At 43.2% G+C, this 72,089-nt stretch overlaps 1 protein-coding gene across 9 annotated transcripts; it reads left to right on the plus strand.

Moving 5' to 3' along the window:
* Positions 1–22,097: 22,097 nt before the first annotated feature.
* On the plus strand, positions 22,098–54,502 carry NPY2R (neuropeptide Y receptor Y2). Of its 9 annotated transcripts, none has more exons than XM_081926155.1 (5): positions 23,779–23,818; positions 27,826–27,922; positions 30,119–30,220; positions 33,449–33,893; positions 34,947–38,407. In XM_081926155.1, exon 5 carries the CDS (start codon positions 34,995–34,997, stop codon positions 36,156–36,158), a length of 1,164 nt encoding a protein of 387 aa, XP_081782281.1. In that variant the 5' UTR covers positions 23,779–23,818; positions 27,826–27,922; positions 30,119–30,220; positions 33,449–33,893; positions 34,947–34,994; the 3' UTR covers positions 36,159–38,407. The 9 variants fall into 9 exon arrangements, with proteins under 9 accessions (XP_081782288.1, XP_081782281.1, XP_081782282.1 ...); XM_081926156.1 differs by having other exon boundaries at positions 33,701–33,893; XM_081926158.1 differs by having other exon boundaries at positions 33,749–33,893.
* The last annotated feature ends 17,587 nt before the right edge of the window (positions 54,503–72,089 follow it).

Here is a 72,089-nt window from a genome sequence, read left to right on the forward strand (position 1 = left end):
ATTTCACAACACAATCCTGTCCATATTTTCTCAGACATAAGTCCCACTGTGTTCCGTGAGGCACATTCTCAAGTTCTCCACCATTTTGCAGCCCACCTTCCCACATTGTTAGCACAGAGCTATTCTGAGGGCCAAACTATGCATGATGTAATCTACCACCTTTGCTATTATTATTACTATTATTATTTACAAAAAGCATAAATTGCCCACTTTAATTTGGAAGGGAGAGCAGCTTGTATAGTCTCAATCTGGAAAGTGTTCCCAAACTAGATGGAGAACCTGTGTCAGTTTTCTGCTAGAAAAAAACCCATTTCCCTCCTTGTTTCCTATTTGCTGCTGAAGGTGCAAATTGGGAAACCATTGGGACCATTTTCACTGGAAATCTGGTGCCTCATCCATTCCAGGAGGAGCCAGTGGGTTCTCCTTTCTTCAGAACCAAAGTATCCAGTGTATGCCAGGAACCACAGTACAGGATGCAAGTCAAAAGCCAGGAATCCCTGCCGGCAAGTTTACCATTTTTGGTGAATCCCCCCCAACTCCCCCCCCAAATGCTCTACTACTTTGGGTTCCAGATTTTAACCTTTTGAATTATGGCAAACCTAGGTAAAAGGTAAAGGGACCCCTGACCATTAGGTTCAGTCGTGACTGACTCTAGGGTTGCGGTGCTCATCTCGCTTTATTGGCCGAGGGAGCTGGCGTACAGCTTCCGGGTCATGTGGCCAGCATGACTAAGCCGCTTCTGGCGAACCAGAGCAGTGCACGGAAATGCCGTTTACCTTCCCTACCTATTCATCTACTTGCAGTTTGACGTGCTTTCAAACTGCTAGGTTGGCAGGAGCAGGGACCGAACAACGGGAGCTCACCCCTTTGTGGGGATTTGAACTGCCAACCTTCTGATCGGCAAGTCCTAGACTCTGTGGTTTAACCCACAGCACCACCCGCGTCCCTATGGCAAACCTAATTGGTATGCTATTTCATTAATATATGCATTTTAATGGCCACTTCTCCCTATTATTTGTGTTTTTCTACACATTATTTGGTTGGATCTAGCAGCATGAAAACACAAGCTTCAAGCAGTTGGTAATAGGACCAGTCTTTAATATCTAGTTGCAGAATGGAGCTCTTTTGCGGCTGTCGTGGGCTCATCAAGCAAGCCTCTACAGAAACCTCAGAGGGACAAACAGAGACTGACAATTACAGAAACCCCCCAGTGGTTCTTTTTGTACCCTGCATCATGGCACATTATTATAGCACTGGAAAACTGCATTGCAAATTTGTAACACAGCACCTCTCGTTTTGGAAATTAAGGACTGATGCTGATCTTTTAGTAAGATTTCACTGCATATTTTTTTCTCACATAATCACAAAGTATCCTGGGTATGTCCCATGAAAAATAACAGAGATGACCATCAACCAATTGTTTTTAAGTACATGAGGGCTAGAAGTGACACATCCAGATGCAGAAAAGAGTTTAAGAACATAGCTGATTGGAACAGCCAATTATTTCAGGCTCAGCAATAAGCACTTGATCTTCAAGGCTTTCTGGCACCTCTCATGTTATTGTAACTTGGATGCCTGGTAGCAGTGTTGGCAGAAAAGTCAGTTCTTAATGAGGCCTCAATTTCTTGCACTTCAACAAAGAGCTGACACACTAGTGTTTTGTGTGTGCATATATGTGTGTGTAGTACATTTAATGAACAAACAAACAAACAAACCACTCTTTTTCTCAGAGAGCTTAAAACACACACACAGTAGTATATGTTTCACAAAGTCTTCATTTTTTCCCTGTTCTTTTGCACCTTTAGCACCAGTTTCTGCTAAACATGCATAGGTTTATTTTCGGCGTTTGCACAGTTCTGTCTTTTCGTTGTTGATGAGAATCCTGAATTAGGAATGCTGAGTGAAGCTTTTTTACATCAAAAGAATTGCAAAGAGATACATAGAGACAGAGAGTAGTGAGGAAACATTTCCATACTTGGTTGAGAAGGGAAAAAAAAAAGTCATTTGAAAAGTTGGAGAGAAGAAAGCAATTAGTACTAGAGCAAAACAGTCAAATGAAAAATTGAGTTCGCTTTCTAGAAATGGACTCGTGTTAATCAGAATGGTAGGCTGAATGAAAGAATGATTGCACAGAACGGTTTACATGCTTTTGAAGAAGTTAGCTTACTGATTTGCAATTTTTGTTGATGATGTCTGATATTCTGAGAGGAATTCAAAATAGTGCTAAGCAGATCTCTCTATCAGTGCAAGCATTTCTGCTTCCTTGTTGAAACCATCTGCCCTCTCCAACATCTGTTTTGGGGGTTCTCCTGATATCCCCAGAGCCATTGGGGGGTGTATGCTGGGACACACAAGGGGGGGGGGCCCATTGTGGTAGTGGACATTTTTGTGCAGCCTTCTGTTTGCAAGACCAGTTAGTTTGAATCTAACCCAGTGCTTTCCACCATGAGAAAATCAAAGAATCACTCACTAGGTGTCCATGGGCCAAGTTTCCATCTTTTAGAGTCACAGGATTTTGTGAGGAATAAATGCGGGGAGAACCATACATGCCACCCTGAGGTCCTTGGAAGGAAAGAAGGGATAATGGATTTTGCATTTGTTTCAAGTTATCAAACTAAGGGACTTGAATACAAATGCATCTGAGGAGGAGGGAGTGTGAGAGAGGACATGGAAGCTGAAAATGCTGCAGGGCTTAATTGATTCAATGGGTAGATGAATTAACTGAGGCTTTAGCTGATTAATGAGCCTTGATCGATTCAATGGATGGATGAATTAAGTGAGGCTTTAGTTAATTAATAGACGAAGTCAACATTTCATTTGGTGGGGCTGTAAATAAAAAGGCAGAGCTGGTGATTTTTGTGACTAAATACATTTGGTGTGCAGCTACAATGAGGGGTGTGAAAAATTCAGTTATCTGTTGGTTTTTGTGCTTTTCACAGTTCAGGTTTTGGCTCAGAAACTATAAAAATTCATATAAAATAAACATATTAGGTTAAAGTATGTACAGAAAAGTATATTTGGGGATAAAATGTACACAATATTCATATTTTGGGATAAAATGCATATAAAATGTGTATTTGGGGAAAAACAGGTTCAGACATAATTCATTTCTGTGCCATATATACATATATATATATATATATACACACATACAGAATGAATTATATAGATGATAGATAGCTATAGCTATAGAATTGATAGACAATGTGCCAGAACACAATGGACCTCTGAATATTCACTTGTGAAACTGACAAGGACTGTCAATAGACTATATGATTGACTGACTTTTGAGGACTTGAGTGCAAGCTCAGTCAGTAGAACATGGTGGCAGGCGTAGGCTGGGCACCCACAGTGAATTTTTTCTGGGTGCCCAGGCACCCAGGGGCTCCTGGAGATGGTGCCAGTGACTGGGGGTCATGCTATTCCAAACTAGAAGTTTGTACAGGAAATGAAATGGAATCATACAATTGGAGGGGACCTTATAGATACTCTTCTTGTTTCCTGTATTACCTTCACCGGGCGGACATTGCCAGACTCTCAAGATTTCAGTCTTCTCTAAGGCGTCTGCAAAAGAGTGGCAGTGTGCTTGCTTTTCCCATCAAGGCAAATGCAAAAGTGTCATTCATTAGCATTTGATCCCTCCCTTCCGCCAAGATGGCATGCATCTTTATCATCACAGCAGCCCTGTGAGGGAGGTAAGGGTACCAGGGAATGACTGGTTGTGAACACAACACAAACTCATCCTTTTGATAGCCAAGCAAATGCCTGTCCAAATGTTTCATTGTGTATTACAGAATGGGGAAAGGACAGAGAGGGCTGGTCTTGAAGTATTTATTCATACAAATCTATTTTTGAAGCAGTAGTGAAATCTAATTACAGGAAGCGGGTAAACATAGGAACTGAGAGGAGAATTTTACATATTGTAAGAGTTTGGTAGGAAGAAATACGACTTGCTGCATGTAATAAAGATTCATTTGCGATAGAGTACTGTTGCGCTCCATTAATTTAAACCCAGCGGGATAAAACATGTCACTATAAAACACTTTCATTAGTGTTCAGAGTGTTGTTACCATGTTGGTAATGAAAATGAGACAAACATTGGGAAGCTGATCACCTGAATGCTACTAAGTTTAATTACTTTGATATATAAGTGTATATTGCACAAGTTCTTTGTAGTTCTCAACATATTACAGTCCCTCACACGGTTTATACCGAGTCACAATGTGACTTTAGAGCTCAGAGTCAACAATCGACAAGATTTTCTCCGGCAGCTGCAGGAGAAATGCCAAAAGTAGAGATGTCCCTTTACATCACCTTCATAGACCTGACAAGGGTCTTTGACCTCTTCAGTTGAAACGGACTCTTCACACTGCGCATCAAGACAAGATCCCCACCTAAACTCCACAAGATAATTGTGTCCTTCCATGGGAAAATGTGCTGCACTGTCCAGTATTACGGTTCTTCCTTGGATGCCTTCCTATAAAGAGCGGTGTGAAACAGGGCTGTGTTCTCGCCACAACTCTCTTTGGCATATTCTTTTCCCTGTTGCTGTCATATGCCTTCAGTTTGACTGAATACAGTGTGTACTTCTATTCAAGGAGTGGTGGGGGTCTGTTCAACCTGAACATCTCCTTGCTAAGACAAAGGTGTGGCAGGTTCTTATCTGTGAGAAGTTTTTTGCAGATGGTACAACCTTGACAGTGTACTCCAAGGAAGCTCTACAGAAACTCATCAGCCATTTTGCCCAAGCCTATATGGAGTTTGACCTCACCATCACCCTGATGAAGACCAATATCTCACCAGCACTTCTCGCATCCGCATTGGTGACCATAAACTTGAGGTGGTAGATGATTTTGTCTATTTGGGCTCCACCAGAACCAGCATCCTCTCCATTGCCACTGAACTGGACTAGCATATTGGTAAGGCAGCTATGGCAATGGCTTGTTTCTCCAAAAGGGAACAAGAGAATGTGATGCTAATGACCAATACCAAGATAAAGGTCTACCAGGCTTGTATGTTGAGCACACTGCTTTATTGAAGTGAGTTGTGGACAACTTATGCCTGCCAGGAGTGATGCCTCAATGCCTTCCATATGCACTGTGTCTGGAAGATTTTGGGCATCACATGACAGGACAGAGTCTCAAACAAAGATGGGCTTTTTGAAGCCCCACATTTCCAACACGTTTGCACTTCTGGCTCAGTGAAATCTCTGCTGTCTTGGTCATGTACACAGAGTGGAAGATAGCAGGATTCCCAATGATGTGTTTTACGGGGAGCAGGCTTCAGACACCAGGCCTGTTGGCAGACCAACTCTGTGTTATATAGATGTCTGCAAACATGACATGAAGGCTGGCAACATTAACCCTGCCATGTGGGAATTCCTTGCAGACCAGCACAGTGCTTGGAGACAGACAGATATGTTGTGTATCTACAGCAGTGAGCGGAGGAGGAATGACCACTGGGAGGAGCAGAGAGAGAAGAAACGCCATGATGCATCTGTAACAATGAAACTAGATGCCTTTATCTGCCCCAGCTGCAATAAAACATTTCTGTCCCATATTTCTCTACAGTCACAGCAGGTGCTGTAACCATCCAGTGGTTTGACTTTACCACGGGAGACACACTCTTGCGTTGTCTCTCAAGACAGATGAAGGGCAACAATAAGCTCCTTCAGTTTACCACAATCATTAGCCAGGTACAAGAAATCACAACTCAGAAGAACTTGTGTACACACACACTCACACGCAGAGAAAGAGAGACAGAGGGAGATGGAGAGCGAGAGACCCAGGAGGGAGAGGAAAACTGCCACTCTGCTCTGCTGCTGTGTACACAGCAGGGTACTAAATAGATGGTTTATTCTCCTTTGATTATCCTTCTTTTACCTGCTTGGATCACTCTGCGAAGATCATTAGAACTATCAAACTTCAAAACCTTTGAATTTGATATTCTGCAAGTGTGCTGAATTTCACATTTGTGCAGAATTTAAGGGTCAGTCGGAAGCCTTACCTGGAGTGATTTATTTATTTCTCCTTTGCAGAAGCAAGTGAGGAAGTGAGGAACAAAATAGCACCTATAGCCTACAAGTCAATGATCTATGCCAGTGTTTCCCAACCGGTGTTCCGCGGCACACTAGTGTGCCGCGAGACGTTGCCTGGTGTGCCGTGGGAGGGAGGCGGGCGAGGCGGGCGGCGGGAGCAAAGCTTGCGGGCGGCAGCCGGCAGCGCGGAGCACGGCGCGCCCTTCGGAGGACGCCCCGTGCTCCGCGCTGGTGTCGGCAAGCCTTGCGCACCCGGGGGATCTCCCCCCGAGAGCGCAAGGCTTGCGGGCGGCAGCTGGCAGCGCAGAGCACGGGGCGCCCTTCGGAGGACGCCCCGTGCTCCGTGCTGGTGTCGGCAAGCCTTGCGCACCCGGGGGATCTCCCCCCGAGAGCGCAAGGCTTGCGGGCGGCAGCTGGCAGCGCGGAGCACGGGGCGCCCTTCGGAGGACGCCCCGTGCTCCGCACTGGTGTTGGCCAGCCTTGCGCACCCGGGGGATCTCCCCCCGAGAGCGCAAGGCTTGCGGGCGGCAGCTGGCAGCGCGGAGCACGGGGCGCCCTTCGGAGGACGCCCCGTGCTCCGCGCTGGTGTTGGCCAGCCTTCGCACCCGGGGGATCTCCCCCCAGGAGCGCAAGGCTTGCGGGCGGCAGCTGGCAGCGCGGAGCACGGCGCGCCCTTCGGAGGACGCCCCGTGCTCCGCGCTGGTGTCGGCAAGCCTTGCGCACCCAGGGGATCTCCCCCCGAGAGCGCAAGGCTTGCGGGAGGCAGCTGGCAGCGCGGAGCACGGGGCGCCCTTCGGAGGACGCCCCGTGCTCCGTGCTGGTGTCGGCAAGCCTTGCGCACCCAGGGGATCTCCCCCCGAGAGCGCAAGGCTTGCGGGCGGAAGCCGGGAGCACGGGGCGCCCTTTGGAGGACGCCCCGTGCTCCACGCTGGTGTTGGCCAGCCTTGCGCACCCGGGGGATCTCCCCCCGCGAGCGCAAGGCTTGCGGGTGGCAGCTGGCAGCGCGGAGCACGGGGCGCCCTTCGGAGGACGCCCCATGCTCCGCGCTCGTGTTGGCAAGCCTTGCGTACCCGGGGGCGCGTGGGGTGCCCTGAAACAGAGGGTTCCCCATGCTGCGGACTGTAGCCTGCCGCCCGACGCTCGGGGCGCCCTGAAGCAGAGCGCCCCTCGCGCCAGGCAGACATGGGCCAGCCCCACAAGCTCGGGGGACAGCGGGGAGGCGCAGCACCGCCATCCCACTGTTCCCCAACCTGGTTTTGGGGGGGGGGAATAAAGGAAAATTTTTTTTCCTTTATTTCCCCCCCCAAAAAAGTAGGTGCGTCCTATTTCATAATAAAGTAATTATAAAATACTTTCTTTGTGTTTATTTGATGCCTATTAAAGAGAGTTACTTTATATATAGTCAATATAGGCACACAGTTAGTTTTTTAAACATTTTCTAATGGTGGTGTGCCTCGAGATTTTTTTCATGAAACAAGTGTGCCTTTGCCCAAAAAAGGTTGGGAAACACTGATCTATGCATAAGCTGGCTAAACTTTGATGCACATACTGAATGTTGTTCCTAGGCAATTTAAGGACAGATCACCAACTACTTCAAAAAAGTAAAACACTATTTAGAAGTGGTCTCTGGTGTATGTTTACTTGCTTTTTCTATCCTGCCTGTAACAAGAATAGGTAAGGGCATACAGCCTGCAGGATCCCTAAATATAGGATTTTAGGGAAAAATATAGGATTTTAGGGGAAAGAGACTGGGAAGGGAGGATGAAGGCTGCTGTACAATTACACATACCCAACTGAAAAATTGGCACCCCTTTTGCAATTATTAGGGTTAGTTGTTTGAAATTAATTCATTAAAGCCTCAATAAAAAATGGTTAAATCATAAAATGGCATTGGAAGTGTTTAAATTTAAGCCTCTTTTCATTTTAAGAAAATTACAACAGTGCCTTGGTTGCCAAATAAATTCTTAATTCTATGGATAGGTAAACCAATTACCTGTAAAAGTAACACAGTGGAGGAAAATCAATACAAACCTATTTTTAAAAGAGTAATTACTATATTAATTCCTATGTGATAGCATCACTACTTGCTGTCAAAAATTGACATTTCCACCCACTATTTCAACTATTTTTCATCTGACTAATTCCATTAGATCATCTTGTATGTTGCCATTTTTACATATAAGGCCTGGGTATCGAACATGGTACCTACCAGATGTTGTGGACTAAAATTCCCATCAGCCCCAGTCAGCTTGGCCATTGATCAGGCATGATGGGAGTTGCAGTCCAAACCTTCTGAAGGGTGCCATGTTGACTACCCCTGTGTTAAGGTATGATAAACACAGTGCCACAAGTTTGTGAGAGCCCCTTTCTTCATGTCCTCTCACTCTGTAGCTGGATAGGAAGCTATGAACTGACCATCCACATTGATGGCCTATTCTCTAGGGTTTTCCTATGGCTCCTGACAAAGTCACTTGGAGGCTACTGATATAATTATTCTACATAACAGGACAGTGTGGTGCCTTTCTTACTTCTTAATCAGTGTGGGCTTTTTATTTTGCATTTCCCCCTCACTTTAGGACTGATCGTTTTGGTTCAGTCAAATGGTTGTCCTGCAGAGGCGTAAATTGGTTTAATTTCAGCAGCCCTTTATGTGGGCTACAACAATGCTGCTGGCAGTGGTGACTGTGTGAGAACAAGCTTTGGCATATGGAACTCCCCCCCCCGCATATGGTGTTTTTGTGTGTGTTGGGGGGGGAGGGTAATTAGGTGTGGCTGAATGGAGAATATCATGTCCCTGAAGGGGGTACATCAGGAATTGTGGAAGGCAATTGCAGTATGTACACGGATAGCAACAAAGACAATCAAGAAGGAAACTGTAATGTACTTGCTGGCTGTGAAACAAATGAATGAGAGCCCAACTGTTGGGATGAATTGTGTGCACCTAGGGATGGGTGAGATATTCAGTTCTGTTCTCATTTAAAGACGAACCGACCTAATTCACACTTGCAGAGCAATATGCGAACCGAAACACTGCTCTCCTTCAAAATTCACGCTCCTCTGAATTTTGCAATGTGGTTCACCAGAGAAGTAGTGTGTACAAAAAAAATGTATGCACCCAGAGAAAGTGTTATAAAAATGTGTGAAACATTGGTGAAAAGAACAATCAAAATTGCATTATATTTGGGGAATTGCTTTGCAATATGCTCTTGGCACCGAAATGCTGGCGAATTTTCATGAGCCCCTCCCCCAAATGCAAACCAATATGAAATAATGAACTTACGGTTTGGGGGGGGGGAAATCAGAAATTGAAAGAAACAGAAACGGAGAGATTCACATATCCCTATTTGCATTCCACTTTGCAAAGTATGAAATAAAAGATCTCTTCCTTCCATTCTACTGGCTCCTTCTGGTTGCTCTGTCCCATCTCATTCTCCCAATTTCGTAAGTATCTCATGGCATGGTTGCTGCTTCGACTGTGGCAACAGCTACAACCAATGAACACCTGGATCAGGTAAACCATGTGGTACATTTTCACGCCAGCAGAGTTGTCCTTTCACATTAAATGAGAGGCTTAGGGCTTTTGTATTTTGATAACCATACATGGGTACCAAATTCAATGTGAGAATGACCTGTAAAGCATAAAACGGTCTATGCCTTTGCTTCCCATCAGTTGCACCTCCTAGCACTTCAAATGTACACAGGTATTTTTCTTCTTTTTTCTGGATTGACCTAATCAAAAGAAAATTGATCTACATTTACACTGATGTGTCCAAAACACGTCTTGATAGAACCCCTTAATTTTGCACAAGCAAAACAAGCAAACATGAAAGCCATCATTGGTAATTGCAGCTAAAATCTCTTAGCGAAGGTATACCCTTTTGTCATTTACTGCTTGCAGAGAGGCAATCAAAATTAAATGAGGTGAAATTACTTTGAAGTGTCTGGTTTAAGCTCCGTCAAAAGGACTGTTTGCCAGGTTCAAATAGGTTTTGGAAAACAATATGTCGTACATCATGGTCCAGCTGGTCCCCTGCAAAGACCAAGGCTCCTGAACTGGATCAATCATTGTTGTCTACCAGAAGAGCTTCTGAGGGCAACTCCAGACTCTCAGTCTTTTGCTGACACAAAAGATTCAAGCACATAGCAGCAAATGTAGGCTAGTGAAATAAAATTGAAGTGTTTTAATGGCATTTGTGCAACAAATCCACTTTTAAAAAAGAAAGGGGATTCTTGTGGTTAGGGAGGTGACCAGGAAATGCTTCGGAAAGTTCCTATAAAGCTGCTGTTCCCTGCTCCACTTAGTGCATTTTCCCTGCTTCTGTGTCAAACAACTCACCTATCACTTATAGCTCAGACTTCATTCATTAGCTGAGAACACTGGAAAGTGGGTGTAGCCAAGCTGTCTCATCTGACAAAAAACACACAGAAGATACTGGTACATTTTGCATCAAACCTTTCTTTCTAGGACGGCTAGAAACTTGCTCTTTTTTCATGGAAGCTTGGAGTGCGAAATCCCTGCTGGCTGTGGGCATGGTACATCACTAACCCACTCTACCCATTTTTCAGTGGCCCTGTGCCAGTCTGTATCCATCTCCCAAATTTAATCCAGATTTACCATTTGTAGGAGAAAAGTAATAAGCTGGGAACTGCCACCAATGACCAGTTTGCAATTTTAAGCCCCTGTCCAAAGCTCTTCCAGATGACCTATTTATTTGATTTGCTGTCATAAAGCTTATGCAGAGGAAAAATATCTATTTTGTCTTGACTGAGGAAGACATTCTGCCTTTTTTTGCTGGGAGATTATACAACAACCAGCCTTCATCCTGATTTGCTGTTGGGGTGTTTTGATACCAATAACATTGGGTGGATGCTGGACAAATTTTTGTTTTCAGCAGTCAAGAAAAGTCACCAGCCTACTAAAGTTTTCTTTCAAAAAGGCTTGTTTGCATTGTATTCTATATCTTTTGTCTAGGAAATACAGCTGGTAAAATAAATTTGTTCCAAAATCCACAACTAGGGGGTGGGAATCTTCACTAGGCAAACCAAAATGTCACAAAATACTCTGCAAGCTTTCAAGTTCTCCATAATTCTTCACCAGGTTACATGGTAAACAAAGCAGCCAGCAGGGAAGAGGGCAGAGGGAAAAAAATGCTTGATGCAGCAAACCACGGAATCTGCATATTTGGGGATCAGAAAGCACTGTGATCCTCCAAGCGCAGGAGCTACATCATAAAATCAATTCCAGGAAAAAGGATTTCCTGGGGTCCTTGATACTGCTGAGTTACTACACTATGAGGATTGTACTGTAAATTCAAATGACAGACCAGAAGATTACTTGCAGAGTCAGCACCAATGGCAAAGACCAATGGCTGTCTAGGGAAAGTTGCGCAAAAATCCTGCACAGCTTCTTTGTTCTTTTCCTTCCAAGGCATTACGTTCTCTATGTCTGGCTCAGTTCCCAAAAGCATAGTTAGCGGTGTAGGAAGCTGCTGTTTAGAGATAGAGCTCCTCCAGACGACCTGTTTATAGAGCACTCGGCCTGATTTGCTTGCACAACATTTATGCAAAAGTTAGACTATACTTTATTGAGCATTTGTTGTGATTCGTTTCTGAGAAGGTTACACAAAGGGATGGACAAATCTGTCAGCTTTGGTTTCTCTCCATTCTTCCAATCTTAATTTCAGCTTCCAACATTTCTCCTTCAGTTTGCATTTTTTAAAAGAATTTTTTTTCATGAAAATTCAGCAGCATTGTAGTGCAAATTTCTCCTAATGAACATGTACTGCACACATTTTCTCTTGTTACACATTCATTTTTCCATAGATCCTCCCTTCTTCAAATAATTTCCCTCCAAGCATGAATTTCCTCTGCAAGATAGGAAATTTTAAAAGTCAAATCTTCGTTTTTCATTCAGTCATGCCAACTAGCTCTACTTCATTCTCTGTGGTATCTGCTGAGGTGTGAGAAGCTCCACGGGCACTTCCACAGACATAGCTACAGATGCTGGGCAAGACACCAGCCCACCTCTTCACCAAAGTCAAGACTTGGCTGAAGCGGTATGTGACATGAATTTCATGGGCAGCTGGTGCTAAATGTTTTGATTCTCAACCTTTCCTGGAAAATCCACATCACTGACAACCGTTCAGCTGTTGAGCTAATGAGCCAGCTTGTCTCTTTTGCTCTCTCCCCTCCACGATCAACAGTGGGTGGCTATGAGATATTCCAGCATTGTCTGTGTGGGCAGGCAAAGACGAAACCTGCACATTCTATTTGGGTACCTGTATCAATGCAGAGCTCCAGAGCATCTATTAGGTTTTATTTATTTATTTTACCGTGTACTTTGCTCTGAAGGAGGCAATTTAGTGCATTGTGTGCACTGAAGAAAAAGCCACAGCTGATCTCTTCTGGTACAGTAATTGCATCATGATCTCTAGAGACTGCCTTTTCTCTTCACCCTGCTGGACTCAGAATGGTATTTCTGTTTGAATGCAATGCAGAAAGCATGCTTGCCCTATCTTTCAGCCATTGATGGCACAACGGTCAGGACTGTGTGCTTACCCCTGTGGAGTCCTTTGTCGTGGCTTCTTAAATGGTCGGTGTCTTGGACAGTTGCCCAGCTGTACTCCATGAATTGTTCTGGGAGTTTACAGCATCCTCATTATCTTAAAGCGATCAGGCAGTGCCTCCTGGCATGAGCTTTAAGCAGGAAAACGTGAAACGTTTGCAATGCTGCAAAAGAGATTCCCCACTGGTTGACAACAGAAGAAACACAAAGGCCAAAGCAACATGGTACAGTTACATACCACCTCAATCTCTGAGCAGTGAGAGATTCGAGAGGTTCCAGGCATTTACCCAGGATTCAGTTTTCTTGGAATGAAGGTCAGTGGAGACTGTGGTGTCGTTAGGATATATGGTTTTATTTACACATCTATACAACCTGAGCATAAGATGAAGCAGCTCACAGCATTAACCCCCCCCAACAGATCTTGCTTCTCCCTTAGTCATAGCCTTGGATTCTAGCACAAGTCAAGCATGGCTCTGTATCTCCAGCTTCCCAGCCTGCTTTGTGCTCAGTTCACCCAAAATTGCTTGCCTATTGTTCTATCTACCAGCCCAATGGGAAGGGGAAAGGCCCAGCCATTTCCCCCATGACACAGAACAACTCCTTTGGTTATGCTAATCATGGTGCGTAACTAGCCAGCCTCAACCATTTCCCAGACAAAGAAACTGGTCTGCCAAGCTTGCTCTCATACCTTCTTCCCCAAAAGATACAGGGACCCAAGAATTGGGAGGGGCTCAGAGCATCATGCAGACTGACCCCATAAACCTGCAACAATACATTCCCTCTGGGGCTGCTTCCCCATAATATTGTAGCTTCACTTGACCTCATACACCAGTGTGAGCATGCTGTGTGTTTCTGACTCTTGCCAGCAACAGCCAGTTAGGTCAACATACAATGAGATAATGTCACAATGTGACTATGTTTTGTGGCAATGTTGTGTGGAGTGTAACATATAATTCTGCTGGTAGAGCCAATATTTTCAAATTGCAGGTAGACCAGGCCACTTACTTTATGTGACAGCTCCCTTATCTACTGCTATAGTGGAGGCCCATCATTTGGCTAAAATGAGGGGGGTTGGGCCTCCCCACCGATTCCATTAAGGGCCTCCTCCCTTTTCTTTCATGAACTGGAGAGTGGTTGAGTCTTAACACACTCAAATGATACCCACCATCCTTATACACCCAACTCTTCTTTTTAGAAAGTTCAGAGCTGCTTCTATGTGTATCCCACTGATCTTCCATCTAGGCACTGCTGGTCCATGTTCATTGATCTTCCAGAATGCTGCAGCATTGCATATTGCCCAAATCATTTAAGGAACCGATTGAGTTTCTCTGATGGAATATGCTTTTTCCTCCTTTTTCTTTTTTTAGTACTAGCTGTTCCAAATACATCATAACTTATTATGCAGGTAAGAAAACTGATGAAAAGGGATGTCTGAAGAAATGTATGTAGGCCTTTTACTGAATGTCATTTTGTTTTGTTTTGCTGAATAGTCCAAAATAATGCTTACCTTATCACCCATTATGCTAAAGTTTCACATACCTATCAAAGAATGCATTTGGTTATCAAAGAGACTAATTGACAAAGATGCTTAACTTTTATTAAACTGGTGCCCAATCTCCTCTGAATTCTTAGCAAAGATTCTTATTAAGATCCCACTGTATGAGATTATGGACAAGACATAGAAGATAAATGCTCTTTTTATAATGCATGCAACCATGAGCAGGATTTGTAGGCATAAGTATTAAAGCAGCACACCAGGGCACTTTCCTTTTTATTTCTTTTGGCAAGTATATTCAATTAAGCAATTGATTTTCACATAAAGAACAATTTCATTTTGCAAGGCTGATTTGCTAGCAAATGAGCAAGAATTATAAAGAAGCCTGTTCCCATACATATATTCCTTCCACAGCAAAAACAGTGTTTGAAAACCAAATTGGCGCAACGGGGATGGAACAATATTGATCTATAAACAAAGATGGAAGGCATAATCATTTATGTGCAATTTCTACTTACAACAGTCATTTTGCTGCTCTCTAATTATTATTGAATGAATTTATGTGCAGAGACAATTAAAGGGACACCACCCTACCAGAATCTTGGGTCTATCCATACCATAGATTTAGGTTGGCCATTCCTGTTCCTCCAGAGGACTCTGGGAAATGAAATTCTGTAAGGGTTAAAAATTGCTAGCTGTATTGTCAGTAGCTTTGCCAAACTACAGAATTCTTTAGGAGAAGCCATGAAGTTTTAAATCAGTATAAAACAAATCTGGTACTACATGTGTGACTTGAACTTTCTGCACACAAACCAGATCACCAAACTTTGGGGGCCAGTGGACACATATGAAATTTTGAGATAGTGTTCTAGCTGCCAGTCGCAAAATGGCTGCAGTGAAGGGTGCACTGTAACACAAAATGGCTGCCATGTCAGCATGGCATAATGGTTGCCATGCAAAGAGCAAAATAAGAGGCAGGACAACAAAATGGTGTGTGTGTGCCCTCCCACCAACAGACCCATCAATGGGACCAAAGGCACCTACAACAGCCACTCCCCACCTCTTCAATGTGAGGTGGGGGCATCCAATCTTGGCATCCAATGAAAAATGAGCATCTTTAAGGGAGCCATGCCCAATGTATGAGACACTGAGTGCAAACTGTAACTGAGCGGGGAAAACAGTTTCTTGTGCATTATGGATTTTTAAGGGAATATTTACGGAGACTTTTTGCAGGCACCATAAAGGTACTGACAGGCATGCAGGCAAGATTATATTTTCAATCACCTGATACTCAGTGGAGTTCAGATGTGGAGAAAAAAAATCAGACCCATTTTTAGACAGTGTGTTGTCATGTGTCACTAACCAGTACCAGAGTGAAAATGGATGTAGGCAGGGAGAAACAAATTCCCAGAGCAAAAACAAGAATAGGAATATTAAAGCAGCACAGTTCTCATGGTTTACAAAAGGGACACTGACTCCAAAAGAACTGAGAAGTGTCTTATTCAGTGGCAACTGTGCTTTGAAGATGGAGATTAACCTAAATTTAGAGAAAATGTGTTGCAATTGTTTATCCAGTGGAGAATATGATGAAGGATGCTTCCACACTGAGTATTTACTATGGAAAAGCCACACTTTGTTTACTCACTTTTAAGGAGGCATCTGCACAATAACGTGAATAAAATATTCTCGTGCCATCTTCTACCTCAAGTATATCTCTTCCCATAGGAACTGAGCTGTACTCTGTGATCATCATCTGAGGCCCTTCTTTCATGTGCCTCCACCATGAGAGGTCTGGAGGGTGGCAAAATGAGAACTGACTTTTTCTGCCGTGGCTTCTGAAATACTCTTCCTAGGGAGGCTCACCTGGTGCCTTCATTACATATCTTTAGGTGCCAGGCAAAAACATTCCTCTTCTCCCAGGCCTTTGGCTAATTAAACAATCTGTGACATTTTAAACTGTGTATGGGGGTATTGTTTTTGTTCGTTATTATGGTATGTATTTTGGTGTTTTTATACAGTGGTACCTCAGGTTACATACGCTTCAGATTACATACGCTTCAGGTTACAGACTCCGCTAACCCAGAAATAGTGCTTCAGGTTCAGGTTAAGAACTTTGCTTCAGGATAAGAACAGAAATCGTGCTCCGGCGGTGCGGTGGCAGCAGAAGGCCCCATTAGCTAAAGTGGTGCTTCAGGTTAAGAACAATTTCAGGTTAAGTACGGACCTCCGGAATGAATTAAGTACTTAACCTGAGGTACCACTGTATTGTAAACCATTCTTTGGATGAAGGGCAGCATAGAAATCTAATTAATTAATTAAATCAATTAATTAATCCAGAATAATATCTGTTGAAGTTCCTCCTCTGCACCATGAAGTCAGAAAATCTGACCATTTCTAAAATCAATGCAACAGCTGTGCAATTTCCCCAGGTGTAGCTACCCCATTGTCATTGCACAACTGTTTAGTAGGTTGTTAGCACAGGGACGCGGGTGGCGCTGTGGGTAAAACCTCAGTGCCTAGGACTTGCTGATTGTAAGGTCGGTGGTTCGAATCCCCGCAGTGGGATGAGCTCCCGTCGTTCGGTCCCAGCTCCTGCCCACCTAGCAGTTCGAAAGCCCCCCTAAGTGCAAGAGATAAATAGGTACCGTTTCTAGCGGGAAGGTAAACGGCGTTTCCGTGTGCTGCTCTGGTGCAGGCTCGCCAGAGCAGCTTCGTCACGCTGGCCACGTGACCTGGAAGTGTCTTCGGACGGCTCCGGCTCCCGGTCTCTTGAGCGAGATGAGCACGCAACCCTAGAGTCGGTCACGACTGGCCCGTACGGGCAGGGGTACATTTACCTTTACCTAGCACAGCTAATATAGATTACTGTACCCATTTCTTTCTCTATGGTTCATCTCGCCGATTTGGGTATCACTTAACCTTCCACTTTTCAAAAACATTGTCTTTATATCATTTATTTTCTCCCCTTCCCGGGGGAAGAATCATAATTGGGAGTGCAACAAGAGGGAAAGTTTTTAATCCTTTCACCACACACAGTAGTCCCAATAAAAATGTCCCCACCTCTATCATTTGTGGTGAGGGGAAGGGGGCTGCCCACCTGACTACAGAAGGTTATTTGGATTCCTGCAGTCTATAGAAGCAGAGTTGCTATTCTACTTGCGTCTTGAAAGAGAACAGGAATGATTGGGTGCTGCTAAATCATCGGCGTCTAAAAGCACCTGAAATAAAATGGAGTGATTAAGATTTGAGTGAGCATACAGAGAAGAATTCAGTGGTGTCAATGTAGGAAATGATGCTATATAGCCTGAGAGGAACCTCAGCTCAGAGCTGAAAGATATGTTTGATTAAAACAGTTTTTACAGAAACAAAGAGCTACAATCTGAGGGCAATGTGATGAAAAACAAAGTCCACTACCCTGCAGCTGTAGTGTGTGAGAAATCCATGCAAAATTTAATCTCAGTCTCCAAACACAGGCAATAAAATCAATTTGTTCAGAATCAAAAGTTCTTCAAAAAGGGATGTTTGGTGATTATAATTGCTTCCTTGGAGGACGCACATGAGCGTGTGTGCTGCATGTCAATCTTAGCATAAATTTTCTCACTATCTAAGGCTAACTTTACACATTATTTGAGCTAAGTAATGAGTACAGAGTGACAAGTATTTAATAATGCACCAGGAAACTGGCCTGGCCTAAGACATTTTGGCACCTGAGGGAAACCACAAAATGGCTTCCTATGCACGCTCCCTGCCAGGAACAAGTGAAGAGAGTGAAGATCTGCATGTAATGCATTCCTTGGAGGCGGATTTGCTGCCCCTGTGGATGCTGCTGCCCAAAGCAGTCACCTCACCTTGCCACATGGGAGGGCCGGCTCTGCCAGGAAACGTTGATAACTTTGCTCTGAAATCAGAAATGGTATTCTGATCACAGAGTAACGTTATAATATATAGGATACTTTGGGGCAAGGCTGGATCTGTACCAACAGCTACTCTCATCATCAGTTGCTGATAGCCATACAAGAAAGTCCTACAATTTCCACACTACATCCTATAACTGTCACTACTGGCATTGCCCATCCTGGTCCAATTTCTTTGCAGAAGAGCTCAGATGCACTTTAACTAGACAACCTGAATTTCCCAGTGCTGTTGAATCCTACCCAGAAGACAATTACAGTCCTGAACTACCCCTCCTGGATGACGCTCAAAGCTTAAATGTGACAGTAATAATTTTAGGGATGCGGGTGGCACTGTGGGTTAAACCACAGAGCCTAGGGCTTGCCGATCAGAAGGTCGGCAGTTCGAATCCCCGCGATGGGGTGAGCTCCCGTTGCTCGGTCCCTGCTCCTGCCAACCTAGCAGTTCGAAAGCACGTCAAAGTGCAAGTAGACAAATAGGTACCACTCCGGCGGGAAGGTAAACAGTGTTTCCATGTGCTGCTCTGGTTCGCCAGAAGCAGCTTAGTCATGCTGGCCACATGACCCGGAAGTCATGTGTCTGCGGACAAACATTGGCTCCCTCAGCCTATAGAGCGAGATGAGCGCCGCAACCTGAGTCGTCCACGACTGGACTTAATTGTCAGGGGTCCCTTTACTTTTACCTCTATCCCATAATTTAATTCTATAATAACAGAAGGAACTGATCGGAATATGGCTCTAGCTGGAATGTCAGTATGGGCTCAGGGGCCACATGTGCGGCCCCAGTCTCGGACATCCCTGCCCCTGCCCATCTCCAGTTGTGTGTTCGACTAAGTATGCTTAGAAGCCTCCCTGTGTTGATGAATCCTTTGTTATCAGGGTTCCACATCCAAACTAGGCTTCAAAGCACGTTCACCCAGTTGTGCTTTTCCAGCTCCTACCATTCAACATTGGTGGAATGAACATTGCTGCACATGAAAAGAGGATGAGGGCCAGTGCCCCTCCCCTCCTCCAGCTCAACTTGGCAGTTGTGATGGTGTGACGCATCAAGGAACTGACCCATTTTTATTTTGTTTTTTGGCAAAAACTTGGTGCTGTTTCTACAGACACATTTTTTTACCAGGCGTTTTAACCTAGCAGCAATAGAAGCCAGTCACCACAGTTTAATCATGCTCAATAACAAGCCGTCAGCAGTTAGCAGAATGATTATTACTTCTGTGTGGCCTTTGGCAACAGCATATAATCACTCATCTCACAGGAAGCTGGGGGGAAATCAGAGAAGAAAGGGAGCAAGGGGGAAAAACCTACCACAGAGGAGAGAGGGGGAAGAGTCCTTGCAGGCCTCAGCTTATAAAGGGACTGGATTAACCATCTTTTGGAGCTGAGCGTAACCTTATCTGAGGAGAACTTTTGGCTTAAAAGGCCAGATGGGCATTCATCACAATGGACACCTCTTGCCACACTCTTTTCCACCCCACCCCTATTGCTCTGGGACAGGACTACTTAATGATGCAGAACAATGGTCACCAATCCAGAGAAGCGGACACGGAGCAATGGATCCAAACTACAAGAAAGAAGATTCCACCTGAACATTAGGAAGAACTTCCTGACAGTAAGAGCTGTCCGACAGTGGAATTTGCTGCCAAGGAGTGTGGTGGAGTCTCCTTCTTTGGAGGTCTTTAAGCAGAGGCTTGACAACCATATGTCAGGAGTGCTCTGATGGTGTTTCCTGCTTGGCAGGGGGTTGGACTCGATGGCCCTTGTGGTCTCTTCCAACTCTATGATTCTATGATTCTTTTCTTGCCTCTGGGTGCACTTGCGAACCAGAGAAACTGTTGTGGGCATCACAAATACTCACCACAACCAACCATATATGACAGCCAAGGGTATTAGCTTCAACAGAACATGTCTTTCAAGACTATTTTTTTTTTGGGGGGGGGATGGAGAGAAAGCCTTGGTGGGTATATGTGGGTGGGCACTTTGCTGACAAACCCTTGGATTTGTGGCATCATACTTAAGGGTACATTCTGAGGAAATGGTGGCTGCTCACTGCCAGCTGCCATTCCCTCTCACTCCCCTATGTATAATGGCACGTCATGTGAAGTCAGCCTCCTTAGTAGCAGTGTTGACTTCGTTCTTGTATCCTCTTCTATCAGTGGAGCAACTGTGATCAGTGCAGATTCAGTTTGTGTTTTCACTATATGCCACATGGCTGCAGCTGCAGCTGCTGCTGTAATATGATCTAAGGTTATTTTCACTTAGACAGGAGGCACCCTCATAATAGCACATCTAATTATTTACTTTCACTAATGCTTGTTTTCAAAAGTCATTTGAAGAAGCGAGGGGTTGTGATTTGTTCTCTAAACAGGGCCAGCTCAAAACTTTGAGGGGAGGATCAGATGAACAAATTGTGCCCAAAGAGAAATAATTAATATTATTAATACTACATACAGAACTTGTATTTATTTAAATTTGTTTATTTATTTTTCAAATAATCAAATACTCTTGGTGCAACAGTGGATTTCAAGACAGCAAACAAAGCCATTTACAATTACAAAGACATTACGAAGCAAACAAATGAGTTGTACAATAAATGGAAGAGGAATAGAATCATTTCATCAGCAACATATACCCACATCTAGAATGCTGGGCTAGTACAAAGATTATAAGCTGGAGCCAAAAAGAATGCATGATGTATGGAGGTATATATTATTTTTTAGATATTTTGGCCCCAAATCATTTAGGGAGCAATCCTACAGGAAGATAAGCCAGGATCAACAGGGTTAGAATCCATTAGATCTTTGGCTCTGCCAGGAGGTTACCGGTGTAGCTGGACTACACCAGTGTAAGTAACTCTGGTTTCTCTTAAGATCGTATAAATCTTTCGCCTTTTACTAACGCCCCATCCTCAGCTCAGCAGCATATCTCCAACTGAGCTGAGCCTGGAAAATCTTAAGCTGGTGTAAGACCTGAAAAGAGCCATTCTGGGGTCATGGCAGGGCAAGATGGGAAAAAGGGGAACAAAGACTAGATCCTAAGCCCATTCAGTTCTTTCATGTCACCTGGGAACCCAGTGCAAGTTAAGCTGGGGAAAAGGATGGCAAACACTATTTTAAAGGCTTGTTTTCACTCTGTCAAGCTCAGGCTGGTTCTAGACTGATGTTTGAGCGTGGTGTGGTTTACTCCAGCTTAACTTAGCATTACACCAATCTCTAGTGCACATAATTGTCCTGTTGGGGATTTAAAGGTGAGCCCCTGCACCCTGAATTGAGTTCAGCAGCAAACAGGGCGTCAATGTAGTTTCTTTAGAATGAGAGTTACATGGCTCTGGCAGCTGAACACTCTTACAGCTGGCTATTTTCAATTGCTAAAAAAGTCCACCTGCAAAGACTTTCTGAAATGTCAGAAGGTAATGCTCATTAACCAAGAAGGGCTGGTTGTTTTTTTTAACCACATTGGCAGTGATAAAATCACAAGGAGTATGTAAGGACTTGGACAAGGGCTTCTGCTTCTCTCCTCATCTCACCTTTGCTCAAAATATCATGCACTTCAGAAGTCCCTCTAAATTTCCAGGAGTTTGCCAGGGAGTGCATGAAAACTGCACCTAGGAGGAAATTAGGAAATGTACTATTTTTGCCTCCCTAGTACAAGGCCATTAGAATTTAGGCCTGTGGGAGCTGCATTTTTTTTTTGTATTATGAATCAGTGTGGTGCAGTGGTTAGAGTGGTGGACTTGAACTGCACAGGGGTGGCTTGTTTGGTGGGGCAGTGAGCAGCCATAGCTTCCAGAAGCGGGATCGCTGCTACTCACCAGGAGAGGGAGGAACAGGATGAGATGACAGCAAGGTTGGGGCCAGGCAGACATGCCAGCAGAACCATCCTGGTGCATGCACCAATGTGTCTATACAGCCCCAGACTCAACACCACCTCACTCCTCTTCCTGGTAAGCAGCAGTTCCTGGTGAGCCACTCCTGGGACTAGAGACCATGTTTTAAATCTCCACTCAGCTGTAAAGTCAAGCCATGTCATGCTGACGTGTGAACAATTACCTGTTCTTGCAAAAAAATAAAAATAAAAATTGGGGGTGGAGGAGGGCAATTGGTCTGTCCTCATGATCCAGAATGACTTCAAATGTCATTTTGCAATTCTGTATTATCACATCTTTTTGTAAGTACCTCTGCTTCCCCCCACCCCCCAACTCCTCAGGCAAGTTGAAGGAGAGGGATAAAGTTCAAGTAGCAACACTGATTTGGCAAGTGTTGGACTAGTATAACTACAGAATAATTCTGGAGTCTCACGGGATATTAACCCAAACATCTTTAAATGTAAGAATATAGAAGAGTCTGGGAGGCAGAAATAAGGCTGCTTTCCAGTTCATTTTCTTCAATAGCAGCTGCAATAACTCTTTCGGCTGCCACGCACAAACTACTTACAGTGGATCAGTTGCATTCCTCCTAATGGGACTACTTTGGAAGACAGATGCATCATGGATTCATAGCAGCCTTCACAGACCATCGTTGCACGGTCTCCAGATTAGACCCCACTTACTGGTTTCCTTATAAAGCACCAGTTCACACATTTAGCAGATTCAAGTGATAAAGCTGCGTGGATTTTGCTGTTGCAGTTGCATATCTGAATACATCCCCCTTAAAAAAACAGAGGCTTCTTGCATGTAGAAAAGCATCAGTGTTCAACCAAGCCATATTCCTGTCATGCTAGTTTTCCAGGTGCACATGACGTTGTTGTTGTTGGGCACTAAGACACACACACATTTACCAGGCTTTTAGAAGTGGTGCAATCCTGGACAAGCAACAACAGCAAACTTTCCCACTTGATCCTGTTTGAAGTAAACGCTTGCCCTGGATTCTGCATCCTCCCCAACGCGAACATAAATGAGAATGATCAGCTTTCGCCTAAGGAGCATTATGTGGCTGAGGTCCGCATCACTCTCCGGATTGGGCCGCTACTGGTGCTAAATCGGAAACTAATTGCCCAATAAAATTCTGTTTCTTTATCCAAAAACCAACAACACTGACACCTAGAAGTCCTGAATGAAAAGGGAAATGGAAAGTTGTCTAGGTCGCCATAGCACTTGGAGAGCTTGTCTTTTTAGACGTTAACCGCGAGAGACCCACTCGGATTAATAGAAAACCCATTTTGTTGTGACATGATATAAACCATCTGAATCTATCTGGACCGCCCCCCCCCAATCCCCATCACCTTCTCTTTCATGAATTTTCAGCCGAGACAATAAACCTGCGGCTCGTCGTCGGACTGCAATCCCTTCGGCACTGAGCGCAAACGCCGCTGAACTCAATGGTCTTACTTCTGAGTAGACACACTTGCGGGGCTGCGGGACCGAAGTGCGCCTCTCTCTTCCTTTTTTCACACTCCGGTTCAGTTACGAAGAGGGAGGCGCCGCCCGGGGCTGACGCCATTCATGGCATAGCTGCGGGGCTCTCTGCACATGTTCAGAGGCGCTCGTTTCCTCGTCGGGATGCCTCTCCCGCGCGGCTGCCTGCCGGCGTTCCGAAGAGATTCCGAGCGAAGCCCCGCCCCGCCGGGCACGAGTGGGCGGGGCTCCTGGTGCCCTCCCTCCCCCCTCCCTCCCCCGCTGCCTTCTTTCCTTCCCCTCGGCGTCCTCTGCCCGCTCGCGCTCAGTGGCCGGGCGAGCTTCGGCAGGTGAGCACGCCGGCGCCTCCCTCGTCCCGGAGATGGAAGAGGCGCTGCAAACTTCGGGCGCCAGAGACGGAGCGTCGGACTGAGGCGGGGAGAGGAGTCGAGAAGGGAAGCAAAGGCACGGGAGATCGGTAAGTCAAAGCCCCACAAAAGTATCTGGTCACTCTAGGGAGGAAGGCGGAAAAGAACAGCCCCCCTTGGGTACTTGGAGGAGGGCAACTCCTGGCTTCCCTCCTCCATCCAGGCGAGGCACACGTCCCCGCCCTGCCTGGAGTGCCTGGAAAACTTGGACACTTCTGCCCCCATCTCCTCCACTCCTGCTTTCTAAGCAAAGGTCCTGGTGCTGCCCAGGGAGGCGAAAGGAGAGCCTCGCTCGTGCTTTGGCGACTCGATCTCCACGAGGAGAAAAGGGTCATCTGGTCACTGGCAATTCTCTTCTTTGGTCCTCCTCCGTTTCGAATTAATGAACGAGCCCTTGAGCTTTGCTGCGCACGGGGATTCAGAGTGACAGGACATAAACTGACGCGGGAAGATGCGTGTCTGTTGGGTCCGTGATAGCAGCCTCTGAATGTCACAATGGGGATGGGGATGATGGTAATTAGACACTAAGAACCTCAGGTTGCCGGCCACAAGCTACAGACTCCGCAGTCACCCTATGGAAGTTTGTTGAACTCCGGCCGGAATAATTGAATTATGAACTGCAGCAACAAAGCATTCAGGAGTCGTCTGTATTTAAGTGTTTGGCAGTCATATTGCTACACATCTCTCTGCTTTTCTTGTTGTGCTTTGTTGCGTTCAACCTCTACTCTACCCTGCTCCACCCCGTGTACATCCCATAGGAGGATGATATCAATTAATAACGTACCAGCCAGCTCTGCAAGAATGCTGGGGGGATTTTTAAACGGCTATTATCATTATTATTGAAGGCTGGGGAAGGAAGTGTTTTGTGCATCAAACTTAATTCAACTCAGGATAATGTCAGCTAGCAGTAATGCTTTTTTAAAAAGCAGGCCATATGGCATAAATAATGGATCAGATTGTTTGGAGCATCAAAATCGTAGCCTTTCCTTCTTTAACTCCTGCCTTTCTCAACAGCTCTGTATTTCTTTCAAACCAGCAGCTTCTCTTCATTGGAAGAAAGTTAGTAACACATTGCAAACTTTTACATTAGAAGGTCACTTTAAGTTTCTGTTGGGTGAAAGCAGATCCCATGGAAATAATCAGAATTCTCTTCTGAGCAAATATGTTTATAGATGAGTTTACTTGTAAAGATGGTTTGCTAGAGTGTATTTGAGATGTGGAATGGACACATAGACCTGGTGTGCATGTCACATTAAACTGTTGGATTTTTAATAGGAAGTTTCATTGGATTTCAGTAAATACAAAATTAAATCTCTTCCCAACAGTAACAAATTACCCCTCCTTGCTTAAGTAGGACAAAACAGTTTCAACAGTGGAGTTCATTGTTCCTTAACCAATCATGTGCACGTGGTGGATGCCAGATTGTATTATTTTCATCTGAGAAAGTTGTAAATGGATGCCATATTTCAGTATAGTCATTAACATCCTGAGAGCCTTTACCCATTTAATCAGCTTTCCATCAAAGCAACCATCCATATTTTCTGTCTTCTAATACAAGCTGCAGGTGTTCTCCCAAGTTCTTCCAGTTCTGTGTTAATCAATTCATTATTGTGAAGTAAAATGTTGAGGGGATTAAAAAAAAAAAAGGCAGAACAAAACGTACCAGAGATAATGGACACCCTTGTTTGGTCCCTCAAAATAAAGAACATGGGACTGAGTCCCTGTTATTAACCTGGACTACAGATTCTGTGAGCCTATAAAATTGTTAAGAGGCCCCTCTTACCCTCTCACTGAAGGATGCCCTGGTCATTCATATTGTTACGAGTTTGTAAATTCCTGGGTCTGATAAAAGTGAGAACTAATCAAGCTTTGGGGAGTTAAACTGTACCAAACAGCTTATGTTAGAACTACAAGCCAGGCCAACCTGATGATGGCTTGCTGAGTGAGAGTTGTTAGGGGTGTAAAGCTTAATGATGGCCAAGTCAAAAAGAGGCAGGGTGATTAACAAAGTAGTTACTCTGTGCCAAAAGGCAGAGGGATGTGAGCCCCTCCTTCATCTAGCAAGAGACAAAAGGCCAGAAGTTTTAGGATGGCACTTGGCAGTGAAGTACTGGCAAGAAACTGTGGCAGGCTGTGAAACAGACGGAGAGCATGGCTGATTTCTCTGTTGGATCCAAGTTCACTTTGTCTATGGGAGAAGCAAGAGACCCTCATGGAGTGTAATGCTGGAACCCCTCCACAGTAGGCTCAGGTGGTCTTAACCATATATCATAAACAAACCACAGTCTCTGCTTTGCCTCCTTTACAAAAGGAAACACAAACCCTGAGAAAGTGCTTGGATTCCTGCTCGGAGATTGGGATGACATGTAACAATATTAAACCATAGGTTATGCTAACTGTGGTTTAATGTAGGGGTGGCCAATGTAGTGTCCTGCAATTGTTGTTGGACTCCAACTCCCATCGGCTCCAGCTAGCTTTGTTAGTGGTCAGGGATCATGGGAGCAGACATATGAAGCAACATTTGAAGGGCATCACTTCCCTGTTTAATGTGATGTGTGAACCAGGCCATTGCAGAATGAGTCCAGCAGGAGTTCTAAAATCCGCAGAGCAGTGCTGGAATATGGATTATGAGAAGCATGATTGCAAGATGTTTTTGTGCACTCATTCAAGTAAAAAAACCAGCATTAGCGAAAACAAGCGTGCTTCAGAATAGGTGAAAGAAAGAGACAGAGAGAAATAATGAGGATTTTATATACAATACAGTAGGATTCTTAACAGCCCCATCAAACACCCTCGATCTTTCCAATTTTCGGCATTTGTTAACCAAATGCAATTTCTCCTCTGCTTGTGTTGTTGGATTCTTGAAGTATCTTTATTTTTTCCTCCCCTCTGGTGCTGCTACCCAAAAAATTCTTCCTTGGATGAAACAAACTCAGCAGAGCACTTTAACAAGGATATAAAGAAAAGATGGTGTCACGAGAAGAAAAAACATTATCTGATCATTTTCTAGCCAAAAGGAGGATGAAGAGCTTGATGAAAAGAGAGAGATGGAAGAAGAGGTTTTGTAGAAAAATGAAGCAGCCTTTCAATACAGTTTTTTAAAATACTGTAATTTTTCGTCAAAGAAATTTTAACATGCTTTTTTCTTAATTGGGAGTAAATGCAGGGTTCTTTGACTTGTATGTTATGCATCTTAGCTGCATGCTACATGCATAATTAGCAGACTTTGTAATTGTTTGCTTATTTACAGTGCAGCCCTGTATATGTCTGTTGAAGGGTAAGCCCCATTGAGTTTACTGGGACTTATTCTTCCCTAGATAAGTTGGGTGATTTGCAATGAACCTGCAAGGATTCATGATTCCTAGCTGTTTAGCAATGGCAACAACAAAATCACTTTTTCCACTTAAGTGGGGCTGCTGAAATGAAGAAACTTAACCAGGGCTTATCTTTTGTGTGAAAGGACTGCAACCTCAGTTCATTTCTGGAAGTGAAAACAAATACCAAGGTTCAGAAGCACCCTGTCATTGAATTCTCACTGGCCCACTTCACACATAATGTTAGGTCAAGCCATATCTAAGTGTGAATGAGTGACCCACAGCAACTCATAGTGGCCCAGACAAACCACAAGCTCAGATTCAGATGAGCTTTGGCTGTGGCTACCTGAATACTCACTCGTTCATGCATAGCCATGGTTTGGCTTCATGTTATTTGCAAACTAGGACAATATTGTATATTTTACACTTGGAGCTTGTTGGCAGATCTTGGGTTGTAGGCGAGGGAAGTAGACGCAACAAGTTTAAAGTCTGCTCCATTATGTAGTTCAGTACACTGTCTTCTACTTTGGGACCAACTTCTGAGTAAACATGGCTAGGATCAGGTTTCAGTGGTTTCCCCCACCCTTTCCATAAGGGACACTAAAACAACCTTTTAGCAATGGCTTCATTCCTTGTGGGCAAATGTGATTTCTGGTCACTCAGTTTCCTACCTTACTTGTGCAGGAAGATAGTTTTGCATCTGCATTTCAACCATGATATACTTTTGTTTCACCTGTCCACAGGTGTGATTGACTTAAAGTATATTATTACTAGTCCTGTGACCGCCCCCATCCGTACCACAGAGATGTAACCTTTACAGCTTGAGAAGCCTCAGCAAAGGTAATGCAGATCAGCTGGGGAGGCGGTGATGTTTGCAAGAGAATGAAAAATTTCCCAGCCACAAGCTTCTAAGGGGACATCCATGCCATACCATTCCCAGTCTGGCTCTTGTGTCTTAAACTGAAGTGTGGGAAGAGGGATGAAACTGGGAGCTTCCCCCCTGCCCCCCTTTTGACAGCCAATAAGCATGACTCTTTCCATGTTTATTACCTGTTACAGGGCATTCCTGTAACAGGTGGTGTGGATGGGCAAGGAGATGAACCAGAGGGGGCTGAAGTTGTGGCCAGATATGGACAGCGGGGGTTGGACACATGGTAGATGCTGATCTTCTTTAAAGTTGCTGCATAGATGTACTCCAAGGCAGAGGTGGCCAGCTTCAGGATTCTTAGGGCCCCTTCTGTTCTCCATATAGTTTTTGAGTAAAGGGAGAAAGGGGCTCTTTCTATAACCTGCCCCCTTCACAGGTGATCAGGTTTCATAACAAGTTCAGTGTCATCCAGCAACAATAGCTTTACAGGGTCAAAGTGAACAACACACAGGAGGCACACAAATCAAGCCTTCCTCTGATCATTTTAAAAATGAAAACCCATGTCTGGGCTGTAATTTGGAGCAGGGGAGAGGGGAGGGACCGCTTAACTATTTCCTTCCTTGCCATTTGCCTGCTCACCAGCCCACAAACTGCCCCCCGCTTTTCTCCCTTTGCAAGGGAAAACTTTTGAGAACCCAGGCAGTTTGTGAAATGGCTGGGTAGTGGAAAAACAGCAAGAAAAGAAAGGTTTATAAAGTCCTCTAGATATGATTTTCAGTAACTGGAATGCATAGGGCTTTTATATTTTTAAGATGAAATGCAGAGGCAGACTTGCTGATTAGGGGTGGGAAGAGCCACTCTGCTAGCTTCCCAGCAGGTGCATTGCTGTTACTTTCTCAGAATGAGAGGGTGAGGTGGTGGGAAGGTCAGCACAGTGCAAACACTCTGATGCAGCCAATCTGGTGTTCCTGCTGATGCATTTGCACCATGCCAAGCTTCCACCGCATCACCTCTCCAGCAAACCAAGAGCTGGAAAGCTAGTGTAGCAGCTTTGTCCCACTGATGAGCCACTTCTGGTGAAATGCAAATCGCTTTTTTGTTGTTTTGTTCCTTAAATGAATGAATAAGCAAAAGAAGTCCACTGTGCGGCTATTCCTCTCCTGCAACTGCAGCCTCTTGAGCAAGGTTGGGGAATCTGTGCCCTCCAGATGTTGGTGGGCTCCCAAATCCAACCCAGGGGTGATGGGAGTTGTAGTCCAGGAATGCCTGGAGGGTCACAGTTCCCCCGTTCCTTGAGTTTGCTTTTGGTTTTAAAAAAGAAAGAAAACGGAGAAAAGAAGCACATAGCTGCATATAGTATTTACTGCTTTGCAATTATAAAATGTGGCCACTTGGGTATTGTCTGTGTCTTACATATAAAACAAACTTTAAAATAAATGAAGTCCTCTGACACACAAGTTTTTAAACACCTTATCTCTTTGAATGAGGAAAGCTGAAGGCAACCTTTTTTACTTCATTAACATTTGGTGTGACCTTGGCAGCAGATGAAATTGCTTTGTAGGCTGTCCCTGGTTAAAGGCATAGAGTGGGATAATCAATGCATTATTAAGGATGTGTAGGAAATGAATGGTCACAAATTCCTTTGGCGACTGGGAGTTCACCCCCATCCCTAGAAAAACCTGCAGTTGTGCTTTGCAGCGCAGCAATCCTCAGTGGCACCACCATTTTTTTGCAAGCCATGATACATTTGCTTCCCACGTATTGTAAACATAAGGAGCAGGGCACATAAGTTAACAGAATGTAGCCTAGAAATGCATTGCTATTGGGAAAGGCAATATAGAATTTCAATAGGTCTAGAATGGTTCATTAACTTCTAATTGACTCAGGCTAGGGCTTGCCTTCATACAGAGGAGCAGCTGGGGAAATAATGCCTGAGGCATGTTCATCTGACACAAAGAGTGGGTTCAGGTAACAGTAGTACCACCATGGTGGTTGCCTTTTCACTCTGCAGGGCTATGTCCATCCGATAAAGCCACTGGCTGTAGCGACTGGAAACATGGCAAATGTGTACCTTGCATATTTGCTGCCTTGTGGAAATATGAGGATGAAAAGACTGTTAGCTTGCCAACTTATTATTAGCGTCACCATGCTCTGTTGCTTCGTTTCAGGTCTTCTCTCGTCCACATGCAGTTTGCAGGTGTTGATAGCAGCTGCCGCCAGCCGTGCCTTGAAACAGAGGATTGCCAACTCTGCGGCAGAGTAGAGTGCAGGTGGGCAACGTGTGGTATGAGAACTAATGAGGCCCATAGCCTGCTTTCATACAGCCTGCGGCCTAATTTCATGTGGGTGGCAATGAGGGAGGAAATGGAGGGAAAGATGATGGCAGAGAGAGAGAGAGAGAATGAAAGGGCTGCTAGAAAACAAGAGGGGGAGGGGCTGTCCTGTCACAGATCCTTGGTTCAAATTCTCCCCACTATTGTTTCTGGCTCTGCTGTCTGCTGGTGTGCAGCTTCCAACAGATTACCTCCCAAGGGAATGCAGAAAAAGGGTTATCCCAACCCTGTGGGCACTGGTGGAGAAAGATGTGTGTGCAGACCACCCCAGGTGTCATCACTGAGAATGTGTGTGTGATGTGGTGGCTTGGGCAGGTGCCTGTAGGCTCTGCGCTGCCTGAAACAGCAGCGTGGGATTTGTGTCTGCCCTCCGCGTCTCCCTCCGCTGCCCTACAGCTGAGGGGGAGGTGGTAGAGAGGCTTCATGCAGCGCGCCCCGTCCCCGGCTGCAGGATGCGTGAGTCGCACCAGGTACCCGAGCGGTTAGTTACGCCGCTGCCTCTGGGAAAGGATTCCATCTTTCTGTTAGGTATCTTTGATTACAAAGAAGTGTCCTCTATAGTTCTGTTCAGCAGCTACAAGGTAAATTCAGTTTCCTGAATGGGGATATATACTTTCCTACATTTATTTGGTAGAATATATATTTTTAATTGGTACTTATCAAAAGCTACACAAAAGGTCTTATCCAGTACAAAGTATCTTTCTATTATACAACAGAGTAAAAGAAATACTTTAAAAATCTAACCTGGAAATGAACTGGAACAAAAGGAAGAAAAAAAGTGGTGGGTGGAGGAAGGAAGAAAGAAAGAAAGAAAAGAAAGAGGTAAAAAGAGAGAGAGAAAGAAAAGAACATGGAAAGATAAAAAGGTTCTCTGTCTGTCTGTTAAATATAGTATTCACTCATTAACATCCAACTATTCTATTTTCTATGAGCCAATATTTTTTCAATCTTCTAATCCAGATATTACAAGTTCGTTTTCTCATTCAAGCAGAAAAGCCTGCAAGAAGTTTCCAATCCTTAATAAATGTCAGTAATTTTTTCTCTCTAATTAAACACATTAATTTTGCCATCTCTGCTAAGTCCGGTAGTTTTATCAACCATTCCTTCATAGTAGGTAGGGCTGTCTCTTTTCCATACTTGGCTATATTTCTGAATGGTTGTGGGAGCCTCGTAAATTGCTCCAGGTAATTAATCACATTTCAAACTGGCTTCCTTGTGGTTAGTGCTCCCCTGTTTCCACCCTGTGGGTGCTTCCACGCAAAGTGCCAAGGCACTGTTTTTCCTCAGTTTGCAGAAACTGATACTGAATACCACACCAAGTTATTCAGTGGTACCCGTCCCCCTGGCCCAATATCCTTGTGTGATGTCTATTCACAAGTAAGTTCCATACCCCAAACTCATGGAAATACTCTTAGCAAGTTCAGTCTGTTTTGTTGCTTTTTGCTGGTCTATGCTCTGGGGATCAGTGGTGAATAGTTTCTGATCTGCCCCTTGAATAGCTTCTCTATCCAAAATAGCCTAAATGCCCTTTAACAGTTTCTGCATATGGGGGTAAGTACATCACTTTTTTAAAAATGCCACTATTTTGCCAAGTATGAAAATTATACTATTAATAATAGTAAATCTCTCACACACACAGAGCAAGAAGAGAAACTGAGATTGGGGTAATTGTAGAGATGTTATTCAAGGGGGGAAACGGATCCTAAATTCAAAATCCTTTATTAGGCATAGCACACCACACATTAACAGACAAACATCATATACAGACTGTATAAAATACGGGCTCAGCGAACACAATTTATCCCAGTCCTATAAAACGGATCCTGTTCATTCTGCCTCCTCCAGCACAGATTAAGAAGAACCAATACGATGGGCTGCGCTTTCTCAGAGGAAGCATTTAATTTAAATGCATAGGCACCCTGAAAACCTTAATAGGGTTTAACTTGTTTATTATGGACAAATTGAAGCTGCTCACAAAAATTGCCATTGATTAGGCATGCAGGAAAAAAATGGGGGAAAGACAAAGGATTTTCCAGAAAACACTAGAAAGCAACAGACTAATAAGGACATCATATGGATACTCTCAGGAAGCGAGCAAGCATAATTTCAGCAAAAATAGTTCCTGTGGAAGTATCTTAAGTTGCTCAACACAAAACTATATGATAAATTGGTAATCAAAAAATACATTTTCTATTCTGGAATAATTTAAAAATGCCCTTGTTTGTGTTGCAATGGCGACAACCTGGATTTAGGAATTCTATCCCCACAGTTCAGGATGCGTTCTCATGTAATGAAGACTTCCAACATCTTGTTCATATAAACGGGGGTGTTAAAGCAGATGGTCAGTGCAATCCTGTAATATACCTACATGGAAGGAAGTCCCATTGAATTCAGTGGGATTTACTCCCAGATAAGTCAGTAAGATTGCAGGCTCAAAGTGTCTAGCTTTACACACTTGCTCTTTTTCATGTCTCTCTTGAGCTTATTCCCTCAAGCTGATAATAAACTGAAGAGTTTTGACAACTTTAGCATTGGTTAGCAATATTTGTTCACTCTTTATTGCTCTGCTTATATATAAACTAAAGGCAGAAGTTTCCCCCCCTTTCTTTGATCGTACTTTGAAAGGTTCTGCAGCAGAGAAAAGGGGAATGTTTTCTTCTCCTCGAAATACCACTCCAAGTGCAGTCCACTGCCAAAGAAACATTATCTCAGGTTATTTTTTAATGTGTTTTTAAAAATTAAATTTCAAAGTCAACGTTGTATAGAAAAACTCCTTGGTATTAAACATGCTTTCTGTTCCCTTATTTATTGCAGGGTACAGCTTGTACTCCTGAATGCTAGCTGCTTTGCTACACTGACCTTTTAAAGGGACAGGGGGGAACTTCATGTTTCAGTTCTGTTTAGATGGTTGTAGATGTGCCTGTTTTTTCAGTCACTCTGTCACTCTTTTCTAGAGTTTAAAAGAAAATGTGTGGTGTTTATGACATGTAGCTTCTAAAATTCTCCTGATACTTTCAAATCATCAGTATCATGAGCAGCATGCTGAGAGTCACAAAAATGAACTAAATTTCTAGCAGTAGCAGCTGGGAAGTGCTTTCTATGTATATTCCCTGGGCATGAAGAGTACTATGTGTGTACATATGTCTTTATTTATTTCATTAATAGCCCACCTTTCCTCCAAGGAGCTCAAGACGACAAATGTGGTTCTCTCTCCACCTTCATTTTATCCTCACAAGAACCCTGTGAAATAGGCTAAGCTGAGAGACTGTGGCTGCCCCAAGGCCACTTGGCCAGCTTCATTGTCATGTGGGGACTAGAATCCTGGTCTTGCTGGTTCTAGTCTGGCACTTTAACCACCACAAAACACTGGCTCTGTTTGTGGGAAAATCACATGAGGTGACTAGCTTTCTGCATCAGTTGATGGAGCCACTCGGCTGACCTTCTGTCACTGCTGCTTACCGGAAGGTGGAGGAATGAGGTTGGCACAGTGGAAATGTACCTGCAAGAACACTGGATTGACACCACTGATGTGTCCATACCTCGCTGACCTCACTGCTGCCACCTTCCCTCTACTTCAAAGTAAACGGCAGCAATACAGGCAGCAGGTCAGGTGAGTGCCATTGCCCTGTTCTGTATATATCTGGTTCATGAAATTGATTTTCAGTGAGTTGTGTAGCTGAGACCTATAATTTTATTTGTATGTTTTCATGAATGATCCATTAGAGTTCCTCTCCAATGAATTTTGCCTTATGCAGTTCAAAATCCTTAGTTGTGAAGGGCAGAAGAGCAGTCTAGAGGTATTTAAAAGCATTGCTACATGATTTCTGCTGAAGCTGAAATGATTCCACCCGCATCCTCAAAGTTCTTCTTTATTAATGTCATTGGTGAATATTCCCTGAAATTTCTTTGCCTATGCAAATATTCTACATTCTGAAATAGGATTTGACATTTAATTTTCAGTAGAAGGTCAGGACACATTGATAATGTCTGACATGTAACACTCAACATTTGATAGGATCTAAGAGCTGACATACAGTACCAGCCAATGTTTGTCAATTAGAACTGTACAACATCTTCCCAGTTATTGTGGATATTTCTGCCTGGCCTAACATCATCACATGTACAGGACAGCTTCTGCCAAAGCTGACACACGATTTGGGGGAGCAGCAAATGGTTTGTTCACATTTTACATTGAAAGGGCTGGCTGGCTTTCTGTAGTTTGTGGTGTCTGGCTGTTGCTTAAAAGACCAGCCTAGGAGAAGAGGAATCTCAGCTCCCAGTACAGTACAGTGCTGTGATGGGAAGAAAAATGCAGCAGGGAACAGTTTCTCTCACCACCACAGCACTCAGCTTGTGAGAGAGGAACCTCTCCTCATAACATAACATTGTGATGGGAGCACTCCACTGCTTCTTTGCAGATCAACAGGTCATAGTATCTGAAAGCTGTGTGTGATGAGAATGTGTGTATTATGTCTATATTAAAGATGAAGCAACTGAGTCTGAGATATATTTTCTTGCCTAGGGCCCCTAAGAATTCAGGTCTGAGGTGCAATTTGAACCAGGGACCTCCCAGTCCAATTCATTTAACCAACACCCTACCTTGGGGTAAACCTCCTGACTTTGCCTTTTTTTAACATGTCCATCATCTTGGTATTCTTTGTAGGGGAAGAATGCGGCTTGTGTGTTGAAATTTGTCACACCTACAGAGAACATGGGGCTGATGGGAGGATCCAAAATTATGGAGAACCGGACCAGACTAACTAAAACGGACCTCTACTCCAAGCTGAACTTGCCACCAGGCTTCGAGCATCCCTACGATGACCTGCTTGCTGACCCCAAGCGAGATCTGAAGGATAGCACCAATTTGGTGGAGGTGCAGATCGTCCTCATCTGTGCCTACTGCGTCATCATTTTGCTTGGGTTAGTGGGCAACTCCTTGGTGATTCACGTGGTGATCAAGTTCAAGAGCATGCGCACGGTGACCAACTTCTTCATTGCCAACTTGGCCGTGGCCGATCTCCTGGTGAACACGCTCTGCCTGCCATTCACGTTAGTTTACACATTGCTGGGAGAATGGAAGCTGGGTCCTGTGCTGTGCCACCTCGTGCCGTACGCCCAAGGCCTTGCCGTTCAGGTATCTATAGTGACGTTGACTGTGATAGCCTTGGACCGACACCGCTGCATTGTGTATCACCTGGAGAGCAAAATCTCCAAGAGGATCAGCTTCTTGATCATTGGGGTGGCCTGGGCTGTCAGTGCCATCTTGGCCAGTCCTCTGGCTATCTTCCGGGAGTATTTCTCCATTGAGCTCAACCAGGACTTCAAGATAGTGGTCTGCGCTGAGGCCTGGCCCAGGGAAGGGCTGGTCAACTACAGCACCATCTACAGCATCTTGATGTTCCTGATCCAATATGTCTTGCCTCTGGCCATCATCTCCTATGCCTATATCCGTATCTGGAGTAAGCTAAAGAACCACATCAGTCCCGGGGCGGCGGGGGACCATTACCACCAGAGGCGTCGGAAAACTACCAAGATGCTGGTGTGTGTCGTGGTGGTGTTTGGGGTCTGCTGGCTGCCCTTCCACATCTTTCAACTCGTCAGCGATATTGACAGCAACGTGTTGGATTTGCAGGAATACAAACTGATCTACACGCTCTTTCATGTCATTGCTATGTGCTCCACTTTTGCCAACCCGCTCCTCTATGGCTGGATGAACAGCAACTACAGAACGGCTTTCCTGACTGCTTTCCGGTGCGAACAGCGGCTGGATTCCATCCACCCAGAAGTATCTCCTGCACTGAAAGCCAAGAAAAAGCTGGAAGCCAAAGAGGAGCATTGCAATGGACCCCCGTTTTCACAGCCTACAAGTGTCTAGGGGGTGAAACTAGATGTGGCAGTGGGCATACACATACACATACCCGTCACTCTCTTTTTACAGGTATGGTGGCGATATGGATTGGGACCAGGGGCAGAGGGGAGAAAAGCCATTTAATCTTTCCTCTGTCCAATCTTCCTGATGGAAATTGCTCCTCCCAGCTGGCATTTGCCCTGATAGGAAAAGCAAAAGTGCAAGTAGCAGATGGTGGGGCAGGGAGTCATGAGTAGGAAAACAATGTAGGCATAAAGGGTTAAGCCATTTCCCCTTGTGGCTCTGATCCAATCCTCACCCAATTTGCATTTGCACTGATTTTAAAGAGAGAGAAGTGCATTCACACATCTCTATTGCATTTCTTGTTTGACCCTAAGAAAGCAGTGAAGCTGGACGAAGAATGTGAGTGAGTGCAAGGGGAAATAGTTAGATGCTGATGTATTGTTGGGTGTGCTCAGATGTGCTGCTGATTCATAGAAAGCTTATGAACTGGGTGCAATTTGAGAACGTTCCCTACATTTCCAAGGCCATTTGTCATCAAGTATAACTTCAACTCCAAAGAACTATAAAAGACTAAGCTGGTGTTTGGTTGCGTACAGTGAATTCAGAAGCACAGCCAGCAGTAACGCAGAAGAAAAGGGTTTGCCATTGTCAATGCACATTTTAAAAAGTGAGGAGACAAGACATTGGTAGTTGGAGGCAGATGACAATAAACATTTGACTGCTTGGAACATTGCACAGTCCTTTTAGGCCACAGGATCAAACTACCCTCTAGTGGCAAAGCTGCAAATGGTTGTTGAAGTTGAAACTTGCAGCATCTTTCTTTATGAAAGAAGTGGGTTTCCTAAAAGTCATGGTGTACGATGGTTTCTCCCCCCCCTTGATTTACGTGAAAGTTGTGTTTCCCTGTTGAAGTTAAAAACAAGGTTGGCGAAACATCTACCTTTTAGCCACTTGCAATGAAATTCTGGAAGGCAAAACTTGAAGTTTGTACAATGAAAGTGGTACCCAGCTTGGTAATGTGCAATCTGTTACTGATGGATTGAGCACCTGCATGGCATCCTGTGAACCATATGTGCCAGCTTGGCCCTACGACTGTGGATGCCCAGGGCTGTGGGTGACATGCAGTGTGCATGGCTCTGGCACTGAAATTTGTGGGTGCCCGGCCCTTTCATGGGGAATTTTGTTGGTGCTTGGGCACCCAGGACCTCAGGGAGTTTGCACTTATGCTCTGAACTGTTTTTACAGTCCTTTTTGGGAAGGAGAAGGTCGGGGGGGGGGGAGAGAGTTTTACATTAAAATAGTCCAAACTTTTCTGCAATTGGTTCCGACAGAAGCGGACATAGTTTTCTTTGTTCCTTTACAATGATTTTGTACTATTCATCTGCTTACCAATAGCCCTATGCTTATTTCTTCTGCTAATTTGTTTTAGCAGAGACCAAAAACTGCCCCTCTCAATGATCTTAGCACTCAGCAATTTTGCAGTTCTGTCTTGTACCCCCTCCCTCTGCCTTTTCAGATCAGTGTTGCCAAAAATTTAACAGGATGCACAGGGGTGCTGCGGTGCCAATTCATGGTCTTTCAAACATTTCAGTTAAAAATCTGAACCTGCTAATGGGAAGATTAGTAATGGGTGAGGAACAAAAAGTCAAGCAAGTGTACTGGTGTGGATCCCTGTTTATTCGCAAGTCAAGTCTGGGTATTTTGGGTGCATGCATGCCTTTATGTGAGGGAACTGCAAATGCCTGATCTTTCAGGTATCTTATAGCCTGATCCATACCTGAGTGATTGAAGGTAGTCCTGTTTATTCTCAGTGGTGTTAAATTGACTCGGATCCTAGTATTCATTTTAAATGGATTGCAGATTGAGCTGTGGCACTGTTAACACATCATGTTTGAAACTCTTCCTGCTTTATTGCTAGATGCTAAAAAAGGACAGTAGAAACACTGCCCGTCTTGCTCAATGGTAATGTGTGTTTCTTTGTTTTGTTTCTGTTCTTGTGGTTTGTGCTTTTATGTCACGCATCTTGCCTGGGATCTGTGCCCGTCATTGCACTCTGTGCAATTAAATACGTTCAAATAGAATGCAAGCTAGACATCCGTATGCTGCTGTGTATACCACAAAATGAAGTTTGCATGTGTGTTTGTTAAGAGTTCCATTCTGTTTGCTCAGGTATATGACTTGACTCTCCTGTAAATGCACAGCTATGAATGGCAATGCACACTTCTTCAGCATATATGGTTTGCCTTTTTTTACCCCCCCCCCAAACCCCTGGAATCATTAAAGTTATCAAAACAAAGGATCATTGCTGGTGTGTGTTTTCCTCACCCACTTTTTGGGCCAAGCTAGATGTGGTGCATCATTGGAGCCATTTCTTTAAATGTGGGTAAGCCATGAAAAATGGAGGGTGCAGGGGGATGGTATTCAAGGAACAAATGCTACATGAGTCACAATGCTTGCTACATAGGAAGCTGCCTTATTACTGAGTCAATGGCTGCTAAGCTACGATTGTTCTGTTTTGCTGTTGGTGACAGTATCCCTCTGAATATCCATTGCTGGGAATCGCAGGTGGGGCAATGGCTGTTGCACTCAGGTTCTGCTTAAGGGCTTCCTCCCATGGACACCTATACAGGCCCTGTGATAAAAGAGTGCTATAGATGGGCCTTTGGCCTGATCCAGCTGGGCTCTTAGACCAGGGGTCCAGCTTGCACTGTGTTGTCTGCAGTGACTGGTGGCAGCTCTCCAGTTTCAATTGGAGGATCAACCCAGGCATACCTGGAGATGCTGGGGATTGAACCTGAGACCTTCTGCATGCAAAGCAGATGCTCTACCATTGAGCTATGGCATATTTCTCCCTTGCTCACTGCTTGCTTCTATGGGGTTAGTTCCTTGACCTAGCTTTTGCTTCATCTGGCCTTCATTACCCCAAGTCAGCTTGGCTCAGAAAAAGGACCAAGACAGAAAAGAGGGGGCAAGCTCTGGTGCTCAGTGACGCGAAAAAGAAAAAAGGTACTTCTACATGTTTTGAAGTTAACTCCTTCAGGAGCTATGGACAGAAACAATGAACAGCATTAGTAACACGATTCTTAAAAATAGAATGTAAGTAATACACATGTTATAGAATGTTTAACATGGTCCAAAAACCTATTAAATGCACAACACAAAATCTAGCTCTCCTGAACATTTAAACCCATATCGGACTTCAAAAAAAGGAAAAAGAATAAACAATATTTGCCAGGTACCAAACTTAGACCTTAGCCATGAAATGTTAAAACCTCATTTTGCTCTCTCTAAAGAGTGAATAGTAATTTATCTTAAATGTAAATACAATCTTGAGATGTTCACCACCAGCCCTAACATTTACCAAACATGCAGGAAAAAATGTGCCTGAAATGAAGGTAAGTATGTGGCGGGCCAATATATGACCAGGACAGACCTGCATGTCATGAAACGTCAGATCGCAGCCAGGGTTTGGCCCTGGAGGTGCCCTGAAATATCAGTCATGGGGGCTGAGCATGGAAGCAGCTAATCAATTGCTTCCTGTGCTTAAACATGGGAGATGCCTGAGCCTATGGTTGCCATGCCCTGTAGGGTGTATGTGTGTGTGGAACTTGAGGCTTCTCAGATTGTGGTTTCTCAGTTTTGTTTGAACTCCAAGATTTACAAGCAGAAGCCAAGTGCAAAAGACATGTTGTTAGAATGAAAGAGCAGGGTGCCTCTGAGGACATTCTGAGCCTAGGAATTTGTTTTCAGTGCAAGAACTGGGCTCGTCTCACAAAGATTTTCCCTAAGAGTCCTCTCCTTGTTTCCTCTCTACATTTCAGCAGCCTAGTATAGGCATGGAAAGTTATTTTGCTGCTGATAATGTTAGAGTCAGAAGGCAGGAACATTGCTGAACAACCGCAAATCACCCAGGTATCAGTCAGTAGATGCTGATCTACTTTCTGATTATACAACAAGTAATCAGTTCCCATTAATAACTATGCGGTGGGACAATTGTGCCTGCATGCACTTCAAGTTCAGCAAACACAAAAGTTCAACAACACCATTAGAATTAAGAACATATGGAAAACATTTAAAATAATTTAAAAATATGTACAGCAATCACATACTCGCTCCTAGGTGACACAGAGCTGTGCTTGGTGGTCCTGTTTCCTATAAATGTGTCTGCAGGTGGCGTTCAATTGGTGGGGTGGGGGGAGAGGAAGGAAAGTGTGATGCAGCTTGAAAACAATGGGGCTTTCCAATACAGTGGTACCTTGGGTTAAGTACTTAATTCGTTCCGGGGGTCCGTACTAAACCTGAAACTGTTCTTAACCTGAAGCACCACTTTAGCTAATGGGGCCTCCCACTGCCACTGCACCGCCGGAGCCCAATTTCTGTTCTCATCCTGAAGCAAAGTTCTTAACCCGAGGTACTATTTCTGGGTTAGCGGAGTCTGTAACCTGAAGCGTATGTAACCTGAAGCGTATGTAACCCGAGTTACCACTGTATGCCCAAAGAGGCTCTTTGTGAAAGGCACCTCTCTGCAATAAGAAGCAAATGGAGAGAGGTCCAACCAAGCTAATTTTAGCTCCGAGGAGTTTTGTGCCGTAACTAAAGTTGTGCCCTGGGAATACTGTGGCAGCTTGAGTGGGCCGCTTCCACACTCATAGCATGCAGCTCCAACCCTTCAGGTTATTTCCAAGCCGGTGCCTTTTTCCCAGAGAGTACATATGGAAGAGTTCTCTGATGCGGAGCACCTGAAGCAACTCACATGTTATTATCTCCGGCAAATGCAAGGCATGTATAATGAATGCAGACATCAGTCAGAGCATGTGAACTGCTTCCTAAGCACCATAAATAGATGCAGAAAGGTCAGTTGCTCTTTTTCAGAGGGGGGAGCATGTGGCTTTCCAGATGATGTTTGACTCCAATTCCCATCAGCCACAGCCAGCATGGCCAATGGGACAAGTTGATTTCCCCTCCCAAGTGGAAACCAACCAAGCCAGCTAACTACTGTTGTTTCAGCGAAACTACCCAATCTCTCCCCATTTCCCCACAGGGTACAGCTTAAGGTACCTGCAGCTGCACAGCATTCTGCCTTTGCTTCTGCTTAGGAACTGTTGAACAATCATGTTGTTGCCTCATCCATTTTGCTAATTATTCTATTTTTAAAATGAGCATTTGAAAACAGTGCCAAGCAAATGAAGATCCTATTTAACTTTTGCAGGAATAGATAATGCCACAGGCAGTCCTGCTTATGCGTTTTTTGGGGCACGTTGATGAATAAATATTGTGGTGACCCGAAGTCATGTGAAATGACTTGGTACAGAATGCATAGTTTCACAAGACATAAGAGGCACAAAGGCTTTATTTTCTTCCGATGTAGAAATAACAATGGGAAAGTTAAATGCCATGTACAAATGATAGTGCATATTGTTTGTCAAGCTGTGGGAGAAAACTCCTTTTCATATTATATTTCCTGGCAAATGAAAAAAGGACAGGAACATAGGAAGCTGGCAAAAGACTATTGGCCCAGGTAGCGCAGTATTAACTACAATGATTGGCAGCAGCTGTCCAGATTTTCTTTCCCAGACCTTGATGCTGAAACTTGGAGCGTTTGTATGCAAAGCACTTACTTCACCACTGAGCTGTGGCTGAAGATCACATCACCCTCTCTGTTTGATTAAATATCCTTTCTCTCTGCCTTGTTCTTCATTTTTGGAAGTTAGCTGGGTAAACTGGCCTTGTTCGAAACTTGCAAAACACTTTGCTCTTCTCCGGCCATGTAGAAGGTCACTTGAAACATGCCTGGCTTCCAGCGAGGTTCATTTGTTCCCTTTTTCAGAAAGTCTAGAAGAGTGCAACCCTCTATGTCTCTACTCAGAAGCAAGTTCCAGGGATGTCTGTATAGTGGGTTGCAAGTTTAAACTCTATGGTCTACTGATGTTGTATCTGCTACTGGGTCTATGCAGAAGCAGCTCACTGCGTGAGATGGGGTGGAGCTGCTCGCTTCCTGGCAAATGAGTCACTGTTGCCAGGAAGTAGAGGGAAGAGTAGAGGCAGCAGGGAAGTCAACATGCTACACCAGCAGAACAAGTCCCGTGCTCCTTGCAGTATTTTTGCACCACAACAAACTCCCTACCGCATCACTATTCCCTTCCAGGTAAGCAACAGGGACCTACCTGCTGGGAAGCTGGTGTAGTGGCACAACTCGCCATGTACACCAGTTCTGATTCAAGCATATACAGTCGTTCCTTGGAAGTCGAACAAAATCCATTCCGGAAGTCTTTCTGACTTCCTAAACATTCAAAAACCAAAGTGCGGCTTCTGATTGGCTGCAGGAAGCTCCTGCAGCCAATTGGAAGCAGCTGAAACCACATCAGACATTTGGATTCCTAAAGAACCTTAAAAAACCGGAACACTCACTTCTGGGTTTCAATCATTTGGGAGCTGATTTGTTCGGGAGGCAAGGCATTCGAGATCCAAGGTACGACTGCACTAGAAATTTAGCTTTGCAGAATTGAAGTGGATTAAAGCACGGTCACTCTGGCGTAACAAATCTGCTTCTTAAAAACATGCCCCATTGGGAAAGTGTGAGGTGAATGGATAATTAACTGGAAGATGTGTGAACACCCTGCAAGCAAATCAGGATGAGTGCCGATTGCCATATAACCACCTTGTAAACAAATCATAGCGAATGCTCAGTAACAAACATAGTCTAACCAGTGCATAAGCTTTGTGGAAGTAAAACAGTCAAACATCGGAGCAAGTCACACTTTCAAAAGTGTTGAACAAATACTTATTAATCATTGCATTATCGTTGTAAAGAGGATAGGTAGCCAAATGGGTAGAATGAAACACTATATGGTGAGTCTGCAGGGATCTGATGTAGAACTCTGAGCTCTTGTACAGCTTAGCATAAACACCTGGCTCTGCCTCCTGTTTCAGCAAATTTGTAGAAATGAAATATAATGGGGCACATATTTCAAGGAAATGGGGAGGTGGTATTGGGGCACTTGGTGATCCACACAGAACTGAGCAGGTACATAAGCAGCATTCTAATGGATCTTTGCTGGGAATTCAAACCTGAGTACAGATGGTACATTCCATTAAGGAGAGAAATGCTGCCAGAACAGAAACTCTACATACTGCCTTGAATCTCCTGCACCACCCTGGCACTGCCTTGCCTGTATTAAAATGCTGGCTCCAGAGTCCGAGGGGGCTCCCGGCAGTCATAGCTCATACGGTATGCTTTCCTGAGTGGTGGCAAGTTCAAGGTTGCCTTTACAAGATCAGAAAAACAAAGGCAGCTCTGTTAAAGCACAGTAACTCCCTTTCCTCTCAAATCCACAGTTTTGTAATACCAAACAAGCATTCACAACATAAAGGACATGGTGCATTGAAAACAACAGCACTGCCACACACATTTTCAAATGTATTTGTTAAATTGGCATCTCACCTTTCCATCAAAATGTGTGTGTGTGTGTGTGTATGTGTGTGTAAAATAAAACACACAAGAAAAGAATAAAAGGACAGGTAAAACATAACATCAACAAAAGGAAAAGGCCACCTAAAACCAACTACATCATATTTACACGCCATTTTTACAGCCTGCCTAGATCATGTCTTTGCCTGCTGGTGTAAAGTCATTGGAGACGGGCCTCCCTTGGCAAAGAATTCCAGTTCCTAGGTGCAGCCACCAAGAAGGCCCTCACCTGAATTAAACTAAAGGCCTTATTTCACCCAGATAGCAATATTTTGTAGCAATGCAATAAGACTAGACTTCCTGGCTGGTGCTTTAGTTGAGAGTTTTAATATATGCATATTTCTTATCCAAAAGTCAGAGTAGATCCACTGAAGTTAATGGACACGGCTAACCTGCAACCTTTAATTATTGCAGAATTTTCCAGAGTTACATCCAACACTAGACCCTACACTACAGAGTCTTGATCTGCCTCAACCTCTACACACACTGGCTGCAAAACTCTTATCCATAAGTGGTTCTAAAAATGAAAATGTTAATGTAGTATAATCTAAAGAAATGTAAAATGTTGCGTCCAGACTGCCTTTTTGCATATCAAATTAGCTAATTTCCTCCCAAAGGGAGGTATAAAATAGCCAGCAATAAATGACTGTGGGGCCATTGGGACATTTGGGAGGGGGTGGGGTGCGTAAATGGCTGCCCCCACTGGCCAAAAATCAAAATCAAACATTGACCACCTCATTTTCAAACTACCCTAAAGCTTTTAGAGTTCACCCTCCCTGAAGATTACTCCAATACTTTGGATGGTATTTTTTTGCCAACAGAGTCAGAAAAGGATCTGGGCTGAATACTTTGGCTCAAAACTATAAGAAAAACACAGTGAAAATGAAAACCGCTCTCTCATCTCCCTACCAGAGGTGATTCCACGAATCCTCTCAAGGTCCCGGAACATGTCAACTCATTATCAGCAGTATTGTCTTAAGATTGGACAAGAGATTGCACTGGCTGGAACTTTCATAACTACAGATTGCTTTAAAATGAAAGTAATAAGCTGATATGATCCCCAAAATGTAAAATGTTCCATGCTGTGTCCAAATGCCTTTCACCATGCCAAACATAATAGCAGTTCTTTCCCCCCTTCAGTCAAAGGAAGGTCATTTGGAGCCAGGATGACTGTAACTAACTCAACAGTCCAAGTTACCAGGCACATCTCTTGCAGGGAAAATTACAGGTAAATGGCTAGGAAATAGCTGGGGATTCCTGTGGGAGGTGAGAGCAAATTTGGCAAAGGGACATACTTTCCCCACTTCTCTTTCCCCCACCTGGCTAAGAATGTTATAATCTAGGTGTCTCTGTGTGAAAAGAACAATGCACACTGCAGTTTCAGGTCCTCTCCCAATCCAGACTGTCATTATTTTGCAGGAGGAATTCAATTGCATACTGATGGTTTTAGGTTTGCACAGAGAAATTGGTTTTAAAAGCACCCAGGCAATCTTGTGAAACAAACCAAACTTTTTTTTTAGAACAAATTGACTTTTTTGTGATAAGGAACATGCATTAGAAAGTGCGGGATGGTAATTGAGTGATGAGAAATCGTATAGCCTCAGTGCAAACAAATCAGGATGGAGGCTCAGTAAACCACAGAAGTTACAGAACCTCCATACAAGTTTTGTGCAAACGAAACAGCGTGAGTGCCGAATTAGAAGGTCACATGGAAGCACCCTGAATTAGAGAAGAAGAAATGCACAGGGAGCTACATTCTGAACCCTGTTAGCAAACAGCATTTTGAGGTGCTGTCTAGGGTTGCGGTTCGTCCTGGAAAAACTGGACATGTCCTCTTTTTAGGGGTCAACATGCCCATCTGGATGAATTTTCACATTTCAAAGGAAATGTCTGGGGTTTTTTTTGGGGGGGTTGTGGGGCATGCACATGCTCGGGAGGGCGCTGTGCCCCATAAGCAAAAGCACCACAGCAGAGTAAGGCTGTCTCAGTGAAGATCAGGTAGGAGCTGGGGTCCATGAGCCAGTGTGGTGTAGTGGATAAGAGTGGTGGACTCATAATCTGGTGAACCGGATTCGCGTCTCCGCTCCTCCACGTGCAGCTGCTGGGTGACCTTGGGCTAGTCACACTTCTTGAAGTCTCTCAGCCCCACTCACCTCACAGAGTGTTTGTTGTGGGGGAGGAAGGGAAAGGAGAATGTTAGCCGCTTTGAGACTCCTTCGGGTAGTCATAAAGCGGGATATCAAATCCAAACTCTTCTTCTTCTGCCCAGGCTGGCAGCAGCTCAGGCTTTGGCGGCTTTGGTTTGGGCTTTGACTCAGGCTGCTCTGCATGCTGCAGCTGCTGCCAGCCTGAGCTGGAGAAAGAGGTGCATGGGCACAGAGGTGGCCCCATGCACCCACATGCCTCTTTCTCTGGCTCAGGCTGGCAGCAGCTCAGGCTGCCCTCTTTTTTTTGCTCTTTTTTGCTCTTCAGGATATAGCAATCCTGGAGTTGGCTGTTTCTCCAGAAATATCTGGCATGGGAGCAATGGAGTGTTGACACTGTATCTCTGTTAGTGGTGCAGTCCTGCCGTTTTAGACCCTGAACATACAGTGTGGGTGTGTAGCTTTAAATGGCCATATGTATTCAATTAATGCTTCTTTTCTTCCATCCTCGCCACACACCATGCTTTATGACTGCCATGCATTCCTGATACATCAGAAGGACAAACAAGCAAGATGAAAAAACAAGTTCAAATCCTGAGAAAAAGGAAATATCCTTAGAATGCACAGTGCCATGTCTTAAACATACTCAGATCATAGCACCGTCATAACTAGAAGAATAAAATGAGAGTCTGCTTCTGCTATCCTAAGTACAGTTGATGTCAAAAAGGCTAATATACGTTTTGAAATGAAAATAATAGTATGCTGATGCCCAGAATTTTCCCATTTGATAGGGATTCCGTTTGTGGAGTATGTGAATCAGCATGTTATTTCCTCAGTAATCCATTTTAGTGTGAATGAATGAGTGTGGGAAAACACACACACATATCCTAGCCCTTTGTTGTACTGTTAATACCAAATAGACTATTGCTGGCCTGTAAATGTTAAAATTGTATTTGCTTGATTGTAACTTAGTGGCTGATCTGTGATTGTAATAATAAAGATTGATTGAAATGATAAAGTGAACATATGCCCCCTTTTATGTGCCCAGCTGCCTGCTCCCTGACTATAAAATGTTTTTAAAAATACAAGGAAAGGATGTGGTGGCAACCAGATTCTGGGCCCAGATGCTGACACGAGGCCTGTTTGTTGCTGCCCATAATCTCCCACTTCCTGGTTAGTCCAGCCCAAGTGATGCAGCCCAAGCAGTACCTCATGCCTCCCAGATGCTCTGCACAACACCTCTCATCAGCCCCAGATTGCATGTCCAGTGATCAGGTAAAACTGAGTTATAGTCCAAAATATTTTGGAGAGCACCAGATTGGGGAAGGCTGTCTTTAATCAATGCAGCACAGAGACCAACTAGTCTGTTTGTCAAGCCAGAACATGGGAACCAAGAGGAGAAAGGATGACGAAGGTATGGATTTCATTCTCCGGTTCAGTGTCCTCCTTACTGGCTTTAGGAACACATTGACCACATCAATGTGCCTCCTTGAGGCATTTTCCATTCTCTGTACTCTTCATGAGTAGAATGGTGGATATGGTTTTAATGAATGAATAAATCTGTTTGGCAGTATGTGGCAAGCTGAATATTAGTCAACAGGGTGCTACATGTGCCATGGATCTGATGCAAGAATGATTGACTTGTGGTCCTCCAAATGTTGGACTACAACTCCCATCATTCCTCACCATTGGGCAGGTTGGCTGCCCAACATCTGGAGGGTCATGGGCTCCCCTTCCCTGATCTAATGCAATGTGACAATTTTTATGTTCTCATTGATCATTCAAGTAACATTAATAGCTTTAAAAAAGATCTCATTGAAGCATACAGCCTTGAGTGCAAAATTAGTTCTTACTTAAATAAGGTGGGGAATTCAACAAAAGGAGTAGACTGACACAGTACCAATATAATCAGTGGTCACGGCATCTAAGCATAACTTACTAAATCCTCATGTGGCAACTCAAGCTTTGGCAAGGATAGCAAGCAGTTTTCCCCATCACAATTTTTCTCTTAATAAGATCCTGAGCGACAAGTCGAAATAAGAATTGCGATGATAGCTTCTGCTTCAACCCAAGGGCTGGTTATCTGTAGGGGAATCTGCTTCCTTCACACATGAAAGCTGACTGCACCCGGCATCTTCAGCGCAGTCAGGAGAAGCGTAAGGTCTGTTGGCAAAGATATAATGCCCAATATATAGGAAGGTGACCCTGTCCATGGAATAGACATCTAGCATCCAGTGTCACTTCATAATGAATATTGATTCATTGTGGCAGCTTACATTGCATTATCTCCATGTAATCTCTGTAGAGGCAGGGTGTTTACAGCTCTTGTAAATGGCCTTTCAATTTGTTCTAGTGTTAGAAAAGGGCAGCCAGCCATCAAAATGTGTCATGCTTCATGTTTATTGCTTGTGCTCTCTATCTTCTGTTGAGGTCCAAAAGGTTGCTCTTAGACAGGAATTTTTGTTTTCCCCTTTTCGATGATGAAGGTTTTATAGCCAGTTTCATCCTGTGACATGACATCAGTGATGGGAAGGAGCAGCATGAAGGCCACCACCACATCACTCCCTCTTCCACTCTGACCTGATTTCCTACAACAGCAGCATGAAGGTGCGGGCAAGCAGACCTTGTCTAGGGGTCCCATCCCTGAGGCAAGAGCGCCACTGGCACAAGACCATCAACCGTGTCTCACTAATGGAAGCCCAGGCTTGCTGGTCTCATAATGGTGCTCAGGGACAAAGGTGTGTGTGTGTGTGGAGGGGAAATATAATTTGTTTGACAGAGATAGATAGGCATTTCTGTGTGCCTTCCTTTCATTTTATGGCTCTCTACCTGTGAAATAATGGTGTTCATTCAATGTGCTAAAAGACAATAAATTATTAAGGCTGGAAAAGACAGTAGTACGAGATATGAGAAAATATTACATTGTTTGCTGATATAATAACAACAGGAATGCTATTTGAAATCTCTCTTTTAGGTGGAAAATAGATATATACAGTGGTACCTCGGGTTAACTACTTAATTCGTTCCAGAGGTCCGTTCTTAACCTGAAACTGTTCTTAACCTGAAGCACCACTTAGCTAATGGGGCCTCCCACTGCTGCCGCGCCGCCAGAGCACAATTTCTGTTCTCATCCTGAAGCAAAGTTCTTAACACGAGGTACTATTTCTGGGTTAGCGGAGTCTGTAACCTGAAGCGTATGTAACCCGAGGTACCACTGTAGTTGTAGCTATTCTTCATATTCTATTGTACACCCATTTTATATTATTTTATGGTGCTCACTTCGGCAGCACATATACTGAAACTGGAACGATATTATTTTATGCTATAGTTTTTCCATTTTGTTGGCATGCACACAAGATTGCCCCATTCGTTTTCACGCAGGATACAATCCAGTGTGGGATCACTGATCCCTTAAAAGCTAAAAACTGTTGTGGATTGCAGAGAGTTAGGGTTTCATATAGCACTGGGGTGAAATGAAAGCTAGCAATGCCATTTTGTTTTTACCAGCAAAATACCCAACCAGTTTTTGTTGCGTTGGGGGAGGGGTGGTGGTGGTTTCCAGAATAGCTCCTGGTGAGGTGTGCTCTGCATCTGGTATTTGGATGAAAATCAGTAAAACTTTCCCTACTTATATCTAGCTGCTCAACAGCAACCAACATTCTCAATACAAACCTGCTTAAAAAATGGTTTAGTCCTTGTTTCACATTCCATGGCATGCAAAGTTCATTAATTAAAGGTGCTGATGCAAATGACAGCACAGAGTTTATAAGAGAACCACTTGGGAATTGTGCCTACAAGGTGTTCTGAATCAATGCCAGCTTCCCTCCCAATGAAAACAGCACCTTTGGTAGGTGGGTGGTAGCATGGGAAAAGAGAGGAGTCCAGGATTAATTCCCCCCCATCCTATGAAGCCCTGTTCCTGCTGTTTGCACTACAAAAATCATGCACGTTAATAGCATTCACACAAACCCACATCTGCTTTGTCCCATCAATGGGCTGGTTTTGACACATGCTCGCTCCCTGAGGTATTCATTTTCAATTTGTTCAGATTGCTTAGAAACGAAGGCCACACATTGGCTCCCTGTGGGATTTAGAAAGCAGCCGGGGAGTTATGTGAGGCTGCTGTTTGTGGATTTTAGCTCTGCTTTTAACACTATCCTCCCCCATAGACTGGTGTCCAAGCTAGAGGCGATTGGACTCTCCAACTCCACCTGTCTCTGGGTTTTGGATTTTTTGTCAGAACGTTCTCAGAGGGTTAGAGTAGGGTCACATATGTCCACAGCCCTTAGCCTTAACACCGGCTCACCACAGGGTTGTGTGTTGAGTCCCCTGCTCTATACTCTCTATACGTATGACTGTACAGCCATCTATTCCAGCAACAAAATCATCAAGTTTGCTGATGACACTACGGTGGTGGGGCTCATTTCAGGAGGGGATGAGTCCGCCTATCGGGACGAGGTGGAGCGGCTCTGTGTTTGGTGTGGAGAGAACAATCTGGCTCTTAATACGGCTAAGACCAAGGAATTGGTGGTGGATTACAGGAAAAAAAAGGCGGACATTCAGCCCTTGTATATCAACGGGGAACGGGTGGAGAGGGTGGCGGAATTCAGGTTTTTGGGAGTGACTATCGATCAGGGCATGACTTGGAGCGCAAATACCACTGCTCTGGTGAAGAAGGCCCAGCAGAGAATTTATTTCCTCAGACTTTTAAAGAAGAACAATCTGAGTGAGAGACTGCTGGTGTCCTTCTACCGAGGCTCCATAGAGAGCATTCTCACATACTGTATTTGTGCTTGGTTCTCCAGTTGTACAGCTAGGGAGAGGAAGGTGCTCCAGAAGGTCATAACCACAGCCCAAAGGATTATTGGTCATCCTCTCCCATCTTTGGAAGAACTGTACGGTTCCCGTTGTCTTAGGAAAGCAAACAACATCCTGCAGGATTCATCTCACCCGGGATACAGTCTGTTTGCACTACTGCCTTCTGGCAGGAGATATAGAAACATCATGTCAAGGACAAATAGACTGAAAAATAGTTTCTATCCAAGAGCTGTGGCCTTTTTGAATGCTGTAACTTGATAGTGTGACCTGGGAGTTTGATGGGTGTGGGTGTGGGTGTGGCTGGAATGTGGTTTGTTTGGTTGTTGTTGTTGTTTTGCTTTTGTGTTTTTAAGGGATGGCATCCAATTTCGTTGCACTTGTGTAATGACAATAAAGAATCTATCTATCTATCTATCTATCTATCTATCTATCTATCTATCTTAATTAGTGAATCTAATCCAATCCCTTAAAAACTATACTCACCTTGAGATGTGGCTGTGCTGGTCCTCTGCCCATCCGTAGAGATGGGGAAGAAATTCTTTTGAATTCTCTTGAATTTGGATCGAAAGATGAACCTACCTAATTTATAGAATCATAGTATCAGAATTGTAGATTTGGAAGGGACACAAGAGTCATCTGGTCCAACCCCCAGCAATGCAGGAATCTCAACTAAAGCATCCATGGTGGACACTTCCTGACTCAATACCCAAACTGAAGCCTTGTCATCATTTGAAATTCACACTTCTGCAATGCAGTTCTCCAATCAAGTAGTGTGTAGAAAAATGTGTATACAAAGTACTGTGTACATAAGAATGCACCTGTTAGTGAAACTAACATACTACAGAAAAATGCATGCAAAAATGTGTATAGTTGGCAAAAAATGCATATCAAAATTAAGAGAAATATGCAGTAAAATGCTGAGTTTTTATTTAAATATGAATTTGTAAGCTTAAGTGGAAATGTGGAGAACCAAACTTTAGAATGGTAAAAAGAGATACTGGCAGGAACTAAACTGACTGATTCACCCATGCCTAGCAATATGTCAACAGGGCCTCATGTCAAATCTCTCTCTCTCTCTCTCTCTCTCTCTCTCTCTCTCTCTCTCTCTCTCTCTCTCTCCAGATTTGGTATCCAATATTGTATCTATTCTAGGGAATAAATGCTAGTGGCTTTAGTAAAAACTGATCTAAATAAACCATACATAAACAGATGGAAAAGGGTTCTCGTACTATGTGGACTGCATCATTTTAACAGAGCTCTTTCAGTGGAAATGGCCTGTTTTACCTTGCTCTTTCATTGGCTTAAGCAGGTTCAATGCATAGTTTATGGGAGTGAGATAGAGAGTGACAGTGACTGCTCATAGACCTAGAACAGATCACAAGGACTTCACAAATCAATTTTGTTTCCATGACCAGTAGTGGCAAAAAGCAAGTCCTTGAGGGACTAACACAAGTTTATCATCACAAATGTGTATCTTCTGCCAAATGAAGAGCGGAAACGAGCCGTCAGTTGATGCAGGGCTGTGGCTCCATCACAGCAGGTTTCTCCCTTAAAAGCAATTCTTAGCAATACAGAACAAGAATGTTGATGAAAAGAGGGAGCCACTGCATAGCCCAACTTTAATGAAATTTCTTTACAATTATACTTTTAAATTAGAAATAGCATCTGTTCTTTTGTTCAAATCTGGCCACCTAATTTCACAGTTCAGTTGGAAACGGAACCAGGTAATAAGGAGGGAACTAAAGGTGGGAGGGAACTCATACGGATTTACATTTTTGGAGTGGTGAGAAATACGCTTTTAATTAAACATTTCTACATTCCTTCCAGTCTTCCCGACCATTTTTAAAATATATATTGCAGGACAGATTTTACGGGTCTCATTATTTGCCACACCTAAATCCTTTGGTGAAAGCAGAATGCAGAGACATTAAACTGAAAAACACTTAACTGAATATGAAGTGTTTTATGGGGCAGGTTGGCAGTGATTCATCACCAGGCATGCAAATTCCTTCATTGTCAGCATTGGCAAAGATGCCCAACTGCAAATTGTAGGGTTGCGAAGCTTCTGCTGCTGTCCATGGTATTTGAAATGTTTCATACATATTTAAGAAACTCCCTTCCCTAATGCCATTGCTTCTTCTACTGCAAAAATAGTGATTTATTCTTCTTCTTTCCTGCCTTGACTACTTTAAGGCTGCAATCATGTACATGCACAGTATGTACTTAACTTGAGAGAAAGCCCCACTGAGACTAGTGGGACATACGTTTGAATAAACACATATATCATTGCACTTCTTTCTGGTTTGCCCCTTTACCAGCTTCACCCTCTCTCCTCCATTTCTCACTCTGCTTCTAGCCTGATTTATGTTGTGGGCTAAACTCCACGTTATATTAAGCATGCTTTGAAAAAGTGTATGCTCAACACAGATCCCTTTATTTCTCAATGAAAAAAACAGCCAAGCAGCTCCTGGCTTGCAACCACATTGTGCGAGGGGGAATAAATTCACTGCAATGTTTTCTTGCCTAAAATTGCCCTGCCCTAGCTGCTTTTAGCTCAACATGGTGCTACTTTCAGTAAGCAGCATGCTAATAGAGCAGCAGGGGGAAAACTCAGAGAGCCAAGTATTCCTGGAAATTGCCAGTGTCTTACTCTTTTTTTGGCTATCCAATTTAACTTGCACTTTGATGGATGATCATAGTTGTCACTGATCAATTGAGAAGTCACTATTTGCAAGAGAACATTTATGTTGCTCCTTGTTTCATTTGCCATTGTGAAAATCTCTATAGGTTCAGGAGGCAGAGCTATACTAAAAAGCAGGGTTAGAAAACTTCCAGATGTTGCTGAACTACAACTCCCACTAGTCAGAATGGAGACCCACTACTCAAGACTGATGCAGGTGGCGCTGTTGGTTAAACCACTGAGCCTAGGACTTGCCGATCAGAAGGTCGACGGTTCGAATCCCCGCGACGGGGTGAGCTCCCATTGCTCGGTCCCTGCTCCTGCCAACCTAGCAGTTCGAAAACATGCCAGTGCAAGTAGATAAATAGGTACCACTCTGGTGGGAAGGTAATCAGCGTTTCTGTGCACTGCTCTGGTTCGCCAGAAGTGGCTTAGTCATGCTGGCCACATGACCCAGAAGCTGTACACCGGCTCCCTCGGCCAATAAAGCGAGATGAGCGCCGCAACCCCAGAGTCGGCCACGACTGGACCTAATGGTCAGGGGTCTCTTTACCTTTTTATTCAAGACTGAACTTTTTTTTCTTTTCTTTTCTTTTAAAATGACTTGCAGATCTTCACAGAAGACAACAGGACTAGCTGGAAGCAATCTATATTTCGCAATATACATATTCTGTATTTATTATTTACTAAATAATAAAAAGCCCATACTTTTTGTCACTGCCATATTTATATCCCACCCTTCCTTCAAAGGACCTCACAGAAGGGCAATCTGGTTCTTCAGACGACTGCAAAATATTGATCAACTGCTTGTCGTTGCATCCCTCCCAAAACAACAATTTATTGATGAAGTAAATTGGAGAAAGTATGATTTGCTGCATTTTTTTGTTGAGTGTGGAATGAATGCATCAATGCAGCAGCTTCAAAATGACTTAAACTGTCACCTTCTTCTCATTACTTCATTGTAGTTTATAACTGCTGCCATTGGTGTGGTGAGTTTGAAACCATGCATGAAGGGGAAAAGATAGAGAACTGAGTGGTTGTAACTTCAGAGTGGTTATAAAAATATGATAAATGGGTAGAGTTACCAAACATAGTCCATGATGGATGGTCTCAATTACTTCTCATCTGCAACATAATTCACTTAGGTATAATGTACCAAAGAGCTGCTGGCAAGCACATCTCCAGTGTTGTTGAGCTAAATATAAAAACCTTTTGATAATGCAGTGTGAAGCAAGCAAATGTCGGCTATTACCAATCAGAAGCTGCTAGGGATGAGCAGATGTCTCCATTTTCCATTTCTTTATTGGCACATGGGTTCACTGTGCTCCAAGTTTGACGCTCCTGAATTATGAAATTAGAAACATTTCTAAAATTCTAAAATATGACAATGCAAATTTTGCCACAGCTTTCATCTGCTTTGCACCCCCCTGATCTCCATCTAACATTATCACGGAATATTTTCAAACTGATTAAACATTGGGGAAAAAAACCTCCCAAACAAACCCAGTTCTGATGTTGATGTGGCTCTGTCAAGAGTCTTTGTGTGCTGTGTTATAATGTCTGTATGCCTTATTGCACTTTGGTAAAACACCACACAAAAAAGAATCTGGATACAATCCTATGTACGATAACATTTAGACGGGAATAATGATGTGGGGTGGGGAAGAAATGTGTGTCTATCTATCAGTGAAAAACTGTTTATGTATGCCTATCTGTATATGCAAAACTCTGTACTTCAGTTTGGAGCATTATATTCAATATATTACAGATGATAAGAAAACAGGAGCTTGAGAAGCCCACCCCTGGGTTGAGTAATGAGCATAGAACATAATTTTATTCATTTAAATAAAATGTACCACTTATATATCACTAATTTCCACAGTGGATAAGAGGAATGCAGTAGGAACACAGCATAAGAACAATTAAAAGTAACAAGAAAAGCAGAAAACACTTTCTGGGCTGTTTATACATCATACATTTAAAGCACCTGTTTGCTCAAAGAATCTTGGGGACGATCACTTGTTAAGTGTGCTTGGAATTGAAGTTCTGTGGGGTATAAACTACAGTTCCCAGGAATCTTTGGAGTGCTTTAAATGCATGGTGTATGCATGACCTTAAAATCTCTACTGAAATAAAAAGGTTGCTGGACAATTCCCATTCCGGGTCACGTGGCCAGCGTGACGAAGCTGCTCTGGTGAGCCAGCGCCAGCACAGCACACGGAAACGCCGTTTACCTTCCGGCTATAAAGCAGTACCTATTTATCTACTTGCACTTGGGGGTGCTTTCGAACTGCTAGGTGGGCAGGAGCTGGGACCGAACGACGGGAGCTCACCCCACCGCGGGGATTCAAACCGCCGACCATGCGATCGGCAAGTCCTAGGCGCTGAGGTTTTACCCACAGCGCCACCCACGTCCATATATATATATATATATATACCAAACCCACATGAAAGTGATCTGATTTAGATTCTCCCCTACTTTTCTTTGATATGTGAGGCAATCAGGCTATATCCCAGACTCTACCAAACGAATAATCAACTGTGGGAGGCGAGCAAGATTGCCATTCACTGCTATTGAGATTCTTGCCACCGCTAGTAATAGAAAGACCAGGATCTTATGAGATACTCTGGGATTTCCATTGCTTTCTAGCAAAAACAAGGCCAAGACTGGGCCTGATGTTAGTGTTTGAGCTATGATCTGAGAGGCAGTGGTAAAGGATATTATGAATAATATCCTTAATTCTATAGGTTCCTGCTGTCTTCCATTGTACATATTTGTCTGCATGGCAGAAGGATAGTTGTTCCAGGAATTGAAGGGAATTCTGTGGACATGTGTCTGTCTCAGGAGACAATGTCTCCTGAGAGTGACAGTGCCTGCTGTGGCTGTAAAGACACAGGAGATATGTTGTGTCATCTGCAGCTGGGACAGATGACGGTGTCCGGTTATGCTGATGCAGAAACACCATGGCGTTTCCTCTCTCTGGGAATGTAGATGGAGCTAAATGTGAACGTCATCTCTTCTGTACCCAAAAGTCAATTGACAAAAAGGATTGTGCATTTTCCCAATCCACATCTAAGAAGGATTTAAGAAAGGTAGGGCATTAATTGAAGGGTTCATCATCACCATCTGGAGTGCCACAGGCAGTGGCAGACTTTGGGTTGTCAAGTTTCAGCAGCACCCTGTTCAACACTAAAATTCAGTCCCCTACCACCTCTCATGTTCTGTTCTACAGCATTGTTGTGGCACCCCCTGTAGCTTGGTGCCCAGTCCAAATACAAGATGCTTTTCTATTCTCATCCACAGGTGTTCTAAGAAGGCCCTAGCAGTTCTGCAAGCATTAGAGATGAGTGTGTGGGCTGCTATAACCATCTCTGGCCCCATGAGATCTAAAGCCCCAAGAGATCTGGTTTCCCAGGGTTACCCAGTGAAACCAAGCATCAGCGATGCAATCATGATGGGACTTTGGGGGCTGAAGCCTAGTGTCTCCACTCTACAGAATGGGCAGGAAAGTTTCCCTGAGCAACAGGGCTGGCTTATGTGAAATAATCCCCATTAACAAATAAGGAGCCCACCTGACTCAATAAGGCAATTCAGTCAAGAGTCTAAAATTACCCAAGTGCACCACTGCCAAGCAGAGATATGAACTCTTCTTTCTCAACAGCAACACTCATTGAAGAATAATGCCCGCCACACAAAAATAACAAGGTCATGATGTATTTAAAATGCCTGGGAAGCTCCCAGAAGGAAAAGAAATGGCAGAGGAATTAGTAAATTCCAGCATTGGAGGTGGATGAAATGAGACAATTAGAGTAGAATGAGTCCAGTTGCCAGTAAGAAGAAAGGCACATTATGATTTCCCACAATTACATATTGTTTCTAGGAGATAAGAGTGAAACAAAGAATGTAAAATTATACAAAATTAAATTAAACAAAGTTGCTGAAATATTCATTTTAAAGGCTTCTTTTGCAAGGATGCTTGGCAAGGAGTATTGCTTGGAAACAACAAGAATAATATAGACATTTTTAAGGTGCAGGAAGACAGAATATAATTGTGTGTATGCAAATGAATAAGGGAATGCCAGGCCAGGGATAGCTAAGCCACAGTCCATGGCCTGCATCCAGGTCTGGGCATATTTGGTGGAAACAACTGTGAGGTTTATTATATCTGCACCCAATCTTTATGTTCAGAAGCTCAGAGCAGCTTTTTGCCTTGTCCTGACCCTATTAGATCAGTTAGGTGGAGAGATGCAAGGCCACCCAACAATCTTCACAGCAGGGTGAGACCTTGGACCTGAATTACTTGCTACTAAATCTGACACGCAAGTCGTTTCCTTACAGATCCCACAAATGCTCTAGTGGAAGCATTGCAGCATTTGCACTTGGTTATGGTGTCCTGATGAATTGTGCAAACAACAGCATCCCAACAGTGAGCAACTAAAAGGTCACACACACAAGTTTGCTCTTGCTTCAACTGCAGTGGCAATCATTGCCTGTGCATTAAAGAAGAACAGCTGGATTCACAGCAACGAGCACTTTTAACCTACAGGGATTCAGTTCCACCCCTCAGTTACCACATCTAGCAACTGAGCATGTGAAAAGATCCAGCCTGCATTCAACTGTATAGTCAACATCCAAACAATAAGCCCTTTATGAAGGAGTGGAGTGAAATCCAGGCCAAGAAAACTTCTGCCACCCTTCTTTGAAGGTGCTACCAGACTTTTTCTCTCTCTTTTGCATGTGAGAAAAAGTGAGGGAGGTTCCTCTTTAATGCACCTGAAAAGACTTGAGAGAGCATTTCAATTATCATGGGTCCAAGCTGTCACCTGCAGTGAGAAGTGAAAAGGGTACTCTCCTGAGAGTATCTGTCTTCTGTACCATGAATTCTTCAGACAAACAAGCAGAAAACTTCATGGCTGTCAGCAAGATTAGAAGCAGGTTGTTCCTGGTGACACTAGGTTTTCTTTAAAAGCCTCCAAGATCAAAGGCAGAAAAATCTTCCCTTGTACAGGGAAGCTAAATCACACAGAACTGAAGATCTAAAACATGCATGAAAGAGTACCCATTGTTTAGAAAAAACCAAAAGGGCAATCATTCTTCCTCATTGCTGCATGGAACTGCTACATTTGAAGACATACCAGAGTTCTTGTTTTATTTTCCTGCCTTCAAGGAACTAGGCCTGGCTTCAGACATAAAGGTGAAGGTGTCCTCCATTACTGGATCTCCAACTTCTTAACTCACCAAAAAGAAACTACAGCTAGGCCATACACATTCTCTTTGGGGTGACCAGAAATAACCAAACTGCCATTACATCTGCTTGAAACCTTTTGGAAGCCCACCACTTCTCACCAACAATTATTTTTGGCATCGTTCATTAGTGATATCCAGGGGCGGCCCAGCCATGAGGCAAGGTGAGGCAACTGCTTCAGGTGGCAGGATCCATCAGGGCAACAGATCCCAAAGTCAAAATTTCTTCCTCCATTGTTTCTGACGCCAAAATGTATTGGGATGGCCCTGGTGATAACATTAATGAAACAGAAAACAAAGGGTGACATTGAAGTAAATTTTACTTGGAGTAGATCAATTGAAATTAGTCATGTTAATTAATTTCAGTGGATCTACTCTCAGTAAAGCTTAGTTGAATACCACCCAGTTTGTTTAACTTGCACAAGCTTACCTCTAATTGCTCTTTTCTACTGCCCTAGTGTTGTAGCCTGTTAACTACGAGTTTATTTGTGAAAAAGTTTGTCGTTAGCAGGACCCTGGAGTTGAGGGGAGAGATGGGAGGAGGGAAAAGAAGGCAGACATAAAAGAATAGGCCGAGAATGTAAATGGAGGTTATGAATGCAGTTTCTTATTACTAAAATTTATTCCCCACTGATAAAGTTTACCAGACCTAGAAGGATTGCAGCATGTCTATAATTTATCAGTCATTAAGTATTGATAAATTGACTGCAGACATGCAGATGTCAAAGATAATTCAAAGATAATTGAAAGAAATGAAAATGCTGTTTTTCTTTAGTTAAGTTTGAGCAACACCCATGCCTGTGGAATGGATACATCCAATTAAGAAGGTACATATTACCATCTGCCACCACAGAAATTAAATTTTGCAGCACCAGAGGCAGATATGCTTATGACTGTCACTCTTTCCAGAAACCCAAATTAGACAAGCATGCCTAAACCCTAAGAAAATATTTGAAGCACTATTCTAGACACCTTGTAGAAGTAAAAATGTAGAAGGCATTTATTCTTTATTTAAAGCAATTTTACCCCTCTCTTCACTTAAGAAAGCTCTCACTAATACAATTTGGTGTTTTTTTTTTTTTAAAAAAATCAATAAAAGATCGGTTACAAAAAGTCAGTTCCTGCCCTCAGGTTGACAGTCTAAAAGACACAACACAAAAGGAAATAAAGTGATGGGGAGGAAAGAGGAAAACAGCAAACTTAGGCACCAGTTCTTCAAGCTGCAGTTCTTAAAATGAGAAGCTGGGATGCAAGCAGTTCAGGCAGCCTGATGGAATGTCTGATGATAGGTGACAGTTGAGGACAGAGGCCAAAGGTCCATCAGCAGAGATGAAGGAATAGCCCTGCTTCCCTTCTTTCCCTCTGCTTTGCAGCCTTGATGCAATGGCTGCTACCAGAAAACATCCTAAATAATTCAACTGGCCGAGGAACCACAGCCTGCTCCCAGATATTCTGCGACCAGAAATAAATTCAAGTTTGCAAAATAAAACATTTGTGGCATATTTTTTGCTGCTTCCCAGGATAACATCAGCACCAGAGTACCAAAATATTAACATTCTTGTACTGTAGTCTTAGTGACTGCAGCATGGAGGGAGCTGTCAGATGTACTGTAAACTAGTATATTAAAGTATTAAGAAAGAAAAGACACACAAACCATTTCAGTAAGTGGTACAGAAACAAGGTATTTCCAAAAGATGTTTCCAGTGGTCTGTATGATTAATGGAATCTGACTGCTCCCTTGCAAATGTCGTACCACAAGATGAAAGAGGAGACTGTGTGTAAATAAAGAAGGTGACATGATGTTTGGTGATCTCTTGGCAACAACTGGAGCTTCAAGAGCAACCACCCATCAATCATTCTTCTGACAGTGCTCACTGATTTCTTTGTGGCTTACGGGGTGTTCCTGAACTTGTTTTTGGTATTTTTGCCTAGTGTGAAGTCCTGATAACAGCAATCTCATGCAGGTAAAGGGATTCTGTTATGCATATGCATAGACTTCCCTGTGCACAAGAAAAGTGATCATATATAGAGATGTCCTTACCAGTGAAGTGAATGGGGATACACAAAACCATAAGGCAAGGACCATTATTGTGTCATTTTGTGGCAATCTTAATGAAACTGTATACATAATCTTTGCTTCTTTTTATTTTGTAGGCAAAACAATAAGAACCTCAATTCCTTGGTCTGAAGGACCTCTGCAAATATTTCCAACAGTATTTTGTTAAGACACATTTCTGTTCGTTTAAATACCGTTGCCTGCAAAAGGAGAGGTATGATTTGTGAACACAAAAGTGCAAGCATAACAAAAAGAAAGTATATAAACAAAGATTCAGCGCAGGTCCAAAGGCATAATAAAGTTGTAGCTCACAAAGATTCCAATTACAAATAATAAAGATATATAAAAATAAAAGTATTCTGTACCTGTGAGTTCCATCATTATTGAGAATAAAGGTTCTATATAGTCCTAAACGAGGCAGACATTTGCATATATGGGAGCATCGAGTGACCATGTGCCTTAATATTCAGATAAGAAATAAATTTATGCCATATATATATATATATATATATATATATATATATATATATATGCTTTCGTAGATTTTCACGGGTACAGGAATGCAGGTTTTGGTGTCCTCGGGTGTCTTCCCGTGTAAAAGTTGGGGTGTCTATGCGACGTTTCGACGAGGTCTCACTCGTCATCTTCAGGCTGGTGCTTTCGGCTTCTTGTTACTGGAACAGAGCAGGATCTCAGTGTTTTAGTTCCTATAAATACTGTTGTGGTACTCAGGATATCACTCAAGAAATCACTCAAGATATCCCTCAAGTAATTAAGGAACAAAAGAAGAAAAGGCACACTAGCCTGGGAACTTCCTCTCTGCCCAGAACATTGGAGGCTATACACCACACCCCCTCAACAGTATTTATAGGAACTAAAACACTGAGATCCTGCTCTGTTCCAGTAACAAGAAGCCGAAAGCACCAGCCTGAAGATGACGAGTGAGACCTCGTCGAAACGTCGCATAGACACCCCAACTTTTACACGGGAAGACACCCGAGGACACCAAAACCTGCATATATATATATATATATATATAATCATATCTGCCCTCAGTTGGTGTAATAATCTGAGGCTGTTGCTTTAACAATCTTTGTTCAATTGACTGGAAGTAATCGGTGAGATGTAAATAAATGATGCAGAAGTAACAGTGCAAAACACATTATTACAGGCACGCAGTAGATTTTGTTTCCCCCCTCTTTCACTTGAGGACAAAATTGCTATGGAGCTCCAGGGCTTGGTTTTTCAACTGTGCATGATACACCTTTTCTTTCTCTCCATTTAGTCTGCTATCAAAAGCTATGCAACAATCAGACAACACACTCTTGGGAGACAATTGCTAGGGCACCCACTCAGAGAACCTCATTGCTCTAGGCGTGCTCCATTTTCACTCCATGTAATGTACTCGGAGCGTCAATTTCGGAACAATTTCTTTAAGAATAATGGCAGCTGTGTGTTATTTCATGAGAAAAAATCACCATGTTTGCCTTATGTGAGAGCACAAAAGAAAATCTGTATACACAAAGCTAATGGAAATAAAATTTGACACGTCCAGCTGTCTAACCTGTAGGAGTACTTTCCATGAGAATAACCTTAATTTCTGAAGTGTATCTGAAGAAGTGTGCATGCACGCGAAAGCTTATACCCAGAAGAAACTTAGTTGATGTCTAAGGTGCTACTGGACAATTTTTAATTTTTATTTATTTATTTTGACTGTGTCTGACCAACATGGCTACCTACCTGAACCTTAATTTCATAGACAGACTTCATAGAAATAAGCATGGAAGGAAAGGCAAGTATTCATATATTCCAGAGGCAACACTTTGTAATTTTAGGAGGATACTGCTGTCATCCAATGCCAGCAAACTGTACCCAGTTATGTAGAAGTATATTTAAGTGTCTTGTTTTTCATAATTGCTCTTTATATTTTGTGTTGAGACCAAGGGGGTAAAATTACTATTTGTGCTTGTATGTGTCTGTGTGTGTGGCAGGGGGTGTTTTTCCTGTGGCCAGTAATATTCTGAAACCTCCAATTCATTTTTATTTGTGCAGAGGCAACAGCCACCATATCATCATAGTTGCAGAAGCCATGCCTATGTATACATAAGTCGCTTAAAACACAGTGAGGTCATATCCCCCTCACTGTGTTTCATGCCTTTTTTATGTTGCTGGACACACCAGAGAAGAGGCAGGGATGTCCCCACAAGATACACATTATTCCATTTCTTGTGCTGAACTCCTGTTCAGTGAAGCTGTTATCTGCACATGCACAAGGGCTGTTTCAAATGTACACATCCCTGCTTAACTGCTGCTTATGTTTACAAATCATTTGGAAGCTGGTTTGGGGGGGAAACATACCAAACTGCAGTATTTCTCAAATAAACTACAGGATACAGATAAATTGTGGCTAACATTGGGTGCACTGCACTTCAAACACCAGCAGTGGGAGCACATTGGAGCAGGAGTAAAGGAAGTCTGTTGTCCTTCCAGCTGGTTTATATTGGAGTGCTGGCTTTCCCACTAGGGAGAGTGTTGAATCTTAAGGCAAGCCACATAACTCCTCCTTGCAGCGTATGGGGGAGTGGAGAATCTGTCACTCTTGGTTTCCTTCTGTTTCTCATTTTCTCAGTTTGCAATTTTCTGAAAACAAGGACACCTCGTGAAAATTCATCAAGTAATCTAGTGCAAATTTCTCCTCATATACACATTTGCAAGCTAATAAAATGAATTCTGGTATTTTTTACCCACCAGAATATGTGTTTTTATGCTTTACCCTGGTTCATTCACTTTTGTATATACTATTTGGCTGGAGACCTGCAGTGCAAAACTTGGATTAGTGGGTATTTTGAAGAATGGCCATGTTTTGGTTCAAATATAGTTTCAGGAAGTGTGAATTTGCTAGATACATCTTTAAATGTGTACTGAATTACTCCCCCATTGCTGCTGCCAGCAACACGAATACATCTATTTATATAGGAACTGAGGGAAACCAAGCCAGAAAGCTATAGATGCAGAATACGTTATTTATCAACAAGACTAACAGTATGATCCAAACTCAAGATCCATTGGAATGAGAGAGGTTGTATTTGGCAGATCTTGACCTTTCTCAGCTGAGGCTATTCCAATGTAAGCCCGTCACCCTGGCTCGCTGGAGATATGGCGGCATAACTTCCTCAACACAGTTCAGCTAGCAGAACTTAAGTTGGTATAACTTATACCAGCAAACATCCCTCCCCTAAAAGGGGCATTCTGGAGGGTATGGTCAGAGCAGAACAGGTCAAAACAAGGAAAGACTTACACCTATTCCAAGTCTCTTTCAGCTTAGCCATACAACCTGACAACATGGTGGAACTTAGTCAACGAAAAGCAGGGTGTAATTCAAATTTCTCTTCAATTGCATTTGGAATGGGGTAAATCATGCTGGCTAGTTAAGACTTTTCTATGAAGGAAGGAATTTGAAGAAGGCTCTGGGATTTTGTTCTGGAAACAAAGACTGCAATCTTCTACATGCTTATATATAGGAGTAAGTCCCGTGGAAATCCGTGGGACTTGCTTCTGAATAAACACCCAGACATGATTTTTTAATTGATAGCATTTTCTGCCGCATTATTTACCAATGAGCAGAGTGAAATTAACCAAAAAATTAGTTAAATGTGTTGTAGAAATGCACTAAACCCCCCTGCGTGCTAAGGAAAATGTCAGGTTGACACGATGCAGTGGTTATTGTAAAACTCATTTGAAACCAGTCAAATGGAATAAACGCTAATATTGTAGTTCTCAGTAGGTGACCCACAAATGCTAAGTTCAACAGGTAGTCAGGTAATAAATACAGTGTCAGATGTTTTCGTATGAACTGAGACTTTCCACCATGGTTTCAATGGGTCATGGTAACCTACAATTACGATACTATACCTTTATTGTCATTGTCCCATGTAGAACAAAAAAATTGAAAAATCTACACAAGACATTCAAAAACCCCTAAAAACTCTGAAACCCCATTTAAAAATACAATATACTCCTATAGAGACTCTTTATACTGCGTTTAAAACCAGAATTGCATTTGGACAGAAAATGTTTCTCAGGTGGCTAGTCCTAGTCTTTATAACTCTGTACCTTCTTCCAGAAGGCAGATGCTGAAAGAGATCATTTCTGGGGTGCGCACTATCCTGCACTATCTCTGCAGCTTTCTTATGGCACCTGGCAGCATAGATTTGATCTAAGGTGGGAAGAGTGCACCCAGTTATTCTCTCTACAACCCTGGACAGCATTGTTTTTCCCCTGGCCATGCAGCTCCCAAACCACACACACAGACCATAAGTTAATACACTCTCCACAGTACAATGGTAAAATGCCATCAACAGGTCCTTTGAGAGATTGTTTTTCTGGAGGATTCTCAGAAAATATAACCTCTGCTGTGCTCTCTTCATCAGGTCTTTGCTGTTTTCTCCCCAGGTTAGGTCGTCTCTCAACTCCATTCCCAGAAATTGAAACACCAAGACCTGTTCCACACACATTCCCTTAATAATAAAGTCTCAATTGAGTTGAGACTTTAATCTAAAATGGATCATACCAGTAGCACTTCACCCATTGTTCTTTTTTCAGAGTATTTAAAGTGGGAGAAAGAGGCAGAAGTAGGTGGAATGACAGAAGCAAGAGAGACAAAGGTCAGAAAAAGAGATAATGAGGAGATGGTCATCTTCAGTCAAACACAGTAGACCCACAACCTATGTGGAGGTCACGTTCTGGGGATACCACATAAAGCCAAAAACTTGTATAGTTTCAACTCATTGGTTGCTATGGTGGGTAGGATTTTGAAAGTTCCCCACCAGACACCAGACACCTCTTTATCTTTTGCCAGGTGTGTAAAGCTGAATAAACACAAGTTAAACGTGTGCAAGTTGTGGGTCTACTGTATACATTAATAATATTCATATTGAATACTGCGGTGAAAGGTGGATCCCAGGTCTGAAAAGATGTACAGTGGTACCTCGGGTTACATACGCTTCAGGTTACAGACTCAGAACCCAGAAATTGTGCTTCAGGTTGAGAACTTTGCTTCAGGATGAGAACAGAAATCGTGCTCTGGCAGCTAGGCAGCAGCAGGAGGCCCCATTAGCTAAAGTAGTACTTCAGGTTAAGAACAGTTTCAGGTTAAGAACGGACCTCTGGAACGAATTAAATACTTAACCTGAGGTACCACTGTATGTGTTATGCAAACTTTCTTTCTTTTAGCCCCAGATTTGCTGTGCTTGCTAAATTCTTGGTCCCAGTTCGAAGATCTTTGCTGCATGGTAAGTTTTCTCTCTTCCTCCTCAACTACCACCCCCTCAATTACCTGCTGGTTGAGGTTGTGTCACACCAGCCTTGCAACACTTGTAAATGTCCTGTTTGACTGACAATTGGAGTCTGAATCTTATTGATCATCAAGGCTGAACCCACAGGGTATTGGGTACCGAACCCCAATATTTCTGCAACAATACAAGTTTGTTAAGAAGGGTGAAGTGCCTTTTAAAATAAATAAATTTGGAAGATGCAAGTCAGCAATGCATACGTGATACAGGTCATAACACATATATAGCTGTAGCCAAAGTTATTATTGATTACCTTATATCAAACTCTAACACAAGATTCTGGGGGGGAAATACTAAATCTCCCCTTATTGGCAAATAAGCACAGGGCAGCCATGTTGATTTGTTGTAGTGATTTAGAATAGAGAGGGGCCATCTGCTAAAGCTGTACAATCTGAGCCAGTCTTCACCAACCAGGTGGCCTCAAGATGTTTTAAAAATCCAGACTACAACTCCCATCAGCCCCAGCCACCAAGTACTGGCTAAGGCTAATGGGAGTTGTAGCCCAAAACACCTAGAAAGCACTAGGTTGGCAAAGGTTGATCTAAGAAAAGGTTATTTTCATTTACTTGCCTTCAGCAAGCCATGCACAGCTTAAGTATGGCTGTATTATACTCAAATAATTCCAAAGCCAGAACGATGATGATGATGATGTTGTTTTCCCATGCAACTATCTCATTTTCCTCATTTTTCTTTCATCACATAGGTAAACATTTGAGATGGCAGAGAATGGGATGTGTGCTTTTGGTTCCTTGTTCTATAGTAGATGGCTCAGGATGTTTTCAATCACGGTCAAACTACAAGTCTAAAGCCAGGCCAAATAAAATCATGTGGCTCTTCTTCTATGTAATGTGGTAGACTCTGATTTTGCTGATTAGATGTTGACATTCATCATTCATTTTGAGGCAGCCAAATCTATTTATTTTACAGTTGCCATAGTAGTATAAATGCATGGCCATTATCTAGGAAGCACCCCACCCCCTTGGCTGAGTCACAGAGAATGTACTCTATTTGTTTCAAAAGCAGCCATTAACCAAATGGAATATTTCCAACTTAGTGAACATTATAGCATCATTATTGGTTTTATATGCAAAAAGCAAAACTGACTTTTTGTAAACAAGTTGCAAAGCATCTCTAAGTCACACAAAAGACAGAAGAAATTTTGTGGATGCAGTTAAATTGAATATTCCACCAAAGACTGCAACAACAAAAAAGAAGTAAGACCTACAATTGGTATGCAAATGTAAACACATGTATGTGCTGAAGGTTCAAGCCTACCTATGGCTCTTCAGTATTGAGCTCTTAACACACACACCCCAACACCCGGTTCTGTAATCTACAAGCAGAAGTTGACTGCACTCAGTATTGATTTGCTGGCCCTGAGATGCCACCAAGAAACCTCCTCATGATCCCTAGTGCAGTTTTGCATTTCAAACCAGTTTCAGAAACGAACAGGATGAATGAACTGGACACAGTTCTCCAGGTGTGGTCTAACCAAGGCAGAACAGAGAAGTACTATGAATTCCTTTGATCTCAACACTATACTTCTGTTTATGCAGCCTAGAACACCATTAACCTTTTTTTTTTTTTTGCTGCTGCATCATACTGTTGACTCATGTTAAGCTTGCGATCTACAAAGAACCCCAGATCCTTTTCACATGTATTGCTGGCAAGCTAGGTGTCCCCCATCTTATATTTGTGCAGCTAGTTCTTCCTGCCTAAGTGTGGAACCTTATATTTGTCCCTACTGAAATTCATTCTGTTAGTCTTGGCCCAGTTCTCCAATCTGTTTAGGTTATGTCGAATCCCCATTCTGTCTCCTGCGGTAGTACTTACCCCTTCTAGTTTGGTGACATCTGCAAATCTGAGCACCCCCTCAGTACCTTCATCCAAGTTGTTTATAAAGCTGTTGAACAACAATGGGTCCAGGACAGGACCCTGTGGCACCCCACTTGTCACTTTTTCTAGGGTGACAAGGAACCATTTTTGAGCACTCATTGGGTTCCATCAGTCAACCAGCTACAAATCCACTTAGCAGTTATCTCATCCAATCCACATTTTACCAGCTTCTCTGCAATAATATCTTGCAGGACTTTGTCAAAAGCCTTACTGAAATCAAGATACATTACATCCACAGCAGTCCCCTGATCCATACTCTATAAAAAAGCAGCACAGCAAAACATTTTAGCATGTAGGTGGATGCAGAAGATTCCCATCTAGAGGCAGTTGGCTATGATTAATATTAATTGCTTGATTCATTGAAATTCAAGTCAAATTAAAAACACCCCCCTCAAAATCTCTCTCTACTCCAAACTTGCATCAACTACAGATTTTAAGAATTTTGAAACCTGGGAGCAAGGACCAAGGAAGCAGATGTCCAGACCCAAAAACATTCTGAGAAGAAGATAGATGAATAGGACCAAGGCACTGAATCTAGTATGAATAGAAATGAGGCATGGAATAAATAAGTTCAGCTGCTCAGATATCTCTTCAGTTGCTAAGAATGAAATAATATGCTGGTCACTAAATTCTTTGTACATAGCAGAAGTAGGGAACCGCTCAGCAGACTACCAGCACAATCCTATCCTATGTGTTTAGCACAACATTCCACTGAGTTCATGAGCATAGGATTGCAGCCCAATTGATTAACGTCTGCCACCTCAGGATGAAGCCATGACTGGCCCACTCCCCAAGCATCTATGGCAATGAGCTTATTACAAAGGAGTTGGGTCTCATAGGCATCAGTATTGCTAATCCTCAGGGGTGCCTGAAATTTTAGCTCCATGCCACAGTTCTATTACCATATTAGTAAAATGGCTTTGTAGTAGTGCTTTGTTCCTACCTTCCACAGTAGGATCTTAGTTGAAAGAAAAAGGGAAATGAAAACATAAGGAGTGAGTCAGGAACATATTGATTAAAATTTTAAATACATGCACCCTCCTGTGATCAAAAGAGAACCACAGCCCTTTTATTATGTCAAGTCTTATCCCCTCCCCAATGTGCTAGACACAGTTTAAGCTAATTTAATGTTAAAATCTCAAGCTTGAAATATCTGTTTTTGATTTGGACATTCATCTAGGGGCAAAATGCCAACCGCCTTCAGTTTTCATTTCACTTTTAATTGGATGCTCAACGAGGGAGAGATAATAACCCATTTTAGACACTTGGAAATCAGAAGCCAAACTGGTTCCCGTTAACAATTAATCAAGCAAATATTGGGCAAGGAACTGAATATTATTATTTTTTACCGTTTTGAGGAAACCATAACTCTGTGGCAGAGCACATGACTTTACACATAAAAGGTCCCAGATTCAAACTGTAGTATATCCAGTGTGAAGTTTTAGGTTGCAGGTGATGAAAAGACCTTTGCCAGTGACCCTGGAGAGCTTCTTTCTCCCCCAGCCAAAGGGGGTAATTTCTTCTGTAATTGCAAATTGGCAGCCTGGCCACCATTTTGTTTTGGATTTAGGGTCATTCCTAGGCACTGGTATGGAGGGAACTGGAATGGCAGATTGCCCCCTCCACAAATTGTAGTGAATAGTAAGAGAAAATTATGTCAAGTGGCCTTCTTTTTCAAAGCAGGGTGAGAATAAGAGAATTTTTGGCTCAGCTCTAGTTCATCCAAGTGTCCCTATTTTCCAGGGAGGTCAGTAATGTGGAGGGAAAGCTGTCTTTCAGGAAAGTCTAGAAGTTGTGCTTTTTATGCAGAATTGCACAGAATAAACATATACATGTGTGTACTATAAGGTTGCTCCTCTGACTCTATATGTACTTGACTATACTGTGTGCATATAGCTTTCTGCCTTTCACCTAAATGGTTAATTTTTGAAATCTCACCATGGGTGGGGAAAAAACCCCTGAAGCTCCTTAGCCTCCTCTCCTTCTCCCCAGTTGCCTATGATTTTGGATTCTTGAACATGAATAGTATATGGCAACATCTGCATAAAGAGAGATTAGTATATGATTTATGCAGGTATCACACAATCCGATTAGGAGCAGCTTTTTGCCCAAATGAGTATTTCAGACCAGGTGTCTCCATTGAGATTTATGTCAAGCTCATCCAACTTCAGCTAATCGCTAGCATTCATGCCACAAAATCCCCTTTTGAAAGTCTGTTCAGGTTTCTCAGAGTCCCACAGAGAGAGCATAACAAAAAAGAGCTGGAGATTTCTGAAGGATGGTGAAGCGAAATAAACTGTAGCCTATTGTTTTTGCAATTCCCACATTTCACTCAAATGCCAGGATTTGCTTGGCTTTCTAAGCAGCCCCTATTTTTGGCAGGCACCTCCACTGCATCCTCTGTGCATGTACAGAGGGCTTGGGGGGAAAGCAGGATGGTCTCTTATTTGTGCAGGATATGGTAAGGTATCTTCTGGTTTCTTACCTGTCTGAAAAGTGCAGTGGAACTAAGACCTGCAGAGTGGGGATATATATATAGAGTACCACCTCTGGATGTGAACGGGATCCGTTCTGGAGCCCAGTTCACATCCTGAGCAGAATGCACACCGCATCTGTGCATGCGCGGGTCGCTATTCGCCACGTCTGTGCATGCATGTGATGACATCTTGAGCACCTGCGCCTGCGCGAGCAGCAAAACCCGAAAGTAACCCATTCCGTTACTTCCGGGTCAATGTGGGACGCAACCTGAAAAGATTTAACCCAAAGCTATTTTAACCTGAGGTATGGCTGTACTGCTCAGAAACTCACTCCTGGCAAGCGAGCAAGTGTATTTGTGTGTGCCTGCTTAAACATAATACATACCCTGGCCAAAGTGTATATTTGACTTCAAAGCAGTAATGCCATCAGGGCAGGACTTGGCGGGAGCTGTCCAGCGTTCTATGCAACAGAATAAGCAGAATGGCGGAAATGACTGGCAGAATCCGAGACCAGGGAGAAGAGTTGGTGGAAGAAGATTGGAGGAAATTTAAAATTTATTTACAGAAACATTATAAAATTTCTGAATGTTGATGACATTGAAATGAAATGAACGGGTTCTAGCAACAAGGTAAAATGTAAGATTGGATTGATAATAGATAGATGAAAATTTGAAGTTATAATATGTGGGGAAAATAATTAAGGATAAACTAATAGGATACGAATTTGCTGAAGCAATTTTTAAAAGGGATACAAAAAAGGGAGGCGTGAGGAAGTCAGGAAAATAAGTTAACCAAAGATGAGAAATTAAAAAAGAGGGATTTTTGTTTTATTTTTGTGTGTTTTTTTCCCTTTTTTCTTTTTATGTTAAATGTCTGTATTTTTGTATTTTGTATTTTTGTATTTTTGTGTTTTTATACTTTCTTGTGTTTTTCCCCCCTTTTTTCTTTTTTTCTGTTTGTTGTTCTGGAATTTCTTTATTGTTAAAACTTAATAAAATATTATTATAACAAAAATAAAAATAAAATAAAAGTGTTGGTTTACAGGATTATGAAGTAAGTTACATAATGCACATTTCCATCTAAAAAGGGGGAGGGGAGACCATTATGTCCCACGTCTAAAACTACCGGTCTAAAACTACCTAACTGCACCACTACAAAAAAGAAAGAGGCTTTCTACCAGAGTTTATCCCAATGTACTCATAACTGAACAATGGAGACTCAAAGGTGGCTTTAGCATCATTTGTAGGAGCATCTTAATATAATAAAAATTAATGAAGCCAGTATATCAAAGGCCATAAAGGTTGCCAGGGATGCCTTTTGACAGCTTCATCTGATCTGCTAACTGCCTCCCTGTCTTAAGAAAGCACTTCATGCCCTGGCTGCATTTAGACTAGGCTACTGTAATTAGGGGCAGACTTGGGTACTATGGCATGCTGTGTGAAGCCAAAATTCACACAGTGCCCCCCAGCCCTTGGTCAGCCTTCCCAAAGGCAGGTAAGGAGGCACCCAGTTTGGGGAAGGAGGTGTGAGGCTCTGGTAGGGTCCTAGAGCCCCCTCCCACTCCCTTCCCAAAGCTGGGGAAGTGCTAACTAGGCTTTGGGAAGGAGACACACCTCCTTCCCAAAGCCAAGCACCTCATTTACCAGCCTTTAAGACAGCATCCCCTCGGCTCAGCTGTAATGTGTGTTGTGTGGAGCTGTCTTTCAAAAGTTTCAGCTGGTGGCTAGGGGATCAGAACCTATAACACTCCTTCTGTACAAGCTGCACGGGTTGCCAGGGCATCTTCAGGCCCAGTTTAA

This window comes from Podarcis melisellensis, assembly GCF_964234715.1.
Source record: "Podarcis melisellensis genome assembly, chromosome: 9".
Taxonomy (NCBI): domain Eukaryota; kingdom Metazoa; phylum Chordata; class Lepidosauria; order Squamata; family Lacertidae; genus Podarcis; species Podarcis melisellensis.